This window comes from Triticum aestivum, chromosome 2B (assembly GCF_018294505.1).
Source record: "Triticum aestivum cultivar Chinese Spring chromosome 2B, IWGSC CS RefSeq v2.1, whole genome shotgun sequence".
Classification (NCBI taxonomy): Eukaryota; Viridiplantae; Streptophyta; class Magnoliopsida; order Poales; family Poaceae; genus Triticum; species Triticum aestivum.
Window position 1 is genome coordinate 324,747,465 of NC_057798.1, and position 72,089 is coordinate 324,819,553.

The following is a 72,089-nucleotide window of genomic DNA, read 5'->3' on the forward strand; positions in this document are numbered from 1 at the left end:
TAAATAAAATTCTGGACAGATCATGTCAGATTCATGGCACCCCCAAGAAACCTGCGAATCACACCAACAGAGAATGCTGGGTCTTCAAGCAGACCGGCAAGCTAAATGCCGAACACAAGGGGAGGGAGCAGCCAAGTGAAGACGAGGATGAACCGCGCCAGCCGAACACTTGGGGACAGAAAAAACTTCCACCAGAGGTCAAAATAGTGAGCATGATTTACGCAACTCACATACCAAAGAGGAGGTGCAAACGCGCACTCCGAGACGTATACGTTGTAGAGCCCATCACCCCCAAATTCAACCTATGGTCGGCCTGCCCGATCACTTTCGATCGCAGGGGTCATCCGACTAGTATCCGACATGGAGGTTAGGCTGCCTTGGTGCACGACCCAATAATTGACGGATACCATCTAACCCGAGTCCTTATGGACGGCGGCAGTAGTCTTAATTTGATATATCAGGACACTGTCCGCAAAATGGGATAGACCTGTCAAGAATCAGCCAAAGTATTACTACCTTTAAAGGAGTAATACCAGGCATAGAGGCCCGCTGTACGGGCTCTCTAACATTAGAGGTTGTATTAGGTTCTCCCGACAACTTTCGAAGCAAAGAACTAATCTTCGACATCGCTCCATTCCGAAGTGGGTATCATGCACTACTCGGAAGAACGACCTTCACTCGTTTCAATGCAGTACCACATTACGCTTATCTTAAACTTAAGAGGTCCGATCCACGTGGAGTCATCATAATAAGCGGAAATATAGAGCGTTCTTTGCGTGCGGAAGAATATGTGGTGGCTCTAGCAGCCGAACCACTAAACGACCTCTCCAACCCGAATAAATGACCGGTCGTCAAGACCATGGATACGGCTAGACGTGTCCGGTGCACCACTAGTTGTAACAGCCCAGATAAACTTGAGCTTGGTCGACGGATACGCCCCCATATGTGGTGCTAGGGGCTGCCTGCATGTAAAAAGGTCCATAGTTCGGCTCGACCGTATTTATACACAATAGATTTAATTCTCATGGTTCATGAAGAATAACCAACTTTTCGCACGATTACACCAGATTCTTTCACCTGGGTCTTTTCATTTACAGATGATCATCATGCTATACCCTTCCAGGATACGGCACAACGGAGGCAAAGGCGCAGACGTGCAGCAGGGCCCTGTTCAAATGTTTCTTTTTAGATTAAGACCCTGTGTAAACCTTTTTATTGTCTCTTGTTGCTTCACACCCTCTAGGTACTCAAAACAACCGAGAGGGATACTGGCGTTATTAGCAAGCTTTTTTCACGCCAGATTCATGAATGTACCTGGAAATTCAGGGCTCATTATCGAGGGTGGTACTCAGCCCAGTATATGTTATAAAGTCCGAATCCCTTAGGGAGTGTTCGGCGTCGCGAGTTTGGCCTTATATGCATCAGCTCTGAATCATGTCTTTGGTCAATAGTTGGGTTTGCCTGGCTCCCGTGTTTTGCTACCTTATGTCACGCTCTATCGGCTAAGGTGGCACCGGGAGAACTACTGCGATTGTGCCCTGGTTCATCTGGATGAGCACCTCAGTAGAGAAAGCCGAAAACTGACTGTCATGATATAGCGAGAGACTGGTCAACCACTCGATGACTCACTGGAATCTTCACGATTCCTCCGCATTAACGAAGGACCAGTTTCCCGGTCATGTATGTACGTGCACCGTATTCAGATGAACGCGGATGTACCAGGGGCTATATAGTAGCCCCACCGTCAAACTCCTATGGCTAAGTGAAAGTGTTAAAGCTATATAGTCCGATTGCCTTGTTCGCCGCGCTATCACCTCCTTCACAGACCAAGACGTTGGATCAAGTGTGATTACGCGCTTTACTGAACACCCCCGCATTATATGCATGGGGGCTGAAGTGGATGACTGCAACCTTTTAGGTTATATACATACATACATAAACGGCCGCACAGGAGGCACTCAATACTTTACGGGCGAAGTATAAATATAGCCTTTATAATCAAAATAGCATTGTTTTTACAATCAAGATACATGTCACTTGAACATGGTACACTTTGGGCACCGAGCCTCTATAAAACGGGCACCTTCTAGGACTTCTTCAAAATAGTGCTCGGGCGAGTTCGGACCCCTGGGCGGACCCCTGGTCACAATTTCGGTGGCCTCCATCTTCGCCCAATATGTCTTGACACGGGAAAGAGCCATCCGGGCACCCTCTATGCACGCTGACCTCTTGACAGCGTCGATTTGCGGCACAACACGAAGAAATGATTGCACCAAACCAAAATAACTGCCTAGGCTCGATTCCTTCGGCCACAGATGATCCATAACAGCCTTCATGGCAAGTCCGGACAACCTATGGATCTCGGCCCACTCGGCCCTTTGCTCATTCAACAGCAGTGGACGCTTGGGAGCACTGAACTGCGACCAGAACAATCTTTCCACCTCATGATCTTTCCGATCCTTGAAATACTCCATCGCATCAGTAGCACTCTTTGCTAAATCCAAGCATGCGTCTGCAGAGCTCCACAATTGATCAAGACGGGCAAATTTCAGATCGCCGAACTTCGTTCGCAGTAAAAAGGGCTTTCCAGCCGCGATATCACCAGATTGCCGAAGCTCCTCCCACGCTGCTCTAATTTCTGAGCGAGTTTCCTTTGCTGCCTGCAAGGCCTTCTCTAGGTCAACCACTTTTGCCTGGCTTTCCCTTTCAAGGAGCTCATATCGGCTAGCGGCATTTTGCAGCTCAAGAGCCATGTTGGCTATTTTATCTTCGCTCTAGCGATGAGCAGCTTGTTCGGCTTTTAACTCTTCGGCTGCCTTCAGGGCGGCCGCATCACTTCTCCTGGTTTGTTCCTTGGCTCGTGCAAGTTCTACCCGAAGGGTCTCCACGGTGGCAGCTCCATCTGTAGTCAAAGCATATTATAAATACTAGCATCACGCTACTCTTAATATTAGCTGACCACCCGAACATACATACCCTATGCCTCGTCAAGCCACTTGTTCCCAAGTGTGATGTCTGCATCCGCCACGTCAAGCTGCCGCCTCAATTCGGCAAAATCAGCAGTTCGGTCAGCCGCCGGATCTGCAGCCGCCTGTGCACGAAAGCAGCGCTGTAATTACCTGAGACTATGATCCTCTGCTCGCCGCGTCTGGACGGCAACCAGAGTCTCAGGGGCTACTATCTATACAGAGCACACTTAGCGTGTGCAGTACAGTCAAAAATGTATGGATATTACTTTGTGTACCTCAAAGCCTCTTAGTAGGCTCATAAAAGCTTCATTCAACCCGCTTTTGGCGGATGAGATCCTCTCAACCACTGTACCCATTAAGGTACGATGTGCCTCTGAGATAGCCGCTTGCTCCAGAAGATCCATCAATGTGTCCGGTTGTACACCGGACAGTCCCGGGCTTTTTCTATTGGTCTCTTTAGGAGCCGAGAATTCCGAACTTCGGGTGGATGAAGAGTTACCTTCTGGCCTTTGCGGATCAGGAGAATCCTCCGCGACGACACTTCAGGGTCGTCCGTCTCATGAGGCGGGGAAGCAGGAGGAGGCATTTTGCTTTCCATCATCCCCGGAAGAAGATCCCTCGAAGACGAGCATTGCGGAGAAGTGCTATGAGCCGGACTTCAAAACATATGTCTCGGTCGTTATTCTCAGGAAAGGAGCAGGGCAGATTTACTAATGCGCCTTTAATTACTTACAGTTCGGCTGACGACTGGCCCCCTTGGGGGCATTGTGCACTAAGGATGCCCTCCGGGGCAGGGCCCCCTCGTAAAGGTTGCTTTCCTCGTTTGGAAACCTCCGTTCCCAAGTCCTCAGGGGCGGCCCTTTTCTTCCCGTGGGGAGAGGGGATTTTAGATTCACCTCCTCAATCATCCTCCTTCGCGGAGGCACTAATCCCTCGGTTTGGATATGTAACGTATGAAGCCCACTTTTGTCTTCCCTATTCCTCCCCTCATCTTCTCCTGATGGCACTTGATACTGTGTGCGAGCCAGCATCCTGGTTAGTACAGGGTCCGACGAACCTTCGGGAAGAGGGGCCGAACACCTGATCCTCTCCGCCTTTCTTATCCAGTCCTGGCCGAGGGTAATGGTTCAGAATAATGTTGTGACAAACATAATGATAGCATGTTTGGTCGCGGAATTACTTACTTGGGTATCTAGATGGTTGTAGTTGAGACCCGCATCTTCGATGGTGCCCGGACACATTATTCGTGATCTGAAGAATAATCAATACATTCCTTCGGGCGTCATGCCGAAGAAGTGTTGAATGGTTCGCGGTCCTTCCGGGTTAAACTCCCACATACGGAGAGATCGACGTTGGCAGGGAAGGACCCGACGAACTAACATTACTTGAATTACTTGGATGAGACTGATATCCCTCTTGAAGAGATCTCAAATGCGGCTTTGCAATGTCAACACATCATTAGCCGGCCCCCAGTCCAGCCCTTTGTTGACCCATGATGCCAGTTGGGGCAGAGGGGTGGAGCGCAAGGCTGGGGCAGCTGCCTGCTTTGTACCTCGGGGCTTTGTGATGTAAAACCACTCCCGCTGCCATAAGTTGGACACCTCTGGGAAGGAACCCTTTGGCCATAGGGCATCAGCGCCTTTGCTTATTATAGTGCCTCCGCACTCCGCGTGTTGCCCGTCGATCATCTTCGTCTTCACATTGAAGGTTTTGAGCCATAAGCCGAAGTGTGGGGTAATGCGGAGGAAGGCCTCACACACGACGATAAACGACGAGATGTGAAGGATGGAGTCTGGGGCCAGATCATGGAAATCTAGCCCGTAATAGAACATGAGCCCCCTAACGAAGGGATCAATACTAAAGCCTAACCCTCGCGGGAGGAGTGGGGATAACCTGCCCTTGAGTAGGTAGCCTGTGGGGGATTTAGGTGGTCAGATACCTAGCCTCCCTAAGCTTCTTGATGTCCTCCTCTGTTACAGAATAGGTCATCCACCGGCCTTGAACATTGGATCCAGACATGGCCGAAGGCCTGGGGCGCTTAACCTGAACCTTGGGTGTTGGAACTCGAGGTAGGGGAAGGGAAGGATCGGGCGTGGAAAGAAAAGGATAGGTCTTGACCTCTTTATAAAGAGGATGAATATCAAGTGTCCTCCGCGTGGCCGTTTGGAACTTGCCTAAAACCAAGGAATCATACTAATGGCACGGTTGGGTTACCCACGCCCGTATTGATGAGAATCCCGCGATAAGGGGAACACGATCTCTGCTTTGACAAGACGTGCCAATAAAACCGCCTCGCAAGACATGCAATAGCAGGTTGGGAAAAATGGTTCGTGTAATGACCAGGCCGCAGCATGATGTCATGCTATGAAAAGTTGTCAGCAGATTAGATTTGTGGAATATTGTGCTCTCTACGGTGGTGCGTGGAATTTTTTTTGCAAAGCTGGACACTATTCATGTGTTCAAAATCTACCATTGGAGTATTCGGAGAAGGAACCCGCCTTGCAATGCCGAAGACAATCTGCGCGTCAGACTCATCGTCATTGGAGCCTGGTTCAGGTGCTGCTGAGGGAGTCCTGGATTAGGGGGTCCTCGGACAGCCGGACTATGTACATGTGCTGGACTGTTGGACTATGAAGATACAAGATTGAAGACTTCGTCCCGTGTCCGGGTGGGACTCTCCTTTGCATGGAAGGCAAGCTTGGCTATTCAGTTATGTAGATTTCCTTCTTTGTAACCGACTCTGTGTAACCCTAGCCCCCTTCAATGTCTATATAAACAGGAGGGTTTAGTCCGTAGGACAACAACAATCATAATCATATGCTAGCTTCTAGGTTTTAGCCTCTATGATCTCGTGGTAGATCAACTCTTGTAATACTCATATCATCAAGATCAATCAAGCAGGAAGTAGGGTATTACCTCCATAGAGAGGGCCCGAACCTGGGTTAACATTGTGTCCACCATCTCCTGTTGCCATTAGCCTTAGATGCACAGTTAGGGACCCCCTACCCGAGATCCATCGGTTTTGACACCGACAATGGGTGCTTATGAAATTGAATCTTTGTTTAAAGAGTGTAAAAATCTTGATGATGCTGTTTACAGACCTGAAAATTTTGCTATACTTAAATATTGCTATGAGAATTATGAATTCAATTCCGATATTGATGCACTTATTGAGGAAGTCTCCACTGTCCAAGAAGATACTAATATTTTGCAGGAGTCTATGGAAGTAGAAATTGATGAAACTGTGAGCTCATTGAATGAATAAAATGATGAGGAGAGCGAAGAACAACAGGAGGAAGAGCGGATTAGCTACCCGTGCCCACCTTCTAATGAGAGTAACTGTTCAACTCATACATTGTTTAATTTCCCTTCTTGCTTACCGAAGGATGATTGCTATGATGATTGTTATGATCCCGTTGATTCTCTTGAAATGCCCCTTTTTGATGATGCTTGCTATGCTTGTAACCATGATGCCAATATGAATGATGCTTATGGAGATGAACTTGCTATAGTTCCTTATGTTAAACATGAAATTGTTGCTATTGCACCCACACATAATAGTCCTATTATCTCTTTGAATTCTCCAAACTACACTATATCGGAGAAGTTTGCTCTTATTAAGGATTATGTTGACGGGTTGCATTTTACCATTGCACATGATGATTTTGATAGATATAATATGCATGTGCTTGCTGCTCCTACTTTCTATTATTATGAGAGAGGAACTATATCTCCACCTCTCTATGTTTCCAACACGATAAAATTGCAAGAAAATGTTTATACTATGCATTGGCCTTTACTATGTGTGCATGAATTGTTCTTTTGTGACATGTCGATGCATAGGGAGAGAGTTAGACTTCGTTGTTGCATGATATATGTTACTTTGTGCTCACTACTAAATCGCAAATCATTGTTAATTAAAATTGTCTTTGATATACCTTGGATCCGGGTGGATCCATTTACTTGAGCACTATATGCCTAGCTTAATGGCTTTAAAGAAAGTGCTGCCAGGGAGACAACCCGGAAGTTTTAGAGAGTCATTTATTTCTGTTGAGTGCTTTTATAAAGTTTAAAAACAAAAAAATAAAGAGGGGAACCCAAAACTTTTCAAAAAGGAAAGTGAAAGTGACAAAGGCAAGCATTGTTGAAGTGGGACAGCTCCTTGAACTTTGTTCATGCTCACGAAAACTTTGTGAATCTTAATTACAAAATATTTTCATCAAAAATAATTATCCCGTTGTACAATTCCTTTGTATTATAAAAATAATGTGCCAAGGTTTGCCTTTAGGATGTTTAGATTGCTTGTTGGTTTGTATGGTGCAGGACAGAAACTTTGGCTACAGTGCGCGATTTTACTTTTTTTACTGGAACATCAAACGGTTCTGAAACTTTTTGCACTGTCTTTTTGTACAAATTGTTTATCGTTTCCTATTTTTGGTAGAATTTTTGGGGTACTAAAAGTATGGTGAATGTTCATATTACTACAGATTGTCCTATTTAAGACAGATTCTGTTTTTGATGCATAGTTTGCTTGTTTTGATGAAACTATCAATTTCTATCAGTGGATTAAGCCATGGAAAACTTATATTACAGTAGCTACAATGCAAAAACAAAATATGAATTGGTTTTCAACAATACTTAGAGTAGTGATTTGCTTTATTATACTAACGGATCTTACCGAGTTTTCTGTTGAAGTTTTGTGTGGATGAAGTGTTTGATCGAAGATGTCTCGATATGAGGAAGAGGAGGAGAGGAAAGAGCTAAATCTTGGGGATGCCCAAGGCACCCCAAGTAAATATTCAAGGAGACTCAAGCGTCTAAGCTTGGGGATGCCCCGGAAGGCATCCCCTCTTTCTTCAACAAGTATCGGTATGTTTTCGGATTCATTTCGTTCATGCGATATGTGCAAATCTTGGAGCGTCTTTTGCATTTAGTTTTCACTTTTCTTTTATGCACCATGCTGATATGAGATAGTCAATGGTTGATTTATAGAATGCTCATTGCACTTCATTTAAATCTTTTGAGTATGGCTTTATAGAATGCTTCATGTGCTTCACTTATATCATTTCAAGTTTGGATTGCATGTTTCTCTTCACATAGAAACCGACATTTGTAGAATGCTCTTTTGCTTCACTTATATTTGTTAGAGAATGGGCATATCTTTTGTAGAAAGAATTAAACTCTCTTGCTTCACTTATATCAATTTAGAGAGATGACAAGAATTGGTCATTCACATGGTTAGTCATAAAATCCTACATAAAACTTGTAGATCACTAAATATGATATGTTTGATTCCTTGCAATAGTTTTGCGATATAGAGATGATAATATGTGGGAGGTTCTAGTAAATGGTTGTGGTTAGTAAGGATATTGGTGTTAAGGTTTGTGATCATGCACGTATGGTCTCCTAACTATGTAACCAAATTGGCGCGCATTGTATTTTGACTGTTTATCTTTGCGTGAAGGTCGGGGGCGTGCGATGGTTAACTCCTACCAACCTCCCCCCTAGGAGCATGCGTAGTACTACTTTACTTCGAGGGCCAATAAAATTTTGCAATAAGTATATGAGTTCTTTATGACTAATGTGAGTCCATGATTATACACACTCTCACCCTTCCATCATTGCTAGCCTCTTCGGTACCGTGCATTGCCCTTTCTCACCTCGAGAGTTGGTGCAAACTTCGCCGGTGCATCCAAACCCCGTGATACGATATGCTCTATCACACATAAGCCTCATTATATCTTCCTCAAAACAGCCACCATACCTACCTATCATGGCATTTCCATATCCATTCCGAGATATATTGCCATGCAACTTCCATCATCATCATATACATGACTTGAGCATTCATTGTCATATTGCTTTGCATGATCGTAAGACAGCTAGCATTATGTTTTCATGGCTTGTCTGTTTTAATATCTTTTCTATGCTAGATCATTGCACATCCCTGTACACCACCGGAGCATTCATATAGTCATATCTTTGTTCTAGATATCGAGTTGTAATATTGAGTTGTAAGTAAATAAAAGTGTGATGATCATAATTATTAGAGCATTGCCCTAGTGAGGAAAGGATGATGGAGACTATGATTCCCCCACAAGTAGGGATGAGTCTCCAGACTTTATGAAAAATAAAAGTGGCCAAAGAAGCCCACCAAAAAAAGAGAAAATAAAAAAATGAGAGAAGAAGAGAGAAGGGGCAATGCTACTATCCTTTTACCATACTTGTGCTTCAAAGTAGCACCATGTTCTTCATATAGAGAGTCTCTTGAGTTATCACTTTCATATACTAGTGGGAATTTTCATTATAGAACTTGGCTTGTATATTCCGATGATGGGCTTCCTCAAATGCCCGAGGTCTTCATGAGCAAGCAAGTTGGATGCACACCCACTTAGTTTCAGTTTGAGCTTTCATACACCTATAGCTCTAGTGCATCCGTTGCATGGCAATCCCTACTCCTCACATTGACATCAATTGATGGGCATCTCCATAGCCCGTTGATTAGCCGCTTCGATGTGAGACTTTCTCCCTTTTTGTCTTCTCCACACAATCTCCACCATCATACTCTATTCCACCTATAGTGCTATATCCATGGCTTGCGCTCATGTATTGCGTGAGGGTTGAAAAAGCTGAAGCGTGTTAAAAAGTATGAACCAATTGTTTGGCTGACACCGGGATGGGCATGAGGGGTACCTTGTTTTAAGAAAAGGGAGCATACAAGACTATATGATTTTGTAGGGATAACATTCTGAAGCATTGATATTTTGAAAGACATGATTGTTTGTTGGGATGCCCGAGTATTATTGTTTTTATGTCAAATGATAGACTATTGCTTTGAATCACTCATGTCTTAATATTCATGCCATGATTAGATATATGATCAAGATTGTGCTAGGTAGCATTCCACATCAAAAATTATATTTTTATCATTTACCTACTCGAGGACGAGTAGGAATTAAGCTTGGGGATGTTGATACATCTTCGTCATATCTATAATTTTTTATTGTTCCATGCCAATATTCTACAACTTTCATATACTTTTGGCAACTTTTTATCTTATCTTTGGGACTAACATATTGATCCAGTGCCCAGTGCCAGTTCCTGTTTGTTGCATGTTTTATGTTTCGCAGAAAACCAATATCAAACGGAGTCTAAACAGGATAAAAATGGACGGAGAATATTTTTGGAATATTTGTGGTATTTGGGAAGAAGAATCAACGCGAGACGGTGCCCGAGGGGTCACAAGGCAGGGGGCGCGCCCCAAGGGGGCAGGCGCGCCCCTGACCCTCGCAGGCACCCCGTAAGGCGGTTGCTGCTCTTCTTTTGCCGCAAGAAAGCTAATTTTTAGAAAAAATTGTGGCGAAGGTTTCACTCCAATCGGAGTTACGGATCTCCTGATATATAAGAAACGGTGAAAGGGCAGAATACCAGAACGTGGAAATAGAGAGAGACAGATAGACAGATCCAATATCAGAGGGGCTCTCGCCCCTCCCACGCCATGGAGACCATGGACCAGCGGGGAAACCCTTCTCCCATCTAGGGAGAAGGTCAAGGAAGAAGAAGAAGAAGGGGGCTCTCCCCCCTTGCTTTCGGTGGTGCCGGAATGCCGCCGGGGCCATCATCATTACCGTGATCTACACCAACACCTCCGCCATCTTCACCAACATCTCCATCACCTTCCCCCCATCTATATTCAGCGGTCCACTCTCGCGCAACCCGCTGTACCCTCTACTTGAACATGGTGCTTTATGCCTCATATTATTATCCAATGATGTGTTGCCATCCTTTGATGTCTGAGTAGATTTTTGTTGTCCTTTCAATAATTGGCGAATTGCTATGATTGGTTTAATTTGCTTGTGGTTATGTTGTTGTCCTATGGTGCTCTCTGTGTCGTGCAAGCGTGAGGATTCCCGCTGTAGGGTGTTGCAATATGTTTATGGTTTGCTTATTGTCTGCGTTGCGTGAGTGACTGAAACACAATCACGGATAAGTGGGTCATGGTGTATGGGAATAAAGAGGACTTGATACTTTAATGCTATGGTTGGGTTTACCCTAATGATCTTTAGTAGTTGCGGATGCTTTCTAGAGTTCCAATCATAAGTGCATATGATCCAAGAAGAGAAAGTATGTTAGCTTATGCCTCTCCCACATAAAACTTGCTATCGGTCTAGTAAAGTAGTCAATTGCTTAGGGACAATTCCGCAACTCCTACCACCACTTTTCCACACTCGTTATACTAACTTTATTGCTTCTTTATCTAAACAGCCCCTAGTTTTTATTTACGTGCTCTTTATATTCTTGCAATCCTATCCAACAACACCTACAAAGTCCTTCTAGTTTCATACTTGTTCTAGGTAAAGCGAACGTCAAGCGTGTGTAGAGTTGTATCGGTGGTCGATAGAACTTGAGGGAATATTTGTTCTACCTTTAGCTCCTGGTTGAGTTCGGCACTCTTACTTATCGAAAGAGGCTACAATTGATCCCCTATACTTGTGGGTTATCATGATCCCGAGGAGTACCTATCATGGGCATTGAGGGTCAACAAAATCTTTCGTTTGCACAACTATGAGGAAGAGAAGAAGATCACTATGGCATCACTTGAGTTCCAAGACTATTTGCTCATATGGTGGGAACAAGTCCTTGAGCGGCGAGAAGCAAGAGGTGAACCACCAATCACCACTTGGGCTCAAATGAAAGATGTCATGCGAGCACGCTTTGTGCCCACCTACTACAACTGCGATCTCGTCAACAAGCTCCAGCTACTCAAGCAAGGAACAAAGAGTGTTGAAGAATACTACAAGGAAATGGAGATAGCCATGATAAGAGCCAATGTCACGGAAGATGATGAGCAAACTATGGCCCGTTTCTTGAATGGCCTCAATCATCCCATCAAGAAGATTACCGAATTCCAACCCTACTCCAACCTCATTGAGCTCGTGCATCAAGCTACCAAAGCAGAACGTCAAGTGCAAGATGACTTCAAGTACACCAAGTGATGAGAACATAAATACCATTGTTACACCCACAACCCCTACTGCTACATATACTGGACCAATTACTAGAGCTCGTGCACGCCAATTAAATTATAAGGTACTTCCGTTTCTTGGTAATGATTCTAATGTTCATGATAATATGATGCTGCCTAAATTGGATACATTTGTTTTGCTTACAAATGAAGGGACTGGCATGGATAAGAGGGATGAACACTGGAGCAAGACCAAGCATGGAGATGATGGCATGCGCAAGGGGAACAAGAGCGGAGTTACAAGTGAGGATTTCAGGACTTTGAAGCCACCCTAATGAGTGCATGAAGCCTTGGGCGAAATGTACAAGATGCCACTTCATAAATTTCGTCCAGAGGCTATTCTAGGTGCTGCGTCACCTTTTTATTGGGCCAGGCCCATGTAATTTTGAAATACATAAGTATAGGCTACATTTAGAGTCCGTATGTGTGGGGAAACAAGAGGTACGGTTGGTTTCGGACCCCTCCACCAAGGGCCACGAAATCCCCCCCTCTTCCTCCATATATACAACCCTTAGGGCACCGTTTAGACTTTGGGTTTTGTTTAGATTAAAAGTTCGCCATAGCTGCAACTTCGCGTACTTCGTTTGTGTTCAACAACCAGACCAAGACATCACAGAACCCCATCTTGATCAATAAAGCTTTCATCTTATATTCGCAATATCCAGATTGCAATCTCAGTTTCTTGTTGTTCTTCGTTTGCTCGTAGGAAATAGACCCTCATGGTCAGGTTGATCGTGCTCCGGCGTGGTCAATAACCTCTCAGAGTTGGTTTAGCGATTGCTAAGGTGCGACGTCCTCACACGTACGTAGTCGGATCGTCAAAGTCTACTCCCCCGAAACGATAATCACCATCTCATCAAAAGACGGGACACCTTCGCCTCTATCAAGTGGTATCATATTTCTAGGTTGCTCGGTGAGATTTTACACTTTTTCATATTTTAGATCGAGTCTGTTCTTCATACCTATAGTCCATGAAAAACCCAAATTTTTTATAGGGTTAGTTCATCATATCCGAACCATCCTAATCCGTTGCATAATCTTTTTAGTGTTTTGCATTGTTGAATTTGCGGTTGCATCATCATGTCTAGTTGCTAGTCTTAGTGTCTAGTCCTTTAGAGTTTCGAGTTCTATTCACAAGTTGTCACGCCGCCGCCGCATCACCGTCACCACCACTGCCATATACCACAATCGTCATCACCGCTGCCATATACCACCATCGTCATCACCGTTTCCATATACCACCATCATCACCGCTGCCATGTACCACATATTCACCGCCATCACGATAATTCGAGTCCACCTCCATCAGAGATTCGCCACCAGTCTGTGTTGCACCGCCGTACATATATCCGCCACAAGTCCGAGTTTCCACCAGATTCATCTCCGCCACCAGTCCTAGTCCAAGTCCAGTATTTGTTCCTTTGTCTTCGATTTCCAGATCACGCGATACTACGAGTCATGACCAAGCCAGACTCCCCAACTTCTATGCCACCTGCAGTAGGAAAATTCTGGCTAGGCAGTTTTTAGACCATTTGTAGACTTTTTCGAAAAAAAATTGTTGCGGAGCAAAAAAAAGAGAGGGAAAAAGTGCAAAAAAAAAGTGAAAAAAAGAGACAAAAATTCAAAGTGTGCTCCTCCCTTGATTACATGTCGCGCCTTGTTTTTGTTAGTGTTCTAGGATCGCATCTCTAGCACAGTCTATCCTAGGACCAGCATAGTACCGTCGTTGAGCGTTTATTCAACTTTGCATCTCTGAATTGATTATTGCTGACCCTTTTTGCTACCATATTATAAGCCTTCCCAGCTCCACATACATCTATGTCGTGCGTTTGACTCTCCCTGGTGATCGCTCTATCCAAGCTTTGAGAGTTTTGACTACGACGGTTGCCGATCACCACCTGCTGCTAGGTAAGAACTAGAAAGAATTTGAGAATCGCTTGAAGAATTTGTGACATACCACCACCACCGCTTCCTAGTAGTCTGTAGGATCATATTATTTTGTGTTTCTATTGCTACTAACCATGGCAGGATCACAAGCCAATGAGACTGATTGGGAGAACATGACGAACAAATAGCTACACGATAAATTTCAGCAAATGATGAGTGGACAGGTGCTAGATGTGCTAAACAGATTTGAAGAGGCCATGGAGAAGATTGATGGCATTGAGAAGATGTTCGAAACAAAGCTTGATAACAAGTTTAATGAATTTCTCGTGCATCTTCCACAACCACCACTGGCTGCACCTATCGCATCTCTAGAACAACAACACCAACATCAACTACAACAACGCCTTCCAAATCAAGTGGGACGAGCACAATGCGTTCCCCTTGAGCTCGGTCAAAATTCTGGTGCCGCTGCACCTACTGTTGATGCTTCTGTGGCTCCTGCTACTGCTGCTGCTGGTGCCGAGGAGGATGAGGATTATGCGAGAGATTATGAGGATGAGGTTGATCAAAATAAGAACTACGTGCAACCACCAGCACTAGCATCAGGTCGTCCACATGCAAATAATCGCAATGGTAGGCTTGCACCACCACCTCAGGTACGAGATCATGACCATGTTCCCAAACTGAAATTGAATATTCCACCATCTGAGGGTAGATATGTTCCTGATATATATCTTACTTGGGAGTAAGAAACTGAACAATGTTTTACATGATTACAATATCCCGAGGAGAGACGGGTTGCTGCTGCTGTTTGTGCTTTCACTAGTTTTGCATGTGTATGGTGGTTTGAACATTGTAGATTATATCCTATTCTAGCTACTTGGGCTGCTTTGAAAACTGCTATGCGTACTTGTTGGGTTCCACCATATTATCAACGTGAATTGCTTCAAAAATTGCATCGTTTAAGACAAGGAAAAAATTCTGTAGAAAAATATTATCAGGAATTACACACTAGCATGATTAGATGTGGTATTGTTGAGGAGAATGAAGCTATGCTTGCATGTTTTATGGGTGGATTAAATAGAGAGATTCAGACCATTCTAGAGTATAAGGAGTATACTAATATCACTCATTTATTCCATCTTGCTTGTAAAGCTGAACATGAAGTGCAGGATCGACAAGCATTGGCACGAACTAACTTTTCTGCAGGTCGACCTTCATCATGGACACCACATGCATCTTCTACTTCCACTGCACTAGCACCTCCATCAGGTGCCACCTCCAGCCATGATACAAGAAAGCAGGCACAACCACCACTATCTGCCAAGAGCGCACCTGCCGGGCCTGCAAAGAGCTCTTCTTCTTCCATGGCATCAACAGGGCACACAAGTGCTATTATTTGTCGTCGTTGTAAGGGAAGAGGTCATTATGTGAGAGAATGCAAATCTCAACGTGTGATGATTGCTACTGAGGATAGTGGGTATGAGTCTGCTAGTGACTATGATGAGGAGACTTTGGCTCTTATTACACGTGAAGAACATGGTGGAGACGATTCTGATCATGAGACACAATACATGGCTCCTGAATACGCTGACATGTATGAATGTTTAGTTGCTCAACGTGTTTTGAGTGTGCAGGTCACACAAGCTAAGCAAAATCAAAGGTGTAATTTATTCCATACAAAGGGAGTTGTGAAGGAATGTTCTGTGCGCGTCATCATAGATGGAGGGAGCTGCAACAACTTGGCTAGCTTGGAGATGGTCGATAATCTATCTCTCACCATAAGACCACATCCACATCCTTACTACATCCAATGGTTCAACAACAGCGGCAAAAGTTAAGGTAACACGTACTGTTCGTTACATTTTAGTATCTCTACATATGTTGATTATGTTGATTGTGATGTGGTACCTATGCAAGCATGTTCCTTATTACTTGGTCGACCATGGCAATTTGATAAAATTTATGTACACCATGGTAGAAACAATCAGTATACAATTGTTCATAAGGATAAAAATATTACTTTGCTTCCTATGACTCCTGATTCCATTTTGAAAGATGATATTTATAAAGCTAATAAAGCAAAACAGGAGAAGAATAAGAGTGAAAATCAGATTGTGGCAAAAGAATTTGAGCAGCGAATGAAGCCTAATAATAAACCATCTAGTGTTGCTTCTGAAATTAAATTGAAAAATGCATGTTTATTTGCCACAAAATCTGATATTGATGAGCTAGATTTCAGAAAATCTGTTTGCTATGCTTTTGTGTGCAAAGAGGCATTATTTTCATTCGAGGACGTGCCTTCCTCTTTGCCTCCTGCTGTCACTAACATTTTGTAGGAGTTCGCTGACATCTTTCCACAAGACGTGCCATCGGGATTACCACCCATTCGAGGGATTGGGCATCAGATTGACTTAATTCCCGGTGCTTCACTGCCAAACTGTGCGCCATACCGTAAAAATGCAGAGTAGACGAAGGAGATTATGCATCAAGTACAAGAGCTTCTCGACAAAGGTTATATACGCGAAACCCTTAGTCCTTTTGCTGTACCTATTATTCTAGTGCCGGAAAAGGATGGTACATCGCGTATGTGGGTTGATTGTAGAGGCATTAATAATATTACTATTCGTTATCGTCGTCCTATTCCTAGGCTAGATGATATGCTTGATGAATTGAGTGGCTCAACAATATTCTCCAAAGATGATTTGTGTAGTGGATACCATCAAATTCGTATGAAATTGGGGGATGAATGGAAAACAACATTTAAATTAAGTTTGGATTATATGAGTGGTTCGTGATGCCTTTTGGGTTAACTAATGCACCTAGTACTTTCATGAGATTAATGAACAAAGTTTTACGTGCTTTCATTGGACGATTTGTGGTAGTCTATTTTGATGATATACTGATTTATAGCAGATCTTGGAGGAACATTTGGAACATTTACGTGCTGTTTTTATTGCTCTACGTGATGCACGTTTGTTTGGGAACCTTGGTAAGTGCACATTTTGCACCAACCGAGTATCATTTCTTGGCTATGTTGTTACTCCACAGGGAATTGAAGTTGATAAAGCCAAGATTGAAGCTATTGAGAGTTGGCCGCAACCCAAAATGGTCACACAAGTGAGGAGTTTTCTTGGCCTCACTGGATTCTATAGGCATTTTGTGAGAGATTTCATCACCATTGCTACACCTCTCAATGAGCTTACAAAGAAAGATGTGCCTTTTGTTTGGGGTACCGCACAGGAAGAAGCCTTCACGGTATTGAAAGATAAGTTGACACATGCTCCTTTACTCCAACTTCCTGATTTTAATAAGTTGACACATGCTTCTTTCAATACCGTGAAGGCTTTTTCCTGTGTGGTACCCCAAATAAAAGGCACATCTTTCTTTGTAAGCTCATTGAGAGGTGCAGCAATGGTGCTGAAATCTCTCACAAAACGCCTATAGAATCTAGCGAGGCCAAGAAAACTCCTCACTTGTGTGATCGTTTTGGGCTGCGGCCAACTCTCAATATCTTCAATCTTAGCTTTATTAACTTCATTTCCTTGTGGAGTAACAACATAGCCAAGAAAAGATACTCGGTCGATGCAAAAGGTGCACTTCCCAAGGTTACCACACAAACGTGCATCACGTAGAGCAATAAAAACAACACGTAAATGTTCCAAATGTTCCTCCAAAGATCTGCTATAAATCAATATGTCATCAAAGTAAACTACCACAAATCATCCAATGAAAGAACGTAAAACTTCGTTCATTAATCTCATGAAAGTACTACGTGCATTAGTTAACCCAAAAGTCATGACTAACCACTCATATAATCCAAACTTAGTTTTAAATGTTGTTTTCCATTCATCTCCCAATTTCATATGAATTTGGTGGTATCCACTACGCAAATCAACTTTGGAGAACATTGTAGAGCCACTCAATTCATCAAGCATATCACTAGCCTAGGAATAGGATGACGATAACGAATAGTAATATTATTAATGCCTCTACAATCAACGCACATACGCCAAGTACCATCCTTTTTCGGCACTAAAATGATAGGAACAGCACAAGGACTAAGGGATGCGCGTATATAACCTTTTTGTCGAGCAGCTCTTGTACTTGACGCATAATCTCCTTTGTCTCCTCTGGATTGGTATGGTACGGAGCATGGTTGGGTAATGATGCACCTGGAATTAAGTCAATCTGATGCTCAATCCCTCGAATGGGAGGTAATCTAGGTGGCACGTCTTGTGGAAAGACGTCAGTGAACTCCTGCAAAATGTTAGTGAGAGCAGGAGGCAAAGAGGAAGGCAGGTCCTCGAATGAAAATAATGCCTCTTTGCACACAAAAGAATAGCAAACATATTTGCTGAAATCTAGCTCATCAATATCAGATTTGGTGGCCAATAAAAATTCACTTTTCAATTTAATTTCATAAGCAACACTAGATGGTTTATTATTAGGCTTCATTCGTTGCTCAAATTCTTTTGCCACAATCTGATTTTCACTCTTATTGTTCTCCTGTTTTGCTTTATTAGCTCTATAAATATCATCTTTCAAAATGGAAGCAGGAGTCATAGGAAGCAAAGTAATATTTTTATCCTTATGAACAAGAGTATACTAATTGTTTCTACCATGGTGTATAGAATTTTTATCAAATTTCCATGGTCGACCAAGTAATAAGGAACATGCTTGCATAGGTACCACATCACAATCAACATAATCAACATATGTAGAGATACTAAAATGCCCATGAATAGTACGTGTTACCTTAACCTTGTCGCTGTTGTTGAACCATTGGATGTAGTAAGGATGTGGATGTGGTCTTGTGGTGAGAGATAGCTTCTCCACCATCTCCATGCTAGCCAAGTTGTTACAGCTCCCTCCATCTATGATGACGCGCACAAAACGTTCCTTCACAACTCCCTTTGTATGGAACAAATTATGCCTCTGATTTTGCTTAGCTTGTGTGACCTGCACACTCAAAATACGTTGAGAAACTAAACATTCATACCTGTCTCCATCTTCAAGAGCCATGTATTGCGTCTCATGATCAGAATCATCTCCACCATGTTCTTTACGTGTAATAAGAGCCAAAGTCTCCTCATCATAGTCACTAGCGGACTCATACCCCACTATCCTCAGTAGCAATCATCACAAGTTGAGATTTGCATTCTCTCGCATAATGACCTCTTCCCTTACAACGACGATAAATAATATCACTTGTGTGCCCTGTTGATGCCATGGAAGAAGAAGAGCTCTGTGCAGGCCCGGCAGGTGCGCTCTTGGCAGATAGTGGTGGTTGTGTCTGCTTTCTTGTATCACAGCTGGAGGTGGCACCTGATAGAGGTGCTGGTGCAGTGGAAGTAGAAGATGCACGCGGTGTCCATGATGAAGGTCGACCTGCAGAAAAGTTAGTTCGTGCCAATGCTTGTTGATCATGCACTTCATGTTCAGCTTTACAAGCAAGATGGAATAAACGAGTGATATTAGTATACTCCTTATACTCCAGAATGGTATGAATCTCTCTATCTAATCCACCCATAAAACGTGCAAGCATAGCTTCATTATCCTCAAGAATACCACATCTAATCATGCCAGTGCGTAATTCCTGATAATATTCTTCTACAAAAAAATTTCCTTGTCTTAAACGCTGCAATTTTTGAAGCAATTCACGTTGATAATACGGTGGAACACAACGAGTACACATAGCAGTTTTCAAAGCAGCCCAAATAGATGGAATAGGATATAATCTACACTGTTCAGACCACCATACACATGCAAAACTAGTGAAAGCACAAACAGCAGCAACAACCCGTCTATCCTTGGGATATAGTAAACATGTAAAACGTTGTTCAGTTTCTTACTCCCAAGTAAGATATATATCAGGTACATATCTACCCTCAAATGGTGGAATATTCAATTTCAGTTTGGGAACATGGTCATGATCTCATACCTGAGGTGGTGGTGCAGGCCTACCATTGCGATTATTTGCATGTGGACGACCTGGTGTTGGTGCTGGTGGTTGCACGTAGTTTTGATTTTGATCAACCTCATCCTCATAATCTCCCGCATAATCCTCATCCTCCTCGGGACCAGCAGCAGCAGGAGCAGGAGCCACAGAAGCATCAAAAGTAGGTGCAGCGGCACGAGAATTTTGACCAAGCTCAAGGGGAACGCATTGTGCTCGTCCCACTTGATTTAGAAGGCGTTGTTGTAGTTGATGTTGGTGTTGTTGTTGTAGAGGTGCGAGAGGTGCATCCGGCGGTGATTGTGGAAGACGCGCAAGCAATTCAACTAACTTGTTATCGAGCTTTGTTTTGAACGTCTTCTCAATACCATCAATCTTCTCCATGGCCTCTTCAAATCTGTTTAGCACATCTTGCACCTGTCCACTCATCATTTGCTGAAACTTATCATGTAGATGTTTATTCATCATGTTCTCCCAATCAGTCTCATCGGCTTGTGATCCTGCCATGGTTAGTAGCAATAGGAACACAAAAGAATATGATCCTACCGACTACTAGGAAGCGGTGGTGGTGGTGGTATGTCACAAATTCTTCAAGCGAATCTCAAATTCTTTCCAGTTCTTACCTAGCAGCAGGTGGTGATCGGCAACCGCAGTAGTCAAAACTCTCAAAGCTTGGATAGAGCGATTACCAAGGAGAGTCAAACGCACGACGTAGATGTATGTGGAGCTGAGAAGGCTTATAATATGGTAGCAAAAAGGGTTAGCAATAATCAATTCAGAGATGCAAAGTTGAATAAGCGCTCAACGATGGTACTATGCTGATTCTAGGCTAGACCGTGCTAGAGACGCGAGCCTAGAACACTAACAAAAACACGACGCGACACGTAATCAAGGTAGGAGCACACTTTGAATTTTTTTCTCTTTTTTTCACTTTTTTTTGCACTTTTTTCCCTCTTTTTTTTGCTCCGCGACATTTTTTTAAAAAAAGTCTATAAATGGTCTAAAAACTGTCTAGCCAGAATTTTCCAACTGCGGGTGGCACAGAAGTTGTGGAGTCCGACTTGGTCATGACTCGTAGTATCGTGTGATCTGGAAATCGAAAACAAAGGAACAAATAGTGGTGGTTGTGCGTGCTTTCTTGTATCACGGCTGGAGGTCGCACCTGATGGAGGTGCTGGTGCAGTGGAAGTAGAAGATGCACGTGTTGTCCATGATGAAGGTCGACCTGCAGAAAAGTTACTTCGCGCCAATGCTTGTCGATCCTGCACTTCACGTTCAGCTTTACAAGCAAGATGGAATAAACGAGTGATATTAGTATACTCCTTATACTCTAGAATGGTCTGAATCTCTCTATTTAATCCACCCATAAAACACGCAAGCATAGCTTCATTCTCCTCAACAATACCACATCTAATCATGCCAGTTTGTAATTCCTGATAATATTCTTCTACATAATTTTTCCCTTGTCTCAAGCGTTGTAGTTTTTGAAGTAATTCACGTTGATAACATGGTGGAACCCAACGAGTACGCATAACAGTTTCAAAGCAGCCCAAGTTGCTGGAATAGGATATAATCTACAATGTTCAGACCACCATACACATGCAAAACTAGTAAAAGCGCAAACAGCAACAGGAACACGTCTCTCCTCATGATATTGTAAACATGTAAAACGTTGTTCAGTTTCTAACTCCCAAGTAAGATATATATCAGGAACATATCTACCCTCAAATGGTGGAATATTCAATTTTTGTTTAGGAAAATGGTCATGATCTCGTACCTCAGGTGGTGGTGCAGCCCTACCGTTGCGATGATATGCATGAGGACGACCTAGTGGTGGTGGTGGTGGTGCTGGTGGTTGCACGTAGTTTTGATTTTGATCAACCTAATCCTCGTACTGGTCCTCCACCTCTGCAATAGCAGCAGGAGCTATAGAAGCATCAACAATAGGTACAGCGGCACCAGAATTTTGACCAAGATCAAGGGGAACGCGCGCTGCTTGTCCCATTTGATTTGGAAGGCGATGTTGTTGTTGTTGCTGTAGAGGCGCGCTAGGTGTAGCGGGCGGTGGTTGTGGAAGACGCGCGAGCAATTCATTAAACTTGTTATCAAGCTTAGTTTCAAACGCCTTCTCAACGTCGTCTATCTTCTCCATGGCCTCTTCAAATCTGTTTAGCACATCTTCCACCTGTCCACTCATCATTTGCTGAAACTTATCATGAAGCTCCTTGTTCATCAAGTTCTCCCAGTCAATCTCATCGGCTTGTGACCCTGCCATGGTTAGCAGCAATAGAAACACACAAGAATATGATCCTACGGACTACTAACAAGTGGTGGTGGTGGGTGTCACAAATCCGTCAAGCAAATCCCAAATTCTTACTAGTTCTTAGCCAGAAGCAGGCGGTGATCGGCAACCGTAGTAGTCACAACTCTCAAAGCTTGGATAGAGCGATTACCAGGGAGAGTCGAACGCACGACGTAGATGTATGTGGAGCTGGGAAGGCTTATAATATGGTAGCAAAAAGGGTCAGCAATAATCAATTCAGAGATGCAAAGTTGAATAAACGCTCAACGATGGTACTGTGCTGGTACTTGGCTAGACTGTGCTAGAGACGCGAGCCTAGAACACTAACAAAATCACGGCGCTGCACGTAAACAAGGGAGGAGCATGCTCTGAATTTTTTTCCCTCTTTTTTTACTTTTTTTGCATTTTTTTCCCTCTTTTTTTTGCTCCGCAACAGTTTTTTTCAAAAAAGTCTACAAATGGTCTAAGAACTGCCTAGCCAAATTTTCCAGACTTAGTTTTTTATTTGAAATTGGAACTATTTTTCTACTGCGGGTAGCACGACAGTTCTGGAGTCCTACTCTGTCACGACTTGGAGTATGGTGTGATCTCAAAATCCAAAACAGAGTAACAAAATACTGGACTCGGACTAGGACTGGTGGCGGAGATGAATCTAGTGGCACTCGGACTGGTGGCGGAGATGAATCTGGTGGAACTCAGACTGGTGGCGGATATATGTTGCAGGTGGACTCGCATTGGCGTGATGGCAGCAGATATGTGGTGGTGTATATGGACTCGGATTGGCGGTGAATATGTGGTGATGGTATATGGCAGTGGCGATGAAGTTGGTGCGGTGGTGGTATATAGGAGCAGCAATAATGATGATGCGGTGGTGATATATGGCAGCGGCGGTGTGACAACCTGTGAACAGAACTCGAAACTCTAAAGAACTAGATGCTAAGACCAGCAACTTGACATGATGATGCAACCACAAATTCAACAAAGCAAATACAGAAAAGATTATGCAAAAGCTCAGATTGGTTCGGATAGGATGAACTAACCCTAAATTTTTTTTGCTTTTTCGTGGACTATAGGTATGAATAAACAGACTCGATCTAAACTACGAAAAACTGTAAAATCTCACCGAGCAACCTAAAAATCTGATACCACTTGATAGAGGCGGGGGTGTCCCGATCTTTCGATGAGATGATAACTATCGATTTGGTGGAGATGACTTTGACGATCCGACTACAAACATGCAAAGACGTTGTGCCTTAGCAATCGCTAAACCAACTCCGAGAGGTTATTGACCATGCCGGAGCATGATCAACCTGACCACGAAGGTCTAATCCTGCAAGCAATCGAAGAACAAGCTAGAATATGATTAAGCAATCTGAATATTGTGAATAAGGATGAAGTATTGATAAAAGTGGGGTTTCATAAGCGGTTTTGGTCTGGTCGTTGGACACAAACAAAGTACACGAAGTTGCAACGATGGCTAACTTTTAACTAAATAAAAACCAAAGTCTAAACGACGCCCTATGGGCTGTATATATGGAGCAAGAGGGGGGGGGGATTTTGTGGCCCTTGAGGGAGGGGTGCGAAACCAAACCTAACTCTTGTTTCCCCACACATACAAACTCTAAAAACAACCTATCATCAAGTATTTCGAAATTACATGGGCTTGGCCCAATAATAAGGTGACGCAGCACCTAGAATAGCCTATGGATGAAAATTATGAAGTAGCCTCTTGTATATTTCGTCCAAGGCTTCATGCACTCATTATGGTGTCTTCAACGTCCTGAAATCATCACTTGTAACTCCGTTCTTGTTCCCCTTGTGCACGCCATCATCTTCATGCTTGTTCTTTCTCTAATGTTCATCCTTCTCCATGCTAGGCCCTTCATTTGCAAGCAAAACAAATGTATCCAATTTAGGCAGCATCATATTCTCATGAACATGAGAATCATTACCAAGACGAAAGTACCTGGTAATTTAATTGGTGTGCGCGAGCTCTAGTAATTGGTACAGTATGTATAGCAGCAGGGGCTGTGGGTGTAACAATGGTATTGATGTCCTCATCACCATGTATGACAAAGAACTATATGCTTTAGTGCGAGTTTTGCGCGAATGGGAACATTACCTTCGCCCTCATGAATTTATCATTCATACCGATCATGAAACGCTTAAGTACTTAAAAGAACAAACTAAGTTGAACAAGCGTCATGCAAAATGGAGTGAATTCATCGAGTCATTTCCTTATGTCATCAAGTACATCAAGGGTAAGGAAAACATAGTGGCGGATGCCCTTTCCCGCATATGCATGGTTGTCACTAAACCTGAGTTGAATGTCATTGGCTTTGAGCACATAAAAGACTTGTATGCGCATGATCCTACTTTTGCTATTCCTTATGCCAAGTGTTTGACTCATACTTCTTGGGAACGATATTACATCAAGGATGATTATCTTATGAGAGCTAACAAACTGTGCATTCCCGAGTCTTCTCTTCGTTTGCTCCTTTTGCAAGAGGCTCATGAAGGCGGACTCATGGGACACTTTGGACGCGACAAGACACTCGCCATGCTCTCCAAGAACTACTTTTGGCCCAAGATGTTCCGCGACGTCTCACACTTCACCAACCGATGCTCTACAAGTTGCAAAGCTAAGTCAAAAGCTCAATCCCATGGTCTTTACATGCCTCTTCCTATTCCTTATCAACCTTGGGAAGACATTATCTTGGATTTTGTACTTGGTTTTCCTAGAACTCAGAAAGGAAAGGATTCCGTTTGTTGTTGTGGACCGATTCTCTAAAATGGCTCATTTTATCCCATGCAACAAGATAGACGATGCTTCACATATTGCGAATATCTTTGGTAGGGAAATCTTGCGCCTCCATGGATTGCCAAAGACAATTGTCTCGGGCCGTGACGTCAAGTTCTTGAGTTACTTTTGGAAGACTCTATGCGCCAAGCTCGGAATCAAGCTCTTATTTTCTTCAGCATACCATCCACAAACCGACGGCCAAACGGAGGCGACGAACCAAACACTCTCCACTCTACTTCGCGTGTTGATCAAGAAGAACATCAAGGAGTGGGAGGATTGTCTACCCATCGCCGAGTACGCCTACAACTACGCAAGACATAAGACTACTGGCAAGTCCCCCTTCGAGGTCGTCTACGGCTTCAACCCGTTGTCACCATTGGACATTCTACCTCTTCCACTACAAGAGCACACCAACATGGACGCGAGTGCATGAGCAAGGTACCTCAAGAAGATGCATGAATATACAAGGAACACCATCGAGCACCAAGTACAATGACTCGCGACCAAGCTCAACATCAACAAGCAACCCATGATATTCAACATTGGAGATCTCGTGTGGCTACAACTTCACAAGGACCGCTTCCCCAACAAACGCAAGTCCAAACTTCTACCACGAGCTGATGGACCCTTCAAGGTGCTAGCACGCTACAACAACAATGCATACAAGATCGACCTCCCACACGACAAGTACAATGTGAGGGACATCTTCAATGTCAAAGACCTCTCGCCATACCATGGTGATGAAGTTATCGATCCGAGGTCGGATCTTTCCCAAGGGGGGAGAGATGATGCGGAGCATCCCACGATCATCCCCATGGACGCATCTACATCTCCTACAACACCACTTGGACCAATGACTAGAGCACGTGCAAGAGCTCTCGAAACCAAGGTGACATCACTCCTCTCACAACTCCCTTTCAAATCACACGAGACATGGCTACTACCTCAAACAGAGACGCTTTGCATACTCAGGTACCAAGGAGTTAGCCATGGAGAAGCTAGGAAGCAAGGAGAATCAGAAGCGGAAGACATGCATGAAGACGGAGAGGAAAACAACCAGGTCCCAGGCTGGCCGAACGATCCGGACGAGGTCCCCGATGATCCGAACAGAGCCTGGATGGTGCGAACCCTGGTCCGGATAACTCGCCCAACGACACCCGAAGCCGGATCGTCCGGACGAGCACTCAGATCATCCAGACACCAGCCGGACATCCAGAGCCCCATCCGGACATCCGGGCCAATGCCGCCACCGCCTACGTCTTCAACTCATCCGGGTCATCACCCGAATCATCCGGACAGAGCCCGGATCATCCGGCTCCTGATCCGGATCATCCGGACCCCACCGGCGTGCGCGTGTTGGGCTGAGGCTCATGTACCCCTTCGTCCCCTTAGCCTATATATATGACTGCTCCACCTCTCTTCTAGGTTCAGCATTGTGATAGCTCATACTTTGAGATAGAGCCTTGCTCATCCATCCGGATCAACTCCACTGTGAGGGACCAACACCTCTTCGGAGAAGATCCTCGTTGGATTCAAGACCTCCTCTCGGAGAAGACCCTCTTCAAGACCTCCACACGAAGAAGAACCGGTTAGCCTATGTATCATCCTTTGTTGGATTCGGATCTTGTATCACTTTGTGTCTCGAGGATCTACCATATGTGTTACCTTATTCTCGTTGGTTTACTGTTTTCTCTTGTGTTTCCCTCGTTTCCCCTCTCGTGTTCTTCATGTTCTTGGTAGTATTCCCTCCAAACGTGAAAGATCGGACGTCTAGGGTTCTACCCTACATCCCCATGCAAGCGAATAATTTCACGAAAGAACAAATCAGCAACATTAACAACATCATCGCTTTTATGACATGGTATAAAGTGTGCCATTTTCGAGAATCTATCCATGACAACAAATATGCTATACCTCCCCTTCTTTGTTTGAGGTAAACCTAAAACAAATTCCATAAATATATCCTCCCGAGGAACACTAGGTACAGGCAAAGGCATAGAATCGTGACTTAGCTTTTTACATGTAGTGCAGCGAGCAATAAAACAGTCAACATCCTGTCTCATCTGTGTCCAAAAGAAATGTGTAGCAACCACGTCCTCCGTCTTCTTCACGTCAAAGTGTCCTATTAATCCTCCTCCATGCGCCTCCTGCAACAACAAAAGACAAACAGATCTAACTGGAATGCATAGCTTGTTAGCACGGAACACAAATCCATCATTACTGGCGAACTTGTTCCACATTCTTCCTTCTTTACAATTCTGCATTACATCTTGAAAATCAGCATCATGCACATATTGATCTTTGATGGTCTCCAAACCAAATATTTTGAAGTCAAGTTGTGAAAGCATAGTATAGCGACGAGACAATGCATCAGCAATAACATTTTCTTTACCCTTCTTGTGTTTTATGACATAAGGGAAAGTCTCAATGAATTCAACCCATTTAGCAAGTCTACCATTCAGTTATCTTGATTTTTAATATGTTTCAAAGATTCATGATCATAATATATGACAAATTCTTTGGGCCATAATAATGTTGCCATGTTTCTAAAGTCCGAACAAGAGCATATAATTCTTTATCATAAGTAGAATAATTCAGACTAGGCCCACTCAATTTTTCAGAAAAGTATGCAATAGGTTTGCCATCTTGTAATAATAAACCTCCTAATCCAATTCCGCTAGCATCACATTCAAGCTCAAAAGTCTTATTAAAATCAAGAAGTTTGATGAGGACATCAATACCATTGTTACACCGACAGCCCCTACTGCTACATATACTGGACCAATTACTAGAGCTCGCACACGCCAGTTAAATTATCAGGTACTTTTGTTTCTTGGTAATGATTCTAATGTTCATGAGAATATGATGCTGCCTAAATTGGATACATTTGTTTTTCTTACAAATGAAGGGCCTGGCATGGATAAGAGGGATGAACACTGGAGCAAGACCAAGCATGGAGATGATGGCATGCACAAGGGGAACAAGAACCGAGTTACAAGTGATGATTTCAGGACTTTGAAGCCACCATAATGAGTGCATGAAGCCTTGGACAAAGTATACAAGATGCCACTTCATAAATTTCGTCCGGAGGCTATTCTAGGTGCCGCATCACCTTTTTATTGGGCCAGGCCCATGTAATTTTGAAATACATAATTATAGGATATTTTTAGAGTCTGTATGTGTGGGGAAACAAGAAATAGGGTTGATTTCGGACCCCTTCCCCAAGGGCCATGGAATTCCCCCATCTTCCTCCGTATATACAGCCCTTAGGGCACCGTTTAGACTTTGGGTTTTGTTTAGATTAAAATTTTGCCATAGGTACAACTTCACGTACTTTGTTTGTGTTCGACGACCAGATCAAAATGTCACAGAACCCCATCTTGATCAATAAAGCTTTCATCTTATATTTGCAATATCCAGATTGCAATCTCAGTTTCTTCCTTGTTCTTTGTTTGCTCGCAGGAAATAGACCCTCGTGGTCAGGTTGACCATGCTCCGGCGTGGTTAATAACCTCTCGGAGTTCGTTTAGCGATTCCTAAGGCGCGGCGTTCTCGCACGTACGTAGTTGGACGTCAAAGTCTACTCCTCCGAAATGATAATCACCATCTCACCGAAAGACGGGACACCTTTGCCTCTATCAAGTGGTATTAGATTTCCATGTTGCTAGGTGAGATTTTACAGTTTTTTGTAGTCTAGATCGAGTCTATTATCATACCTACAGTCCACGAAAAAGCCACACAAAAAAATTAGGGCTTGTTCATCATATCCGAACCAATCTGAGCCTTTGCATAATTTTTTAGGGTTTTTGCATTGTTGAATTTGCAGTTGCATCGTCGTGTCTAGTTGCTGGTCTTAGCGTCTAGTCCTTTAGAGTTTCGAGTTCTGTCACAGTTTGTCATGCCGCCGCCGCACCATCTTCATCGCTGCTGCCATATACCACCACCGCTGCCATATTCTACCACTGCTGCCATATACCACCACCGCTGCCATATCCTACCACCGCTACCATATACCACCACCGCTACCATATACCACCACCGCTACCATATACCACCATATATCCACCATCAATCTGAATTCTTTTCATATTAGATTTGTTTTCGAGATCCATCTATTTTCCGATTCGTGTTTCCTTGCGTGAGTAGGTTTCGAGAAAAAAAAGGAGTGCAAAAAAAAGAGTCTGGAGACCCCTGGGCAGTTTTTAGCCCAAAATTTTGACGACCGAAAATATTTTTTCCCTATCCTATTTTTATGTTCCAAGGAGCGTTTGAGACACTCGCATCATAGTGATTTTTGTCGCATTTTTTCGTCGTCGCTGCCCTGATTTTCGAAAAACAAATAGTCCAAAAATTTCATGCCTATCCTGTTACCTTGACTTGGGGAGAGTTTTGAGACACTCTCCATTATAGTGAATTTTCGCAAAAAAAAGGGGAGCGCAAAAAAAGAGCAAAAAAATAGCGATTTTTTTTCAGAGTGTGCTTTTCCCTTGTTTACGTGCCGCTCGTGATTTTGTTAGTGTTCTAGGCTCGCGTCTCTAGCACGGTCTAGCCTAGGACCAACACAGTACCGTCGTTGAGCGTTTATTCAACTTTGCATCTCTGAATTGATTATTGGTGACCCTTTTTGCTACCATATTATAAGCCTTCCTAGCTCCACATACATCTACGTCGTGCGTTCGACTCTCCCTGGTAATCGCTCTATCCAAGCTTTGAGAGTTTTGACTACAATGGTTGCCGATCACCGTCAGCTGCTAGGTAAGAAGTGGTAAGAATTTGAGATTTACTTGACGGATTTGTGACACCCACCACCACCACTTGTTAGTAGTCTGTAGGATCATATTCTCGTGTGTTTCTATTGCTGCTAACCATGGCAGGATCACAAGCCGATGAGATTGACTGGGAGAACTTGACGAACAAGGAGCTTGATGATAAGTTTTAGCAAATGATGAGTGGACAGGTGGAAGATTTGCTAAACAGATTTGAAGAGGCCATGGAGAAGATAGACGGCATTGAGAAGGCGTTCGAAACAAAGCTCGATAACAAATTTAATGAATTGCTCATGCGTCTTCCACAACCACCGCCCGCTGCACCTGTCGCACCTCTACAGCAGCAACAACAACAACAACAACAACATCGCCTTCCAAATCAAGTGGGACGAGCAGTGCGCGTTCCCCTTGAGCCTGGTCAAAATTCTGGTGCCGCTATACCTATTGTTGATGCTTCTGTAGCTCTAGTTGCTACTGCAGAGGTGGAGGACCAGTACGAGGTTGAGGTTGATCAAAATCAGAACTACGTGCAACCACCACCACCACCACCACCACCAGGTAGTCCTCATGCATATCATCGCAATGGTAGGGCTGCACCACCAACTGAGGTACGAGATCATGACCATTTTCCTAAACTAAAATTGAATATTCCACCCTTTGAGGGTAGATATGTTCCTGATATATATCTTACTTGGGAGTTAGAAACTAAACAATGTTTTACATGTTTACAATAACCTGAGGACAGACATGTTCCTGCTGCTGTTTGTGCTTCCACTAGTTTTGCATGCGTATGGTGGTCTTAACATTGTAGATTATATTCTATTCTAGCTATTTGGGCTACTTTGAAAACTGCTATGCGTACTCGTTTGGTTCCACCATATTATCAACGTGCATTACTTCAAAAACTATAACGTTTGAGACAAGGGAAAAATTCTGTAGAAGAATATTATCAGGAATTACAAACTGGCATGATTATATGTGGTATTTTTGAGGAGAATGAAGCTATGCTTGCACGTTTTATGGGTGGATTAAATAGAAAGATTCAGACCATTCTAGAGCATAAGGAGTATACTAATATCACTCATTTATTCCATCTTGCTTGTAAAGCTGAACGTGAAGTGCAAGATCGACAGGCATTGGCGCGAACTAACTTTCCTGCAGGTCGACCTTCATCATGGATACCGCGTGCATCCTCTACTTCCGCTGCACCAGCACCTCCATCAGGTGCCACCTCCAGCCGTGATAAAAGAAAGCAGGCACAACCACAACTATCTGCCAAGAGCACACCTGTCGGGCCTGCACAGAGCTCTTCTTTTTCCATGACATCAACAGGACACACAAGTGATATTATTTGTCGTCGTTGTAAGGGAAGCGGACATTATGCACGAGAATGCAAATCTCAGCGTGTGATGATTGCTACTGAGGATTGTGGGTATGAGTCCTCTAGTGACTATTATGAGGAGACTTTGGCTCTTATTACAAGTGAAGAACACGGTGGATATGATTCTGATCATGAGACGCAATACATGGCTTGATGAGGACATGAATACCATGGATATGACCAAACATATTGGATACATGTATATTTGTGAGGTGATTTCTAATGCAAACTATGCAATAATTTATTAATGTCATCAAGGACAAAAATACTTCACAAACTTTTGTGCCATGTCTAATTGCAGGTGTATGGGACATTTGTAAAATCCACATATATGAAGATAAGGGAGAAAGAGATGTTTACTTGCTGTCAAAAAATTTCTCTCACGTCACTTTTGGCCCAAGAGAAGATAGAGTCGAAGTCTCTCACGTTATGGACTCAGATTTGGACTACACAGACATACCTGAATCAAAACGTCAATAACTTTTTCATCCGGACTCCAAATTGGGTGATTCTTTTTTTTTGGAAAATAGATTTCATTAACTTTCGAACCCAATTGGATTCACCCTCAAATTCGTCCAGAGTGTTGAGTTATGGATGAAACAATCTGATGCTGCAGCAGAATCCGAGTCAACTACAAGTCCAAAGGTTTTACGTCACCTCCACTTGGGCCCATTGGCCTTGTACGACCTAGCGTTAGTTTAGGATACCTTGGGACGTCCTCCCACCTCCTTGGCCGGCACCCCTTGCTCCTATATAAGTAGATCCATCTAGTAGCTTTTTCCTTGAGATTTGTTTAGTTAAAAGTTAGCCATTGCAACTTCGTGTACTTCATTTGTATCCAACGACCAGACCAAGACCGCTTTCGGATCCTCACCTTTATCAATACTTCATCTATATTCGCAATATTCAGATTGCTTTCTCATATTCTTGCTTGTTCTTTGATTAATTGCAGGAATAGACCTTCATGGTCAGGTTGATCGTGCTACGGCGTGGTCAATAGCAAGAAATAGGGTTGATTTCGGACCCCATCTTGATCAATAAAGCTTTCATCTTATATTCACAATATTCAGATTGCTTTATCATATTTTCAGAGTCCGTATGTGTGGGGAAACAAGAGATAGGGTTGATTTCGGATCCCTTCCCCAAGGGCCACGAAATTCCCCCTCTTCCTCCATATATACAGCCCTTGGGGCGCCGTTTAGACTTTGGGTTTTGTTTAGATTAAAAGCTCGCCATAGCTACAACTTCGCATACTTCGTTTGTGTTCAACGACCAGACCAAGACGTCACAGGACCCCATCTTGATTAATAAAGCTTTCATCTTATATTTGCAATATCCAGATTGCAATCTCAGTTTCTTGCTTGTTCTTCGTTTGCTCGCAGGAAATAGACCCTTGTGGTCAGGTTGATCATGCTCCGGCGTGGTCAATAACCTCTCGGAGTTGGTTTATCGATTGCTAAGGCGTGACGTTCTCGCACGTACGTAGTCGGATCGTCAAAGTCTACTCCTCTGAAATGATAATCACCATATCATCGAAAGGCTGGACACCTTTGCCTCTATCAAAGTTGGAGTAAAGGAGCATGTGTCAACTTATCTTCTAATACCCTGAAGGCTTCTTCCTGTGCGGTACCCCAAACAAAAGGCACATCCTTCTTTGTAAGCTCATTGAGAGGTGCAGCAATGGTGCTGAAATCTCTCATAAAACGCCTATTGAATCCAGCGAGGCCTGGAAAACTCCTCCCTTGTGTGACCGTTTTGGGCTGCGGCCAACTCTCAATAGCTTCAATCTTTGCTTTATCAACTTCAATTATTTGTGGAGTAACAACATAGCCAAGAAAATATACTCGGTCGGTGCAAAAGGTGCACTTCCCAAGGTTACCAAACAAACGTGCATCACGTGAAGCAATAAAAACAACACATAAATGTTCCAAATGTTCCTCCAAAGATCAACTATAAATTAGTATATCATCAAAATAGACTACCACAAATCATCCAATGAAAGCACATAAAACTTTGTTCATTAATCTCATGAAAGTACTAGGTGCATTAGTTAACCCAAAAGGCAATGACTAACCACTCATATAATCCAAACTTAGTTTTAAATGTTGTTTTCCATTCATTCCCCAATTTCATACGAATTTGATGGTATCCACTACACAAATCAACTTTGGAGAATATTGTAGAGCCACTCAATTCATCAAGCATATCTTCTAGCCTAGGAATAGGATGACGATAACAAATAGTAATATTATTAATGCCTCTACAATCAACACACATATGTGATGTGCCATCCTTTTTTGGCGCTAGAATAATTGGAACAGCATAAGGACTAAGGGATTCATGTATATAACCTTTGTCTAGAAGCTCCTATACTTGACGCATAATCCCGGTGGCACGTCTTGTGGAAAGACGTCAACGAACTCCTGCAAAATGTTAGTGACAGCAGGAAGCAAAGAGGAAGGCACGTCCTCGAATGAAAATAATGCTTCTTTGCACAAAAAAGCATAGCAAACATATTTTCTGAAATATAGCTCATCAATATTAGATTTAGTGGCAAATAAACATGCACTTTTCAATTTAGTTTCAGAAGCAACACTAGATGGTTTATTATTAGGCTTCATTTGTTGCTCAAAATCTTTTGCCACAATATGATTTCCACTCTTATTTTTCTCCTGTTTTGCTTTATTAACTCTATTAATATCATCTTTCAAAATGGAATCTGATAGAGGAAAAGGTGTCTCGTCTTTCGATGAGATGATGGATATCGCTTTGGTGGAAGTCGACTTTGACGATCCGACTACGAATGTGCGAGGACGTCACGCCTTAGCAATCACTAAACCAACTCCGAGAGGTTATTGACCACACCGGAGCACGATCAACCTGACCACGAGGGTCTGTTTCCTGCGAGCAAATGAAGAACAAGCAAGAAACTAAGATTGCAATCTGGATATTGTGAATATAAGAGGAAAGCTTTATTAATGAAGGTCGGGTTCTGTGACGCCTTTGACTGGTCGTTGAACACAAATGAAGTACGTGAAGTTGCAGCTATGGCGAACTTTTGATCTAAACACAAAACCCAAAGTCTAAATGATGCCCTAAGGGTTGTATATATGGAGGAACAGGGGGAATTTCGTGTCCCTCGAGGGAGGGGTCTGAAACCAACCCTAACTCTTGCTTTCCCACACATACAGACTCTAAAAAAAGCCTACAACCAAGTATTTCGAAATTACATGGGCCTGGCCCAATAATAAGGTGACGAAACACCTGGAATAGCCTCTGGACAAAATTTATGAAGTGGCATCTTGTGTATTTCATCCAAGGCTTCATGCACTCATTATGGTGGCTTCAAACTCCTGAAATTATCACTTGTAACTCTGTTCTTGTTCCCCTTGCACATGCCATCATCTCCATGCTTGGTCTTGCTCCAGTGTTCTTCCCTCTTATCCATGCTAGGCCCTTCATTTGTAAGCAAAACAAATGTATCCAGTTTAGGCAGCATCATATTCTCATGAACATTAGAATCATTACCAAGAAACGAAAGTACCTGCTAATTTAATTGGCGTGCGTGAGCTCTAATAATTGGTCCAGTATATGTAGCAGTAGGGGTTGTGGGTGTAACAATGGTATTGATGTCCTCATCAGAATCAGGAGACATAGGAAGCAAAGTAATATGTTCATCCTTATGAACAAGAGTATACTGATTGTTTCTACCATGGTATATAGAATTTTTATCAAATTGCCATGGTCTACCAAGTAATAAGGAACATGCTTGCATCGGTACCAAAATGCACACAAACAGTGCGCATTACCTTAACCTTGCCGCTGTTGTTGAACCATTGGATATAGTAAGGATGTGGATGTGGTCTTATGCTGAGAGATAACTTCTCCACCATCTCTATGCTAACCAAGTTGTTGTAGCTCCCTCCATCAATGATGACGCGAACAGAACATTCCTTCACAACTCCCTTTGTATGGAACAAATTATGCCTTTGATTTTGCTCAGCTTGTGTGACCTGCACACTCAAAACACGTTGAGCAACTAAACATTCGTACCTGTCAGCATCTTCAGGAACCATGTATTGTGTCTCATGTTAAGAAGCATCTCCACCATGTTCTTCATGTGTAATAAGAGCCAAAGTCTCCTCAACATAGTCACTAGCAGACTCATACCCACCATCCTCAGTAGCAATCATTACATGCTCAGATTTGCATTCTCTCGCATAATGACCTCTTCCCTTACAACAACGACAAATAATATCACTTGTGTGCCCTGTTGATGCCATGGAAGAAGTAGAGCTCTGTGTAGGCCCGGCAGGTGCGCTCTTGGCAGATAGTGGTGGTTGTGCCTGCTTTCCTGGATCATGGCTGGAGGTGACACCTGATAGAGGTGCTGGTGTAGTGGCAGTAGAAGATGCACGCGGCATCCATGATGAAGGTCGACCTGCAGAAAAGTTAGTTTGCGCCAATGCTTGTCGATCCTGCACTTCACGTTCAGCTTTACAAGCAAGATGGAATAAACGAGTGATATTAGTAAACTCCTTATACTCTAGAATGGTCTGAATCTCTCTATTTAATCCACCCATAAAACGTGCAAGCATAGCTTCATTCTCCTCAACAATACCACGTCTAATCATGCCAGTTTGTAATTCCTGATAATATTCTTCTACATAATTCTTTCCTTGTCTCAAATGCTGCACTTTTTGAAGCAATTCACGTTGATAATATGGTGGAACCCAAGGAGTACACATAGGCGTTTCCAAAGCAGCCCAAGTAGCTGGAATAGGATATAATCTACAATGTTCAGACCACCATCACATGCAAAACTAGTGAAAGCACAAACAGCAGCAACAACTCGTCCCTCCTCGGGATATTGTAAACATGTAAAACATTGTCCAGTTTCTAACTCCCGAGTAATATATATATCAGGAACATATTTACCCTCAAATGGTGGAATATTCAATTTCAGTTTAGGAATATGGTCATGATCTCATACCTGAGGTGGTGGTGCAGGCCTACCATTGCGATTATTTGCATGTGGACGACCTGGTGCTGGTGCTGGTGGTTGCACGTAGTTCTGATTTTGATCAACCTCGTCCTCATAATCGCCTGCATAATCGTCATCCTCCTCGGCACCAGTAGCAGCAGAAGCAGGAGCCACAAAAGCATCAACAGTAGGTGCAGCGGCACCAGAATTTCGACCAAGCTCAAGTGGAACGCATTGTGCTCATCACACTTGATTTGGAAGGTGACGTTGTAGTTGATGTTGGTGTTGTTGTTGTAGAGGTGCGACAGGTGTAGCCGTTGGTGGTTGTGGAAGACGCGCGAGCAATTCGTTAAACTTGTTATCGAGCTTTGTTTCAAATCAGTCATCCTCCTCGGTACCAGCAGTAGCAGTAACAAGAGCCAAAGAAGCATCAACAATAGGTACAACAGCACCAGAAGTTTGGCCATCCTCAAGAGGAACATGCTTCGCTCGTCCAAACTGATTCGGAAGGCGGCGTTGTTGTTGTCGTTGCAGAGGTGTGATAGGTGCAGCTGGCTGTGGTTGTGGAAGACGCGCGAGCAATTCATTAAACTGTTATCGAGCTGTGTTTCGAATGTCTTCTCAATGCCATCTATCTTCTCCATGGCTTCTTCAAATCTGTTTAGCACATCTTGCACCTGTCCACTTATCATTTGCTGAAATTTATCATGTAGTTGTTTGTTCGTCATGTTCTCCCAATCAGTATCATCTGCTTATGTTCCTGAAATGCTTAGCAGCAATAGAAACACACAAGAATATAATCCTACGGACTACTAGGAAATGGTGGTGGTATGTCACAAACCCGTCAAGTGAATCTCAAATTCTTACCAGTTCTTACCCAGCAGCAGGTGGTGATCGGCAACCGTTGTAGTCAAAACTCTCAAAGCTTGGATAGAGTGATGGCCAGGGAGAATCAAAGGCACGATGTAGATATATGTGGAGCTGGGAAGGCTTATTATATGGTAGCAAAAAGGGTGAGCAATAAGCAATTCACAGATGCAAAGTTGAATAAACGCTCAACGACGGTACTGTGCTGGTCCTAGGCTAGACCGTGCTAGAGACGCGAGCCTAGAACACTAACAAAATCACAGCGTGGCACGTAATCAAGGGAGGAGCACACTCTGTTTTTTTTCTTTTTTTTCACCTTTTTCCTCTTTTTTTTGCTCCGCAACAATTTTTTTTCGAAAAAGTCTACAAATGGTCTAAGCCTACCTAGCCAGAATTTTCCACACAAGGTCTACAAATTAATTGTTTTTCCTTTTTTCACTTTTTTGCACTTTTTTCCTCTTTTTTTGCTCCGCAACAATTTTTTCGAAAAGGTCTACAAATTTTATTTTATTTTTTTGAAACTGGAACTATTTTTGTACTGTGGGTAGCACGGAAGTTGGGGAGTTCGACTTGGTCATGACTTGTAGTATCGCGTGACTTGTAGTTGTTTGTTCGTCATGTTCTCCCAATCAGTATCATCTGCTTGTGTTCCTGAAATGCTTAGCAGCAATAGAAACACACAAGAATATAATCCTATGGACTACTAGGAAATGGTGGTGGTGTGTCACAAACCCGTCAAGCGAATCTCAAATTCTTACCAGTTCTTACCCAGCAGCAGGTTGTGATCGGCAACCGTTGTAGTCAAAACTCTCAAAGCTTGGATAGAGCGATGGCCAGGGAGAATCAAACGCACGACGTAGATATATGTGGAGCTGGGAAGTCTTATTATATGGTAGCAAGAAGGGTGAGCAATAAGAAATTCACAAATGCAAAGTTGAATAAACGCTCAACAACGGTACTGTGCTGGTCCTAGGCTAGACCGTGCTAGAGACGCGAGCCTAGAACACTAACAAAATCATAGCGCGGCACGTAATCAAGGGAGGAGCACACTCTGAATTTTTTTCTCTTTTTTCACTTTTTTCCTCTTTTTTTTGCTCCGCAACAAATTTTTTTCCGAAAAAGTCTACAAATGGTCTAAGCACTACCTAGCCAGAATTTTCCACACAAGGTCTACAAATTAATTGTTTTTCATTTTTTTCACTTTTTTTTGCACTTTTTCCTCTTTTTTTGCTCCACAACAATTTTTTCCCGAATAGGTCTACAAATTTTATTTTATTTTTTTGAAACTGGAACTATTTTTGTACAGCGGGTAGCACGGAAGTTGGGGAGTTCGACTTGGTCATGACTTGTAGTATTGTGTGATCCAGAACTATAAATTAAAGGAAGAAATACTGGACTCAGACTAGGACTGGTGGCGGAGATGAATCTGGTTGAACTCGGACTGGTGATGATGGTATATGATCAACGGTGGAGCACGAACTGGTGGTGAATCTATGATGGAGGTGGACTCGGATTATTGTGATGGCGATGAATATGTGGTATATGCCTGCTATGTCTTGAGCTTGCGTTGGTTTTCCTTGAAGAGGAAAGGGTGATGCATCACAGTAGCGTAAGTATTTCCCTCAGTTTTTGAGAACCAAGGTATCAATCCAGTAGGAGGCTCCTCAGAAGTCCCACGCACCTAAACAAACAAACAAGAACCTCGCAGCCAACGCAATAAAGGGGTTGTCAATCCCTTCACGGCAACTTGCGAAAGTGAGATCTGATAGAGATAATATGATAAGATAAATATTTTTGGTATTTTTATGATATAGATTGGAAAAGGAAAGATACAAATAAAAGTAGATTGAAAGCTTATATGATAAAAGATAGACCCGGGGGCCATAGGTTTCACTAGTGGCTTCTCTCAAGATAGCATAAGTATTACGGTGGGTGAACAAATTACTGTCGAGCAATTGATAGAAAGGCGAATAATTATGAGATTATCTAGGCATAATCATGTATATAGGCATCACGTCCGTGACAAGTAGACTGACTCCTGCCTACATCTACTACTATTACTCCACACATCGACCGCTATCCAGCATGCATCTAGAGTATTAAGTTCATAAAGAATAGAGTAACGCATTAAGAGAGATCACATGATGTAGAGGGATAAACTCATGCAATATGAGATAAACCCCATCTTTTTATCCTCGATGGCAACAATACAATACGTGCCTTGCTGCCCCTGCTGTCACTCGGAAAGGACACCACAAGATTGAACCCAAAGCTAAGCACTTCTCCCATTGCAAGAAAGATTAACTTAATCACACATAAAAGAATTCATAGGAGATTCAAATATTTCTCATAGATAAACTTGATCATAAACCCACAATTCATCGGATCTCAACAAACACACTGCAAAAATAGTTACATCGAATAGATCTCCAAGAAGATCGAGGAGAACTTTGTATTGAGATTCAAAGAGAGAGAAGAAGCCATCTAGCTAATAACTATGGACCCGAAGGTTTGTGGTAAACTACTCACAACTCATCGGAAGGGCCTTGGAGATGATGTAGAGGCCCTCCATGGCCAATTCCCCCTCCGGCGGAGCGCCGGCGAAGGCTCCAAGATGGGATCTCGCAGATACAGAAGGTTACGGCGATGGAAATAGTTTTTCGTGGTGCTCCTCGATGGTTTTAGGGTACGTGGGTATATATAGGAGGAAGCAGTAGGTCGGTGGATGCTCGAGGGGGCCACGAGGGTGGGGGCGCACCCACCTGTAGGGGGCTGATATGTCTCCAACGTATCTATAATTTTTGATTGTTCCATGCTATTATATTACCCTTTTTGGATGTTTATGGGATTTACTTGACACTTTTATATGATTTTTGGGACTAACCTACTAACCGGAGGCCCAGCCCATATTACTGTTTTATTGCCTGTTTCGGTATTTCGAAGAAAAGGAATATCAAACAGAGTCCAAACGGAATGAAACCTTCGGCATCGTGATTTTTTGGAAGAATATCATCCTAGAGGCTTGGAGATCAAGTCAGAAGATACTCGAGGATCCCAGGAGATAGGGGGCGCCCCCCCTACAGGGCGCGGCCCCCTGTCTCATGGACCCCTCGAGCACCCCCCCGACCGACTTATTTCGCCTATATATGCCTACGTACCCTAAAAACATCGAATATCAAGATAGATCGGGAGTTCCGCCACCGCAAGCCTCTGTAGCCACCAAAAACCTCTCGGGAGCCCGTTCCGGCACCCTACTAGAGGGGGAATCCATCACCGGTGGCCATGTTCATCATCCCGGCGCTCTCCATGACGAGGAGGGAGTAGTTCACCCTCGGGGCTGAGGGTATGTACCAGTAGCTATGTGTTTGATCTCTCTCTCTCTCGTGTTCCCTCTATGGCACGATCTTGATGTATCCCGAGCTTTGCTATTGTAGTTGGATCTTATGATGTTTCTCCCCCTCTACTCTCTTGTGATGAATTGAGTTTCCCCTTTTGAAGTTATCTTATCGGGTTGAGTCTTTTATGAGAACACTTGATGTATGTCTTGCCGTGTTTATCTGTGGTGATAATGGGATTTCACGTGCCTCTTGATGTATGTTCTGGTGACCAACTTGCAGGTTCCACCCATGAACGTATGCATAGGGGTTGGCACATGTTCTTGACTCTCCGGTAGAAACTTTGGGCATTCTTTGAAGTACTTTGTGTTGGTTGGATGAATCTGAGATTGTGTGATGCATATCGTATAATCATGCCCATGGATACTTGAAGTGACAATGGAGTATCTATGTGACATTAGGGTTTTGGTTGATTTGTGTCTTAAGGTGTTATTCTAGTACGAACTCTTGAATAGATCGATCCGAAAGAATAACTTTGAGGTGGTTTCGTACCCTACCATAATCTCTACGTTTGTTCTCCGCTATTAGTGGCTTTGGAGTGACTCTTTGTTGCATGTTGAGGGCTTTCTATATGATCTATCTATGTTATTATTGTTGAGAGAACTTGCACTAGTGAAAGTATGAACCCTAGGCCTTGTTTCCTATCATTGCAATACCGTTTACGCTCACTTTTATCATTAGTTACCTTGCTGTTTTTATAATTTCAGATTACAAATACTTATATCTACCATCCATATTGCACTTGTATCACCATCTCTTCGCCGAAATAGTGCACCTATACAATTTGCCATTGTATTGGGTGTGTTGGGGACACAAGAGACTTTTTGTTATTTGGTTGTAGGGTTGTGTGAGAGAGACCATCTTCATCCTACGCCTCCCACGGATTGATAAACCTTAGGTCATCCATTTGAGGGAAATTTTCTACTGTCCTACAAACCTGTGCACTTGCAGGCCCAACAACGTCTACAAGAAGAAGGTTGTGTAGTAGACATCAAGCTCTTTTCTGGCACCGTTGCCGAGGAGGTGAATGCTTGAAGGTATATCTTTAGATCTTTCAATCGAATCTGTTTGTTTCTTGTTTTATCACTAGTTTAGTTTATAAAAGAAAACTACAAAAAAATGGAGTTAAGTTTGTCTCATACGCTTCGTCTTTTTAATATCTTTCGTGAGAATGATGGAAAGGAAAATTATGCTCAAGTGCTAGAGGAAGAATACATTAAAATGCTTGGTACTAAATCTTTGAATGATGAGCATGATTGCAATGTTGTTAGTTTGAAGTCCTTGAATATCCATGATGCTAATGATATGCAAAGCCACAAGCTTGGGGAAGCTATGTTTGATGAATATGATATTTTGAGTCCCCCAAGTTTTGATGAGAATATTTATTATGATGATAGCATGCCTCCTGTTTATGATGATTATATTGATGAAAGTGGGTTTGGAAGAGTGTTAACTTTAGGAAGTAGTGATCCCACTATTTTGGAGGATGTTGAATCTTATTGTGATGAACATGAAAGTGGATTTGGAAGAGTGTCAACTTTATTTAGTGATGATTCCACTATTTCGGAAGAGGTTCCAAATGATTATGAGAACAAAGTTGCTATCTATGATGATTATTGTGATGACTTGTATGCTATTAGAAATAATGATAACCATGAAACTTGTCATCATGATTTTAGTTTTCAATTGGATTATGCCTCACATGATAATTATTTTGTTGAGTTTGCTCCCACTACTATTCATGAGAATAATTTTGCTTATGTGGAGAGTAGTAAATTTTCTATGCTAGTAGATCATGAAAAGAATGATTTAGGTTCTGGTTATATTGTTGAATTCATTCATGATGCTACTAAAAATTATTATGAGGGAGGAATATATGCTTGTAGGAATTGCAATAATATCAAGTTTCCTCTCTATGTGCTTCAAGTTTTGAAGTTGTGCTTGTTTTGCCATCCTATGCTAGTTGATTATTGTTCCCATAAGTTGTTTTCTCACAAAATCCCTATGCATAGGAAGTGGGTTAGGCTTAAATGTGCTAGTCATATGCTTCATGATGCTCCCGTTATGTTTCAATTCTTATCTTTTATGTGAGCATCATTGTCACCATCATGCCTAGCTTGAAAAGGCATTAAAGAAAAGCGCTTATTGGAAGACAACCCAATATTTACCTTTACTGTTTCTGTGTATTCACATGATTATGCTACTGTAATAATCATGTTTTATAGCTTTTGTTTCAATAAAGTGCCAAGTAAGACCTTTAGGATAGCTTATGGTGATAGTTGTGTTGATCCTGCTGAAAATCAGAAACTTTTGCACCCAGTAAATTAGTTGTGTTAATTCACCGAATTGTGCTTCTGATCTGATTATTTTTGCTCTGAATTGGTACACATATTTCTTAGGACTTCCTAATTTGGTAGGAGTTTTGGAGTTCCAGAAGTTTGTGTTTGATACAGATTACAACAGATTGTTCTGTTTTTGACAGATTCTGTTTTCTATGTATTGTTTGCTTATTTTGATGAATCTATGAGTAGTATCGGAAGGTATGAACCATAGATAAGTTTGAATACAGTAGATATTACACCAATATGAATTTAGAATGAGTTCATTACAGTACCTAAGTGGTGGTTTTATTTTCTTATACTAACGGAGCTTACGATTTTTCTGTTGAGTTTTGTGTTGTGGAGTTTTCAAGTTTTGGGTAAAGATTCGATGGACTATGGAATAAGGAGTGGAAATAGCATAATCTTGGGGATGCCCAAGGCACCCCAAGGTAATATTCAAGGACAACCAAGAGCCTAAGCTTAGGGATGCCCCGGAAGGCATCCCCTCTTTCGTCTTCGTTCATCGGTAACTTTACTTGGAGCTATATTTTTATTCACCACATGATATGTGTTTCAGCTTGGAGCGTCATTTTATTTTGTTAGTATTTTCTTGTTGTTATTTAGAATAATGTTTTTGCATCTTTAGTTTCAATAAAAAGTCAAGGATAGCATTTGCCATGCTTATTTTGCTAGTATACATGTTGCTGTTTGAAAACAGAAAGTTTACCGCTGTTGCAAAAATTCCCTAGCAAATTAAGAGAATGGTATAATGTTGAAACTTTTTGCGTATTGAGATCTGATAAATATAATACAGTGGGAATTTTATTTCATAATTTTTGGAGTTAGGGAAGTTTGATGAATCTTGCATTCTTTACAGACTGTACTGTTTTGACAGATTGCTGTTATGTTTGCATTGTTTGCATATGTTTGCTTGTTTAATGATTCTATTTGAGGATAGGAGTATTAAATATGCAGAGGCATTTAGTATTAAATGTTGAATAATAATTTTAGTGATTTGTTTGTTACAATATAAATTGATAATGTTTTGCAATGGTTTATACTAACCTATCTCATGAGTTCTTGTTGAGTTATATATGTGGATGAAGCTTTTGATAAAAAGAAGAAACCATGATATGAGAGGAATTAAGGAGACACCAAAGTTCAAGCTTGGGGATGCCCAAGGCACCCCAAGATAATATTTCACGAAGTCTCAAGCATCTAAGCTTGGGGATGCCCCGGTAGGCATCCCACCTTTTTTCTTCAACGACTATCGGTTAGTATCGGTTGAGCCTAAGTTTTTGCTTCTTCACATGAGTTGTGCTATCCTTGCAATGTCATTTTATTTTGTTTTGCTTGCTGTTTGAATACAATACCAAGATCTGAAATTCCTTAATGTTAGAGAGTCTTCACATAGTTGCACAATTATTCGACTACTCATTGATCTTCACTTATATCTTTCGGAGTAGTTTGTCATTTGCTCTAGTGCATCACTTATATCTTTTAGAGCACGGCGGTGGTTATATTTTGTAGAAATTTCTAGTCTCCCATGCTTCACTTATATCTTTTTGAGAGTCTTTTAGAACAGAATGGTATTTGCTATGGTTACAAAATTGGTCCTAGAATGGTAGGCATCCAAGTTGGGTATAATAAAAACTATCATAGGAAGTGAATTGGATGCTATGATCAATTTGATACTTGATAATTGTTTTGAGATATGGAGGTAGTGATACTAAAGTCATGCTAGTTGGGTGATTATGAATTTAAAGAATGCTTGTGTTGAAGTTAGCAAGTCCCGTAGCATGTATGTATGGTTAAAGTTGTGTAACAAATTTGAAACATGAAGTGTACCTGGCTTTGCATCCTTATGAGTGGCGGTCGGGGATGAGCAATGGTCTTTTCCTACCAATCTATTCCCCTAGGAGCATGCGCGTAGTACTTGATTTTTGATGACTTCTAAATTTTTGCAATAAGTATATGAGTTCTTTTGACTAATGTTGAGTCCATGGATTATACGCACTTTTACCCTTCCGCCATTGCTAGCCTCTTCGGTACCGTGCATTGCCCTTTCTCACCTTGAGAGTTGGTGCAAACTTCGCCGGTGCATCCAAACCCCGAGATACGATACGCTCTATCACACATAAACCTCACTATATCTTCCTCAAAACAGCCACCATACCTACCTATTATGGCATTTCCATAGCCATTCCGAGATATATTGCCATGCAACTTTCCACCGTTCCGTTCATCATCATGACATACTTTACTTTTTTCATATTGCCATTGCATGATCATGTAGTTGACATCGTATTTGTGGCAATGCCACCATGCATTATTTTTCATACATGTCACTCTTGATTCATTGCACCATCCCGGTACACCGCCAGAGGCATTCATATAGTCATATCTTGTTCTAGTTTCGAGTTGTAATTCATATGTTGTAATAGAAGTGTGATGATCATCATTATTAGAGCATTGCCCAAAAAAAGAAAAAGAAGAAGAAAGGCCAAAAGAAAAAAAGAAAGGCCCAAAAAAGGAAAAAAGAAAAAAGAAAAGAAAGAAAGAAAAAAATAAAAAAAATAAAAAGGGCAATGTTGCTATCTCTTTTTCCACACTTGTGCTTCAAAGTAGCACCTTGTTCTTCATGTAGAGAGTCTCATATATTGTGCTTCAAAGTAGCATCATGTTTTTCATATAGTGAGTCTCATAAGTTGTCTTTTTCATACTAGTGGGAATTTTTCATTATAGAACTTGGCTTGTATATTCCTACGATGGGCTTCCTCAAATGCCCTAGGTCTTCGTAAGCAAGCAAGTTGGATGCACACCCACTAGTTTTCTTTTGTTGAGCTTTCATACATTTATAGCTCTAGTGCATCCGTTACATGGCAATCCCTACTCCTCATGTTGACATCAATTGATGGGCATCTCCATAGCCCGTTGATTATCCTCTTTAACATGAGACTTTCTTCCTTTTTGTCTTCTCCACACAACCTCCATCATCATATTCTATTCCACCCATAGTGCTATATCCATGGCTCACGCTCATGTATTGCGTGAAAGTTGAAAAAAGTTTGAGATTACTAAAGTATGAAACAATTGCTTGGCTTGTCATCGGGGGTGTGCAAGATGAGAGCATTCTTGTGTGACGAAAATGGAAGCACGACCAAACTATATGATTTTGTAGGGATGAACTTTCTTCAGCCATGTTATTTTGAGAAGACATGATTGCTTTGATTAGTATGCTTGAAGTATTACTATTTCCTATGTCAATATGAACTTTTATTTTGAATCATTTGTATCTAAACATTCATGCCACAATAAAGAAAATTACATTGAGAATTATGCTAGGTAGCATCCCACATCAAAAATTCTGTTTCATCATTTACCTACTCGATGACGAGCAGGAATTAAGCTTGGGGATGCTTGATATGTCTCCAACGTATCTATAATTTTTGATTGTTCCATGCTATTATATTACCCTTTTTGGATGTTTATGGGCTTTACTTTACACTTTTATATCATTTTTTGGGACTAGCCTACTAACCGGAGGCCCAGCCCATATTGTCGTTTTATTGCCTGTTTCAGTATTTCGAAGAAAAGGAATATCAAACGGAGTCCAAACGGAATGAAACCTTCGGCATCATGATTTTTTGGAAGAATATCATCCTAGAGGCTTGGAGATCAAGTCAGAAGATACTCGAGGAGCCCAGGAGATAGGGGCGCCCCCCCCCCTACAGGGTGTGGCCCCCTGTCTCGTGGACCCCTCGAGCACCCCCGACTGGCTTCTTTCGCCTATATATGCCTACGTACCCTAAAAATATCGAATATCAAGATAGATCGGGAGTTCCGCCGCCGCAAGCCTTTGTAGCCACTGAAAACCTCTCGGGAGCCCGTTCCGGCACCCTGTCGGAGGGGGAATCCATCACCAGTGGCCATGTTCATCATCCCGGCGCTATCCATGACGAGGAGGGAGTAGTTCACCCTCGGGGCTGAGGGTATGTACCAGTAGCTATGTGTTTGATCTCTCTCTCGTGTTCTCTCTCGTGTTCCCTCTATGGCATGATCTTGATGTATCCCGAGCTTTGCTATTGTAGTTGGATCTTATGATGTTTCTCCTCCTCTACTCTCTTGTGATGAATTGAGTTTCCCCTTTTGAAGTTATCTTATCGGGTTGAGTCTTTTATGAGAACACTTGATGTATGTCTTGCCGTGTTTATCTGTGGTGACAATAGGATTTCACGTGCCTCTTGATGTATGTTTTGGTGACCAACTTGCGGGTTCCACCCATGAACCTATGCATAGGGGTTGGCACACGTTCTTGACTCTCCGGTAGAAACTTTGGGCATTCTTTGAAGTACTTTGTGTTGGTTGGATGAATCTGAGATTGTGTGACGCATATCGTATAATCATGCCCATGGATACTTGAAGTGACGATGGAGTATCTATGTGACATTAGGGTTTTGGTTGATTTGTGTCTTAAGGTGTTATTCTAGTACGAACTCTTGAATAGATCGATCCGAAAGAATAACTTTGAGGTGGTTTCGTACCCTACCATAATCTCTACGTTTGTTCTCCGCTATTAGTGGCTTTGGAGTGACTCTTTGTTGCATGTTGAGGGCTTGTTATATGATCTATCTATGTTATTATTGTTGAGAGAACTTGCACTAGTGAAAGTATGAACCCTAGGCCTTGTTTCCTATCATTGCAATACCATTTACGCTCACTTTTATCATTAGTTACCTTGCTATTTTTATAATTTCAGATTACAAATACTTATATCTACCATCCATATTGCACTTGTATCACCATCTCTTTGCCGAACTAGTGCACCTATACAATTTGCCATTGTATTGGGTGTGTTGGGGACACAAGAGACTTTTTGTTATTTGGTTGCAGGGTTGTTTAAGAGAGATCATCTTCATCCTACGCCTCCCACGGATTGATAAACCTTAGGTCATCCACTTGAGGGAAATTTGCTACTGTCCTACAAACCTGTGCACTTGCAGGCCCAACAGCGTCTATAAGAAGAAGGTTGTGTAGTAGACATCAGGGGCACGCTGGGCACCCTCGTGGCCGCCTCCTCTGTTGCTTGACATCCACTTCAAGTCCCGTGGATCACGTTTGTTCCAAAAAGATCACTCCCATAGGTTTCATTCCGTTTGGACTCCATTTGACATTCCTTTTCTTCAAAACACTGAAATAGGCAAAAAATACAGCAATTCGGGCTGGGGCTCCAGTTAGTAGGTTAGTCCCAAAAATGATATAAAAGTGTAAAGTAAAGCCCATAAACATCCAAAACGGGTAATATAATAGCATGCAACAATCAAAAGTTATAGATACGTTGGAGACGTATCAAGCATCCCCAAGCTTAATTCCTGCTCGTCCTCGAGTAGGTAAATGATGAAACATAACTTTTGATGTGGAATGCTACCTAGCATAATTCTCAATGTAATTTTCTTTATTGTGGCATGAATGTTCAGATCCAAATGATTCAAAATAATAGTTCATATTGACATAGGAAATAGTAATACTTCAAGCATACTAATCAAAGCAATCATGTCTTCTCAAAATAACATGGCTAAAGAAATTTCATCCCTACAAAATCATATAGTTTGGTCGTGCTTCCATTTTCGTCACACAAGAATGCTCTCATCTTGCACATCCCCGATGACAAGCCAAGCAATTGTTTGTTATCTCAAACTTTTTTCAACTTTCACGCAATACATGAGCGTGAGCCATGGATATGGCACTATGGGTGGAATAGAATATGATGATGGAGGTTGTGTGGAGAAGACAAAAAGGAAGAAAGTCTCATGTTAACGAGGATAATCAACGGGCTATGGAGATGCCCATCAATTGATGTCAACATGAGGAGTAGGGATTGCCATGCAACGGATGCACTAGAGCTATAAATGTATGAAAGCTCAACAAAAGAAACTAGTGGGTGTGCATCCAACTTGCTTGCTCATGAATACCTAAGGCATTTGAGGAAGCCCATCGTAGGAATATACAAGCCAAGTTCTATAATGAAAAATCCCCACTAGTATATGAAAGTGACAACATATGAGACTCTCTATATGAAGAACATGGTGCTACTTTGAAGCACAAGTGTGGAGAAGGATAGTAACATTGCCCTTTTTTTATTTTATTTTTTTGGTCCTTTCTTCTTTTGGCATTTTTTAATGCTCTAATAATGATAATCATCACACTTCTATTTATTTACCACTCATGAATTACAACTTAAAACTAGAACAAGATATGACTCTATATGAATGCCTCCGGCGGTGTACCGGGATGGGCAATGAATCAAGAGTGACATGTATGAAAAATTATGCATGGTGGCTTTTCCACAAATACGATGTCAAGTACATGATCATGCAAGGCAATATGACAATGATGATGCGTGTCATGATGATGAACGGAACGGTGGAAAGTTGCATGACAATATATCTCGGAATGGCTGTGGAAATGCCATAATAGGTAGGTATGGTGGCTGTTTTGAGGAAGATATAAGGAGGTTTATGTGTGATAGAGCGTATCGCATCACGGGGTTTGGATGCACCGGCAAAGTTTGCACCAACTCTCAAGGTGAGAAAGGGCAATGCACGGTACCAAAGAGGCTAGCAATGATGGAAGGGTGAGAGTGCGTATAATCCATGGACTCAACATTAGTCATAAAGAACTCATATACTTATTGAAAAAATCTACAAGTCATCAAAAACCGAGCACTATGCACATGCTCCTAGGGGGGTAGATTGGTAGGAAAATACAATCGCTCGTCCCCGACCGCCACTCATAAGGATGCACAATCTAAGAACAACTCATGTTTCAAATTTGTTACACAACGGTTAACATACGTACATGCTACGGGACTTGCCAACTTCAACACAAGCATTCTTTAAATTCATAATCACCCAACTAGCATGACTCTAATATCACTACCTCCATTTCTCGAAACAATTATCAAGTATCAAATTGATCATAGCATCCAATTAGCTTCCTATGATAGTTTTTATTATACCCAACTTGGATGCCCATCATTCTAGGACCAATTTTATAACCATAGAAAATACCATGCTGTTCTAAAAGACTCTCAAAATAATATAAGTGAAGCATGAGAGATCAACAATTTCTTCAAAATTAAGCCACCGCCATGCTCTAAAAGATTTATGTGAAGTACTAGAGCAAAAACTATCTGGCTCAAAAGATATAAGTGAAGCACATAGAGTATTCTAATAAATTCTAATCAAGTGGGCTTCTCCCAACAGGTGTGTACAGCAAGGATGATTGTGGTAAACTAAAAGGCAAAGACTAATATCATACAAGACGCTCCAAGCAAAACACACATCATATGGTGCATAAAAATATAGCTCCAAGTAAAGTTACCGATAGACGAAGACGAAAGAGGGGATGCCTTTCGGGGCATCCCCGAGCTTAGGATTTTGGTTATCCTCGAATATCTTGGGGTGCCATGGGAATCCCCAAGCTTAGGCTCTTGCCACTCCTTATTCCATAGTCCATGAAATCTTTACCCAAAACTTGAAAACATCACAACACAAAACTCAGCACGAAATCTCATAAGCTCTGTTAGTGCAAGAAAGAAAAACCACCACATAAGGTACGGTAATGAACTCATTCTTTATTTATATTGGTGTTAAACCTACTGTATTCCAACTTCTGTATGGTTCATACCCCTTAATACTAGCCATAGATGCATCAAAATAAGCAAACAACACACGAAAAACAGAATCTGTCAAAAACAGAACATTCTGTAGCAATCTGTAAATCTCGAATACTTATGGAACTCTAAAAATCCTACCAAAATAGGAAGTCCTGGTCAATTTGTCTACTTATCTACAGCAAAAATAATCAATGCATAAGCACATTTTTGTGAATTACTACAATTATTTTCATGCGCACAATTTTTCTGTTTTTCAGCAGAATCAAATTAACTATCACAATAGGTTATCCTATAGGTTCTACTTGGCACAAATACTAATTAAAACATAAAAACACATCTTAACAGAAGGTAGATGAAAAATTTATTACTAAACAGAATCAAAAACAAAAAACAAAAGTAAAATTGGGTTGCCTGCCAACAAGCGCTATTGTTTAACACCCCTAGCTAGGCATTGAGATTTTGATGATGCTTACATGAAAGACAAGAATTGAAGCACAAAGAGAGCATCATAAAACACGTGACAAACACATCTAAGTCTAACATACTTCCTATGCATAGGTATATTATAGGCAAACAAATTATCAAGGCAAGCAAAAACTAGCATATGCAAGGAAGAAGAGAGAAACAATAGCAATCTCAACATAACGAGAGGTAATTTAGTAACATGAAAATTTCTACAACCATATTGTGATGCCCAGATAATTAAGCTATAGTAACCATCTACTAAGGATGCCACGTCACCACGATTACTACTGTTAGTTTCGCGTTAGTTCGAACTGTTTCAAATTTAAAATTCTAAACAAGTCAAACGACAAAAGTTTTCAAATGTCAAAACAAAAATGTTTGGGGGTTGCCAAATATTGCATAAGTAATTATGGTGTAGTGGGCACAATTTTACAAAATACCTAAATGCCATAAAATGAAATAAAACAGAAAGAAAATAAATAAAAGAAAGAAAATACAAAAGGGAAAAGCAAGCAGAAAAAAAAGAAGAGAAAGACCCCCGGCTTCCCGTGGGCTTCGGCCCATTCCATCGCACCCGACCGAACCAGGTGGCCCAGCTGCCACCTCCCCACAGTTGTCACCTTCTCCCCACGCCCCCCCACTGTTCGTCCGACCGCGCCCGCTGTCGCCGACGGACCAGCTCGCCGCCCCGCGCCGCTACAGGCCCCGGAGAGGATAAGGGCGCCGACGCTGCGCCCCCTCGGGCTCCCCTCCCCACTTGCCCCTCGCTCTCCCACTCACTCTCTTCCCCCCTTCCAGATCTGCGGCGCCCGAGCGCGCCTATGGCTGTGCCGCCGTGCTAACCACGGCTGTCGTCCTCCCTGCACCGCGCCAATGTGTCGCCGGTCTCCCTCGTCGCCCGCCTCGTCGTCCCCGACCGTCGATTCGAGCTCCGCGACGTCGCAGCCTCGTGGACGAGGTCGTCGTCTTCCTCCGCCTCACCGCCGCTCCTCCCCAACTCCGGCGACGCCCTCTGCAGCTACTAAGCCGCCAAGGGCCACCGTGTTGCCGCTCGGTGAGCCCCCGCTCCCTCCCCTCTCTCTGTCGATGCCGTTCGCTAGTTGGACGCGCCGCCCCCAACTTGCCCGAGCACATCGCCGCACGCGCTCGTCGTCGGTAGCCATCCGGTGACCATTTGGTCCTGGGCTCGTGGCCGTTGTACTCGCACGCGTCCGTAGAAGCCTCCTGGCCGTTTAGGGTACTTGATGTCGTGCAGCAGCGCCGTTTCCCTCTCGCGGCCGAACGCCGGCGTCCGCCCCGCTCACCGCCGGCGACGCTGTGGCCCTCCTCCGACCAAGCCACCACCTCCATTGAATGCTCCACGGCGCGGGCCTTGGAATGGGCCTAGCCCCGCTCCTCCCCGAGCCCCGTAGCGCGATTCCGGCCAACCTCGCGAGGGGGGCCGCCTCTGTTTGGGTCGCCGGAGTCGCTCCGGCACCGACGCCGACGTGGCGCAGTGGCCCCCGCCTCTGTGTCGCTGACCAGTGGGTCCCGAGGGCCCCGTTGACTGGGTTGACCCAGTCAATGTGTTGACGTGGCAGCTACTGCCACTGACATGCGGGCCCCATGCCATAAAACAAATAGAAACAAATATATAAACTGCTAATTAATTAAGTTAATTAACTAAAACCTAGTTAGACACTGACTGTTGGGGCCCACCCACTAATTTACCCATTTAGTTAGACTAAACCCCCTGTTAGTGACCCTGACAATGACATGTGGGTCCCACTGGACCCACCTGTCAGGTTTGACTGGTCAACCGACCAGTTGACCTACTGACATCACTCTGATGTCATGCATGCGTCATCAGTCACTGTTTTGGATAATGTTAGAATTAAATAACTAATTAAAATCAGAAAATGATTTAAAACTTTAGAAAATCATATCTTTTAATCCGTAACTCGGATGAAAAAACTTTGTACATGAAAGTTGCTCAGAACGACGAGACGAATCCGGATACGCAACCTGTTTGTTCGCCACACACCCCTAACATATCAAACTCGCAACTTTCCCCCTCCGGCTCCTCTGCCCGAAAACGCGGAACACCGGGGATACTTTCCCGGTTGTTCCCCCCTTCACCGGTATCACCTCATACCGTGTTAGGGCACCCCTAGCACCGTTACTTGTCATGTCATGCATCGCTATGCATCTGTTTGCTTAAGTATTTATTGTTTCTTCCCCCTCTTCTCTCGCTAGACACCGAGACCGACGCCGCTGCTACCCAGTACGACTACGGTGTTGACGACCCCACTCTCTTGCCAAAGCAACCAGGCAAGTCCCCCCCCCCTTGATCACCAGATATCGCCTATTCTTCTCTATACTGCTTGCATTAGAGTAGTGTAGCATGTTACTGCTTTCCGTTAATCCTATTCTGATGCATAGCCTGTCATTGTTGCTACAGTCATTGATACCTTACCCGCAATCCTAAATGCTTAGTATAGGATGCTAGTTTATCATCATTGCCCCTACATTCTTGTCAGTCTGCCTTGCTATACTATTGGGCCGTGATCACTCGGGAGGTGATCACGGGTTTATACTATACATATATACATACTACAGATGGTGACTAAAGTCGGGTCAGCTCGTTGAGTACCTGCAAGTGATTCGGATAAGGGGGCTGAAAGGACAGGTGGGTCCATCCCGGTAGAGGTGGGCCTGGGTTCCCGACGGCCCCCGACTGTTACTATGTGGCGGAGCGACAGGGCAGGTTGAGACCACCTAGGCGAGAGGTGGGCCTGGCCCTGGTCGGCGTTCGCGGTTGCTTCATAATAACACGCTTAACGAGATCTTGGTATTTGATCTGAGTCTGGCCACTGGCCTATACGCACTAACCAACTACGCGGGAACAATTATGGGCACTCGACGTCGTGGTATCAGCCGAAGCCTTCTTGACGTCAGCGACGGAGCGGCGCGCGCCGGATTGGACTGGAACGCCTACTCTTGTATAAGAGAGGCTAGGTCTGCTTCCGACCGCCCTCGCAACGTGCAAGTGTGCAGTGGGCGATGGGCCCAGACCCCTGCGCGCATAGGATTTAGACCGGCGTGCTGACCTCTCAGTTGTGCCTAGGTGGGGCTACGATGTGTTGATCTTCCGAGGCCGGGCATGACCCAGGAAAGTGTGTCCGGCCAAATGGAATCGAGCGTGTTGGGTTATGTGGTGCACCCCTGCAGGGAAGTTAATCTATTCGAATAGCCGTGATCTTTAGTAACAGGATGACTTGGAGTTGTACCTTGACCTTATGACAACTAGAACCGGATACTTAATAAAACACACCCTTCCAAGTTCCACAGAAAACCCGGTGATCGCTTTTCCACAAGGCGACGAGGGGAGGATGGCCGGGTAGGATTATGCTATGCGATGCTACTGGAGATGCTACTTGGAGATGCTACTTGGAGATGCTACTTGGAGGACTTCAATCTACTCTCTTCTACATGCTGCAAGACGGAGGCTGCCAGAAGCGTAGTCTTCAATAGGACTAGCTATCCCCCTCTTATTCTGGCATTCTGCAGTTCATTCCAATGATATGGCCTCCTTACACATATACCCATGCATATGTAGTGTAGTTCCTTGCTTGCGAGTACTTTGGATGAGTACTCACGGTTGCTTTCTCCCCCCTTTTTCCCCCTTTCCTTTCTTTCTGGTTGTCGCAACCAGATGCTGGAGTCCAGGAGCCAGACGCCACTGTCGATGACGACCCCTACTACACCGGAGGTGCCTACTACTACGTGCAGCCCACTGACGACGACCAGGAGTAGTTAGGAGGATCCCAGGCAGGAGGCCTGTGCCTCTTTTGATCTGTATCCCAGTTTGTGCTAGCCTTCTTAAGGCAAACTTGTTTAACTTATGTCTGTACTCAGATATTGTTGCTTCCGCTGACTCGTCTATGATCGAGCACTTGTATTCGAGCCCTCGAGGCCCCTGGCTTGTATTATGATGCTTGTATGACTTATTTATGTTTTAGAGTTGTGTTGTGATATCTTCCCGTGAGTCCCTGATCTTGATCATACACATTTGCGTGCATGATTAGTGTATGATTGAATCGAGGGTGTCACAAGTTGGTATCAGAGCCGACTGCCTGTAGGAATCCCCTTTCCAACTCCTTGGCCGAAGTCGAGTCTAGTTATTACAAAACTTTTACTAACATGGCTGTGCGGCTTACGGGCCCACGTCTCCATTGGGTAGTATTAGGATCTTTTACTCCTCGTCTATACTCTGGGACTCTGATCTCTCTTCTACTCGGGTTAAATGATTTTGCTAAATCTGACTCTAGGTTCTCGTAACTACTTCCTCCCGGAGAGCCCCTTATTACATTGATCGCCTGTTGCACTTGGAGGTTTCGAAGATGTTATTCGTTGTTTTCCCGAGACGCTTGTGCCGACCGCTTTTGCAAATTCCCTACCCCTATTATCTGTATGGATAACTGAACACACTTGCCTACATTCAATCCCATTGATCTTGTTATTACAAGATGCCCCGAACTGCTCTCCGTTGTTCCAAAAATCCTTTGAGCTTACTGCCCTGCAGTTCTTGCCTAATGAATAACCCCTATGAATAATTCCACGCACTTATCGAGTATCCGCTCATCCCCAGTTGTTCAGGTGTTTCACAAAAGTCTTCGAAGTGCCATTCGACCTTTCGAAAACCCTGAGTAGCCTGTTGCTCTTGAAATTCTTGCTTGCTTGCATTCTGGTTAATACCATAAGTCTGGTAATCTTATTGGCATCTTTTGTCGCTATCTTTTTGCGTCCCTTGATTCAATATGTGGCGAATGCACGCAATCATCAGTTGATCCTTATAAAGTATCTTTCTGGCTCAGACGTCTTTCGAACATGAGCTGGTTCTCAGCCAATCAGATTGCCATCGATTGTACCACTAAGACTATTCAACTTATCCATCCTTGATCCGAGCGGTTGCTCCTGATCCTTGATTTGAAAATCATAATTCCTTTGTTATTTAAACGTTGAATTATTCAGATGTTCTATAAACTGATGCATTTGCATTCTTTCTTCCTCTGATTTGGGTATCGATACTCACATCAACTCCATTGTGGATCGCCATATCCACTGTTAGATTATTATCCGACAGTGTCCTTCATAATTAAGCACCTTGTGAGTTCTTTCTCCAATACATAATGCCTTTGGTAAATTGTATCCTCTCCTTTTGCCAACCATGCTCTGCTTTCGAGCTGGTGATATTTACTCTTGAAGCTTGTGGTATATGTTCCTAAGATGCCCTGATGGGTTGAACCTATGCCTTCCTTACTATGTGTGAACTCGGAAGTTTTCACGGGTCATACTCATCTGGTATTTCACCAGGTAAAACTTTCAACACTAATGCCATTATCGAAACGGGAAGTGAATGTAACGTTATGCTTTGGAGAAGTGGGAGTCAACCTTGAACTTTGTGTCCATGCCCATGGACCCGAGGTGGAACTTATCATGGAAGCTTCTCGTAGTAATAATAATTCCCTTGTTATAACTTCTTATCTTACCTATGCTTGGTCTTTTGCGACCGTTGTTTCGACCATATTGTTCTTCTTCGATATCATTTCTTGGACAAGTTTAAGTGCTTGCCTTCTGCAAATGATTTCACTTTTCCAACCTCTATCCCGCTCTACCCTTGAGTATACCCTCTGGTATCGCGAGAATATCATGGAACTACATAACTTCTTATGGGTTCTTCATCAACTGTTATTTCTCACCGATTCCAATTTTCCTGGGTTCTGGGTTGTTGTCAACCGAGAACACTGATAAGTGAATCAATTCCGCACTTCGATTCAATAACTCTAAGTATTCTTCATTGCTTATGCGTTTATTAATCCTTCAAGTCATTGCTAGCCTGATCGGCTATATCATTATTGTGCTAAATTTTAACTGTGCTACCTGGTCCTTCTTTCCGAAGCACAATTTTTGACGATGAGCTAAGCTTACGCCCATGTTCCTCGGCATATCATTTCTTCTTGAACAACAAACTTGATTTCGAGTTTGTGTCGTAACTATGGTTCCAATAACCTCTTGCTTTGTCATTCCTTTGACTTGATGTCGTCGCTGGTTGATTACATCTTCATGAAATCTCTCGACAAATGTGTCGTGATCATCATCAACCTTATGAGCTCTTCCAGGATATCAACCGGATTCATGAAGAGAAATACCATCCTTGCCCTCGATGAGTTGTGTTATCATCGGCCACTTTATTGTCTTCCCTCCAACACAAACTTGTTCGTGTTTTGTCTTATACCTTGAGATCCTTACTATCCAGCATTTGTTCTTCTTTACCTTGGAGTATTACCATCTTTTATGTCAAGGATGTCGTGAGAGATTCACCAACCTTAAGAATTCTTGATACCAGTGATACTTATTAACATCACCATTATTTCTTGGTCCCCGTGTTGTTTCTAACCGGAATACCGACAAATGATCTGTGATGTGTAAATTCTAAACTTCGAGCAACCCTCTTGCTTTGAAGTTATTGGTCTATAGTTTCATTCTACGACTATGGCTTATTGAATCACCATTCTGACATTGGTCGTCCAACCCAACCCATATTTTGGGCGCACCTTTCAACCAATGTTTAATTGTGTACGTTTTCCTCGAGCATACTTCCTTATATCATTTGATCTAACAAGTGTCATCTTCTTGTTCACATTATTGTGGAAATCCATCCGTTTGGAATTCTCGATGAATTGTCGCTGAGCCCATCAGCCACCTTCTCATCCCCTCCTTGGTTTATTGATGAACTACTGTTTCAGGAACTCGCTCCCATAGTTCATTTCCCGAGAATCTTGTAATGTCATTTCGTCGATTTGTGTTGCACCTTTTCTTCTCGGACATCCTGAGTCTGAGGTATCATGACATCAAACGGATCTGAATCTCGGTCAGATATGATGGCTGGGAAAACTTTCTAGGAGTTATGATGTTGGTCCTTTGATGACCCGGTAATATGACATCATGCCTAGCACCCCCTGGCTGGAGGACCTATCATTATAATTTCTTTTGCAAGGATAACCATTCTTCCTGGAGAAATCGTAAGACTTATTCTATAAGTTGTTCCTGATGGATCCTTTGTGTTTCCAAAGTCTGATCTTCACCTGATGACCTTGTCAATGCTATCTCGAAGCATGTCTATGGCACTCCGATTTTCAACAAGAACATTTGAAGCCCAATGCTAAATGTTTCTTGCTCAATTATCCAAACACCGTTGCCTGGGTAATGTCCTGAAATTTCTCTCCCCTTACCTAAAGTGTTTTCTACTTTATATCCTATCATGGATATCTTGCTCTGTTTGTCCTTGGGAAGGGAATACCCCGAAATATGTGTCTTAACACATTTTCCTTTCCATTGTTCTGATTAATCTGATAATCATATTTTCCTTTCCATTGTTTGATTTAACCTTTCTTGTGATCTATATGACCTAAGCAGTAATATTCTCCTGCTTATGTAAACACCTCGTGGTACCGCTCTGTCAGTAAGACCCTGTTACTATTGTTGATGACATTCCGGTAGCCACCGATGGACGAGAACCTTGCCTATTGGACCGCCTCGTTTAACAAGCAGGAAAATGGTTCTCTTCGTCCCTCGCCCTTGGTATCGATGTTGTTGCCGGCAAAACTGATAGGCTACCCTCTGACACGCCTTAATATCGTGACCGTGCAAGATGTCGGCCCCCTTCCTACTTTCAACCATATGGTGGGCCCATAACCCACAATTCCACAGGATCGAAACCTGACTCTCCTGTACACCCCCTGTTCTCAAGTTTGTTCCTCGCACGTGACCTCGTATGTAATTCACGAGCCGCCTTCCTAGTGACCTATTCTGGTATCAGACGCAATACTTATTCTTGTTGCTCTGAACACCTTTTCACGCCCTGTTTCAAGCATCAAACGATTGCCTGCCCGCTTGAAACTTCTCTTGGTACCTTCTTACTTGCTCTCGATTTCTTCTTAAGTTCAATTCGAGGGTTACTTTCCGCAACCTTCCCCGATGTTATCTACCAGATAGTCAACCTGGTAAGGCCCACCCTTCCCGAGCCTTCCCCCATATCCTTTTCGTAAGTACGATGAAGATCCCGAAGACAGGATGACGACTTCATCATTTTGACCTAAAGCAGAAGTATGAAGGCATCAATATATTGGATTGACCTCTTCGAGAAGAGCAACCAACACCGAGAAGATCCGTTAGAATTTCGTAACCAATCTCTTCCCCTTACTCCCCTCCTAAATCTTGGGACGAGATTTACTGTAGTGGAGGAGAATTGTGACGACCAGATAATTAAGCTACAGTAACCATCTACTAAGGATGCCACATCACCACGATTACTGTTGTTAGTTTCGCGTTAGTTCGAACCGTTTCAAATTTAAATTTCTAAACAAGTCAAACGACAAAAGTTTTCAAAGGTCAAAACAAAAATGTTCGGGGGTTGCCAAATATTGCATAAGTAATTATGGTGTAGTGGGCACAATTTTACAAAATACCTAAATGCCCTAAAATGAAATAAAACAGAAATAAAATAAATAAAACAAAGAAAATACAAAAGGGAAAAGCAAGCAGAAAAAAAAAGAGAAAGACCCCCGGCTTCCCCTGGGCTTCGGCCCATTCCATCGCACCCGGCTGACCCAGGTGGCCCAGCTGCCACCTCCCCACCGTTGTCACCTTCTCCCCACGCCCCCCCACTGTTCGTCCAACCGCGCCCGCTGTCGCCGACAGACCAGCTCGCCGCCCCGTGCCGCTACAGGCCCCAGAGAGGATAAGGGCGCCGACGCTGCGCCCCCTCGGGCTCCCCTCCCCACTTGCCCCTCGCTCTCCCACTCACTCTCTTCCCCCTTCCAGATCTGCGGCACCCGAGCGCGCCCATGGCTGCGCCGCCGTGCTAACCACGGCCGTCGTCCTCCCCGCACCGCGCCAACGTGTCGCCGGTCTCCCTCGTCGCCCGCCTCGTTGTCCCCAACCGTCGATTCGAGCTCCGCGATGTCGCAGCCTCGTGGACGAGGTCGTCGTCTTCCTCCGCCTCGCTGCCGCTCCTCCCCAACTCCGGCGACGCCCTCTGCAGCTACTAAGCCGCCAAGGTCCACCATGTTGCCGCTCGATGAGCCCCCGCTCCCTCCCCTCTCTCACTCGACGACGTTCTCTAGTTGGACGCGCCGCCCCCAACTTGCCCGAGCGCATCGCCGCACGCGCTCGTCGCCGGTAGCCATCGGGTGACCATTTGGTCCCGGGCTCGTGGCCGTTGTACTCGCACGCGTCCGTAGAAGCCTCCTGGCCGTTTAGGGTACTTGCTGTCGTGCCGCAGCGCCATTTCCCTCTCGCGGCCGAACGCCGATGTCCGCCCCGCTCACCGCCGGCGACGTGCGGCCCTCCTCCGACCAAGCCACCACCTCCATTGAATGCGCCATGACGCGGGCCTTGGAATGGGCCTAGCCCCGCTCCTCCCCGAGCCTTGTAGCACGATTCCGGCCAACCCCAGAGAGGGGGGCCGCCTCTGTTTGGGTCGCCGGAGTCGCTCCGGCACCGACGCCGACGTGGCGCAGTGGCCCCCGCCTCTGTGTCGCTGACCAGTGGGTCCCGAGGGCCCCGTTGACTGGGTTGACCCAGTCAACGTGTTGATGTGGCAGCTACTGCCACTGACATGCGGGCCCCATGCCATAAAACAAATGAAAACAAATATATAAACTGCTAATTAATTAAGTTAATTAACTAAAACCTAGTTAGACACTGACTGTTGGGGCCCACCCACTAATTTACCCATTTAGTTAGACTAAACCCCCTGTTAGTGACCCTGACAATGACATGTGGGTCCCACTGGACCCACCTGTCTGGTTTGACTGGTCAACCGACCAGTTGACCTGCTGACATCACTCTAATGTCATGCATGCGTCATTAGTCACTGTTTTGGATAATGTTAGAATTAAATAACTAATTAAAATCAGAAAATGATTTAAATATTTAGAAAATCATATCTTTTAATCCGTAACTCGGATGAAAAAACTTTGTACATGAAAGTTGCTCAGAACGACGAGACGAATCCGGATACGCAACCTGTTCGTTCGCCACACACCCCTAACATATCAAACTCGCAACTTTCCCCCTCCGGCTCCTCTGCCCGAAAACGCGAAACACCGGGGATACTTTCCCGGTTGTTCCCCCCCTTCACCGGTATCACCTCATACCGTGTTAAGGCACCCCTAGCACTATTACTTGTCATGTCATGCATCGCTATGCATCTGTTTGCTTAAGTATTTATTGTTTCTTCCCCCTCTTCTCTCGCTAGACACCGAGACCGACGCCGCTGCTACCCAGTACGACTACGGTGTTGACGACCCCACTCTCTTGCCAGAGCAACCAGGCAAGCCCCCCCCCCCCTTGATCACCAGATATCGCCTATTCTTCTCTATACTACTTGCATTAGAGTAGTGTAGCATGTTACTGCTTGCCGTTAATCCTATTCTGATGCATAGCCTGTCATTGTTGCTACAGTCATTGATACCTTACCCGCAATCCTAAATGCTTAGTATAGGATGCTAGTTTATCATCATTGCCCCTACATTCTTGTCAGTCTGCCTTGCTATACTATTGGGCCGTGATCACTCGGGAGGTGATCACGGGTTTATACTATACATATATACATACTACAGATGGTGACTAAAGTCGGGTCAGCTCGTTGAGTACTCGCAAGTGATTCGGATAAGGGGGCTGAAAGGACAGGTGGCTCCATCCCGGTAGAGGTGGGCCTGGGTTCCCGATGGCCCCCGACTGTTACTATGTGGCGGAGCGACATGGCAGGTTGAGACCACCTAGGCGAGAGGTGGGCCTGGCCCTGGTCGGCGTTCGCGGTTGCTTCATAATAACACGCTTAACGAGATCTTGGTATTTGATCTGAGTCTGGTCACTGGCCTATACGCACTAACCAACTACGCGGGAACAGTTATGGGCACTCGACATCGTGGTATCAGCCGAAGCCTTCTTGACGTCAGCGACGGAGCGGCGCGCGCCGGATTGGACTGGAACGCCTACTCTTGTATAAGAGAGGCTAGGTCTGCTTCCGGCCGCCCTCGCAACGTGCAGGTGTGCAATGGGCGATGGGCCCAGACCCCTGCGCGCATAGGATTTAGACCGGCGTGCTGACCTCTCAGTTGTGCCTAGGTGGGGCTGCGACGTGTTGATCTTCCGAGGCCGGGCATGACCCAGGAAACTTTGTCCGGCCAAATGGGATCGAGCGTGTTGGGTTATGTGGTGCACCCCTGCAGGGAAGTTAATCTATTCGAATAGTCGTGATCTTCGGTAACATGACGACTTGGAGTTGTACCTTGACCTTATGACAACTAGAACCGGATACTTAATAAAACACACCCTTCCAAGTTCCACAGACAACCCGGTGATCACTTTTCCACAGGGCGACGAGGGGAGGATCGCCGGGTAGGATTATGCTATGTGATGCTACTGGAGATGCTACTTGGAGATGCTACTTGGAGATGCTACTTGGAGATGCTACTTGGAGGACTTCAATCTACTCTCTTCTACATGCTGCAAGACGGAGGCTGCCAGAAGCGTAGTCTTCGATAGGACTAGCTATCCCCCTCTTATTCTGGCATTCTGCAGTTCATTCCACTGATATGGCCTCCTTACACATATACCCATGCATATGTAGTGTAGTTCCTTGCTTGCGAGTACTTTGGATGAGTACTCACGGTTGCTTTCTCCCCCCTTTTTCCCCCTTTCCTTTCTTTCTGGTTGTCGCAACCAGATGCTGGAGTCCAGGAGCCAGACGCCACCGTCGACAACGACCCCTACTACATCGGAGGTGCCTACTACTACGTGCAGCCCGCTGACGACGACCAGGAGTAGTTAGGAGGATCCCAGGCAGGAGGCCTGTGCCTCTTTCGATCTGTATCCCAGTTTGTGCTAGCCTTCTTAAGGCAAACTTGTTTAACTTATGTCTGTACTCATATATTGTTGCTTCCGCTGACTCGTCTATGATCGAGCACTTGTATTCGAGCCCTCGAGGCCCCTGGCTTGTATTATGATGCTTGTATGACTTATTTATGTTTTAGAGTTGTGTTGTGATATCTTCCCGAGAGTCCCTGATCTTGATCGTACACATTTGCGTGCATGATTAGTGTACGATTGAATCGGGGGCGTCACACATATTTTCCTCTCTTATAATAATTACATGTATGATCAAAAGCAAATTCAACAAGATAGCTATCACAAAACATATTCTTAACACGATCCACATGTATGCAAAGTTGACACTCTTCCAAAATAGTGGGATTAACATTAACTAAAGTCATGACCTCTCCAAACCCACTTTTATCAAAAATTTCATAAGATTGAACATTCTCCAAATATGTGGGATCTAAAGTTGACACTCTTCCAAACCCACTTTCAATATGATTGCTAACATTATTATCAATCTCATATTCATGAAGGGTATCAAATAAATTTTCAAGATCGTAAGAAGAATCACTCCAATCATGATCATTGCAACAAGTAGTAGACATAGCAAAACTAGCATCCCCAAGCTTAGGGTTTTGCATATTATTAGAAGAATTGACATCAAGAGAATTTATAATAAAATCATTGCAATCATGCTTTTTATTCAAGGAACTATCATGAATCTTTTCATAAATTTCTTCATCACAATTTTCAGATTCACGAATTTCAAGCAAAACCTCATAAAGATAATCTAGTGCACACAACTCACTAGCAATTGGTTCAACATAATTGGATCTCTTAAAAAGATTAGCAAGTGAATGAGGATACATAAACTTCTAGCAAGCAAAGATGCAAGCAAAAGGAAGGCACATGGAGACACAAGATCGAACAGAAGAGGGGCGAAGAAAAGGCAAAGGTGAAGTGGGGGAGAGGAAAACGAGAGGCAAATGGCAAATAATGTAATGCGAGGGAGATGAGTTTGTGATGGGTACTTGGTATGTCTTGACTTGAGCGAAGACCTCCCCGACAACAGCGCCAGAAATCCTTCTTGCTATGTTTTGAGCTTGCGTTGGTTTTCCTTGAAGAGGAAAGGGTGATGCAGCATAGTAGCGTAAGTATTTCCCTCAGTTTTTGAGAACCAAGGTATCAATCTAGTAGGAGGCTCCTCAGAAGTCCCACGCACCTAAACAAACAAACAACAACCTCGCAACTAACGCAATAAAGGGGTTGTCAATCCCTTCAGGGCCACTTGCAAAAGTGAGATGTGATAGAGATAATATGACAAGATAAATATTTTTGGTATTTTTATGATATAGATTGGAAAAGTAAAGATACAAATAAAAGTAGATTGAAGGCTTATATGATAAAAGATAGACCCGGGGGCCATAGGTTTCACTAGTGGCTTCTCTCAAGATAGCATAAGTATTACGGTGGGTGAACAAATTACTGTCGAGCAATTGATAGAAAAGTGAATAATTATGAGATTATCTGAGCATGATCATGTATATAGGCATCACGTCCGTGACAAGTAGACTGACTCCTGCCTGCATCTACTACTATTACTCCACACATCGACCGCTATCCAGCATGCATCTAGAGTATTAAGTTCATAAATAATAGAGTAACACATTAAGAAAGATGACATGATGTAGAGGGATAAACTCATGCAATATGATATAAACCCCATCTTTTTATCCTCGATGGCAACAATACAATACGTGCCTTGCTGCCACTGCTATCACTGGGAAAGGACACCGCAAGGTTGAACCCAAAGCTAAGCACTTCTCCCATTGCAAGAGAGATCAATCTAGTAGGCCAAACTAAACTGATAATTCGAAGAGACTTGCAAAGATAACTTAATCACACATAAAAGAATTCAGAGGAGATTCAAATATTTCTCATAGATAAACTTGATCATAAACCACAATTCATCGGATCTCGACAAGCACACCGCAAAAAGAGTTACATCGAATAGATCTCCAAGAAGATCGAGGAGAACTTTGTATTGAGATTCAAAGAGAGAGAAGAAGCCATCTAGCTAATAACTATGAACCTGAAGGTCTGTGGTAAACTACTCACAAATCATCGGAAGGGCCTTGCAGATGATGTAGAGGCCCTCCATGGTCGATTCCCCCTTCGGCGGAGCGCCGACGAAGGCTCCAAGATGGAATCTCGCGGATACAGAAGGTTATGGCGGTGGAAATAGTTTTTCATGGTGCTCCTCAATGGTTTCAGGGTACGTGGGTATATATAGGAGGAAGAAGTAGGTCGGTGGATGCTCGAGGGGCCCACGAGGGTGGGGGGCGCGCCCACCTGTAGGGAGCGCACCGGGCACCCTCGTGGCCGCCTCCTCTGTTTCTTGACGTCCACTCCAAGTCCCCTGGATCACGTTTGTTCCAAAAAGATCGCTCCCGAAGGTTCATTTCGTTTGGACTCTGTTTGATATTCCTTTTCTTTGATACACTGAAATAGGCAAAAAACAGCAATTCGGGTTGGGCCTCCGGTTAGTAGGTTAGTCCCAAAATGATATAAAAGTGTAAAGTAAAGCCCATAAACATCCAAAACGGGTAATATAATAGCATGGAACAATCAAAAATTATAGATATGTTGGACACGTATCAATGGCAGCGGTGATGATGATGGTGGTATATGGCAGCGGTGACGACGATGGTGGTATATGGCAGCAGTGATAATGATGGTGGTATATGGCAGTGGTGATGATGATGGAACGGCGGCAGCATGACAACTTGTGAACAGAACTCGAAACTCGAAAGGACTAGACACTAAGACCAGCAACTCGACACGACGATGCAACCGCAAATTCAACAAAGCAAAAACTCTAAAAAGATAATGCAAAGGCTCAAATTGGTTTAGATAGGTTGAACTAACTCTAATTCTTTTTTTGGATTTTTCGTGGACTATAGGTATGAAGAACAGACCCGATCTAAACTACAAAAAACTGTAAAATCTCTCCGAGCAACCTGGAAATCTGATACCACTTGATAGAGGCAAAGGTGTCCCATATTTTGATGAGATGGTGATTATCGTTCCGGAGGAGTAGACTTTGACGATCTGACTACGTACGTGCGAGGACGTCGCGCCTTATCAATAGCTAAACCAACTCCGAGAGGTTATTAATCACGCCGGAGCATGATCAACCTGACCACGAGGGTCTATTTCCTGCGAGCAACGAAGAACAAGCAAGAAACTGAGATTGCAACTTGGATATTGTGAATATAAGATGAAAGCTTTATTGATCAAAATGGGGTTCTGTGACGTCTTGGTCTGGTCGTTGAACACAAACGAAGTACACAAAGTTGCAGCTATGGTGAACTTTGATCTAAACAAAACCCGAAGTCTAAACAGTGCGCTAAGGGCTGCATATATGGAGGAAGAGGGGCGAATTTCATGGCCCTTGGGGGAGGGGTCCGAAACCAACCCTATCTCTTGTTTTCCCACACATACGGACTCTAAAAATAGCCTATACTTCTATATTTCGAAATTACATGGGCCTGGCACAATAATAAGGTGACGCAGCACCTAGAATAGCCTCTGGATGAAATTTATGAAGTCGCATCTTGTATATTTCATCCAAGGCTTCATGCACTCATTATGGTGGCTTTAAAGTCCTGAAATCATCACTTATAACTTTGTTCTTGTTTCCCTTGCGCATGCCATCATCTCCATGCTTGTTCTTGTTCCAATGTTCATCCTTCTCCAAGCTAGGCCCTTCATTTGTAAGCAAAACAAATGTATCCAGTTTAGGCAGCATCATATTCTCATGAACATTAGAATCATTACCAAGAAACGAAAGTACTTGGTAATTCAATTAGCGTGCGTGAGCTCTAGTAATTGGTCCAGTATGTATAGTAGCAGGGACTGTGGGTGTAACAATGGTATTGATGTCCTGATCACGTTCGTTGGGGAAGAGCTCCTTGCGAAGGTGTAGCCACACAAGATCTCCAATGTTGAATATCATGGGTTGTTTGTTGATATTGAGCTTGGTTGCGAGTCGTTGTACTTGGCGCTCGATGGTGTGCCTTGTATCTTTGTGCATCTTCTTGAGGTAGTTCACTCGGGCACACACGTCCATGTTGATGCGCTCTTGTAGAGGTAGAGGAACAATGTCCAATGGTGACAACGGGTTGAAACCGTAGACGACCTCGAAGGGGGACTTGCCGGTAGTGGAATGTCTTGCGCGGTTGTAGGCGTACTCGGTGATGAGTAGCCAGTCCTCCCACTCCTTGATGTTCCTCTTGATCAATACGCATAGTAGAGTGGAGAGTGTTCGGTTCGTCACCTCCGTTTGGCCATCGGTTTGAGGATGGTATGCCTAAGACAACAAGAGCTTGATTCTGAGCTTGGCGCATAGAGTCTTCCAAAAGTAACTCAAGAACTTGACGTTGCGGTCCCAGACAATCGTCTTGAGCACTCCATGTAGGAGCAAGATTTCCCTACAAAAAATATTTGCAATATGTGAAGCATCGTCTATCTTGTTGCATGGGATAAAATGAGCCATCTTAGAGAATCAGTCCACAACAACAAACACGGAATCCTTTCCATTTTGAGTTGTAGGCAAACAAAGTACAAAGTCCATGCTAATTTCTTCCCCGAGGTTGATAAGGAATAGGAAGAGGCATGTAAAGACCATGGGATTTTGCTTTGGACTTAGCTTTGCAACATGTAGAACATCGGTTGGTGAAGCATGAGACGTCGCGAAACATCTTGGGCCAAAATAGTTCCTAGAGAGCGTAGCGAATGTCTTGTCGCGTCCAAAGTGTCCCATGAGTCCGCCTCCATGAGCCTCTTGCAAAAGGAGCAAATGAAGAGAAGACTCGAGAATGCAAAGTTTGTTAGCTCTCATAAGATAATCATCCTTGATGTAATATCGTTCCCAAGATGTACGCGTCAAACACTTAGCATAAGGAAGAGCAAAAGTAGGATCGTGCGCATACAAGTCTTTCATCTGCTCAAAGCCAATGACATTCAATTCAAGTTTAGCGACTAGCATGCATATGCGGGAAAGAGCATCCGCCACTACATTTTCCTTACCTTTGATGTACTTGATGACATAAGGAAAAGACTCAATGAATTCACTCCATTTAGCATGATGCTTGTTCAACTTAGTTTGACCCTTTAAGTACTTAAGTGTTTCATGATCGGATAATGTTCCCATTCACGCAAAACTCGCACTAAAGCATATAGCTCTTTGTCATAGATGGGATAATTGAGTTGCGCTCCGGAAAGTTTCTCACTAAAGTATGCTATGGGGCGCTTTTCCTACGTTAGCACGCCTCCTATGCCATTACCACTAGCATCGCAATGAATTTCAAAAGGTTTGTCAAAGTTGGGTAATGCAAGCATGGGAGCATGAGTAAGCAAATTCTTAAGCTCATTAAATGCGATATCTTGGGATGGTCCCCAAACAATAGGCGCATGTTTCTTACTCAAAGAATGTAAAGGTGAAGCAATGGTGCTAAAATCCTTCACAAATCTATGATAGAAACCAGCTAAACCAAGAACACTACGCACTTGTTGCAAGGTTGGGGCCAAGTTTTAATAGCATTGATCTTAGATTCATCTACATGAACACCCTTTGAAGACACAACGAAACCCAAGAAAACAAGCTTATCAACACCAAAAAGGCATTTGTCCATATTAGCGTAAAGTCTCTCTTTCCTAAGGGTTTGCAACACGGTTCTAAGATGGGTGACATGATCTTTTAGGTATTTGCTAAAGACAAGAATATCGTCAAAGTAGACCACAACAAATACACCAATATAGGGACGAAGAACAAAGTGCATAACTCGCATGAAAGTACCGGGTGCTTCGGATAAACCCATTGGCATAACTAGCCATGCATATAAGCCAAATTTGGTCTTAAATGCAGTTTTCCATTCATCACCTTCTTGGATGCGTATTTGATAGTAGCCACTCTTAAGGTCAATCTTAGAGAAAATGGTGGCTATGCTAAGCTCATCTAGCATATCATCTAAGCATGCGATAGGGTAATGATAACGCACGGTAATAGCATTGATAGGACGACAATCGGAACACATGTGATAAGTACCGTCTTTCTTTGGAACAAGAATGACCGGAATGGCACAAGGGCTTAGGCTTTCACATACATGACCATTATCGATGAGTTGTTATACTTGCCGTTGGATCTCCTTAGTTTCCTCGGGGTTGACGTTGTAGGGAGCCTTGTTAGGTAGAGGTGCTCCAGGGATGAGGTCGATTCAGTGTTCAATGCCTCATAGTGGAGGTAAACCCGGAGGTAGCTCGTCGGGGAAAACATCTTGGAATTCCTGCAAAAGAGAAGACAACACTAAAGGTAGATTGTCAGAGGTGTTAGTTTTTGTTGCCTCGTCCTTGCACACAAGGACATAGTGCATAACACTTGATGGGTTCTCACACACTTCTCATCTCACTTTTGGTGGCAAATAGGACTAAATTTTTCTTGTCGCTCATCGTGGAGGCACTCAATTTTGGCTTGTGGCACTCACTCTCTATTGGGTGGGTCACTTTGTCATTCTTTTCTCCATGATGGGTGGCTTTCTTGTCGGCGATCACTTGACTTGGAGACATAGGTCGTAGCACGCACTCCTTTCCTTTCATCTTGAAGCTATAGTGATTGGTGCACCCATTGTGGATGACGTCGCGGTCAAATTGCCATGGTTGACCAAGAAGGAGGTGGCAAATGGACATTGGGACAACATCACACTCCAAAGTGTCTTCATATGCTCCAATCTTGAAGGAACTTTAACCGTATGCTCGACTTGGATAGTGCCGGAATCACTTAGCCATGGAACTTTGTAGGGGTGCGGGTGCTTCATCTTGACCAATTGGAGCTTGGATCATAGTTCTTCACTTGCCAAGTTATGACAACTCCCTCCATCGATGATGACCTTGAAGGACCTTCCATTAGCGCCGGCCTTGGTGTGGAAGATATGACATCTTTGGTCTTTGTCATGTTGATGTTGAAGAGTCAAGACTTTGGAGACAACGAGAGCGGGGCTCGAATCCTCATCACAAAAGACTTGATCATCTTCATCTTCATTCACGCACCGGTGCATGGCCACTTGCTCAAGGGCTTCCATCTCCTCTTCACTGATGGAGTCATAGGTTCCGTCATCGTTGAGGACCATGGTGCATTTGTTGGTACACTCAAAGGACTTGTGGCCTCGGCCACCGCACGTCAAACACTCAATGGAACATGTCTTGACGGTCTCATCGGTTGGAGTAGATGATGAAGCGCGCAACTTGAAGTTGCTTGTAGTAGGGGGACGACTTGAGGTTGTCGAAGTTTTCTTGTAACTCGACTTGTCGCTGTTGCTTGTAGATGGTTTGGTTGAGGTAGGAGTTGCTGGAGTCGTTGAAGCTTGGGTGTTGGAGATGTCGTAGCTCTTCGAAGTGTACTTGGCATACTTGAAGTCATCTTGCACTTGGCGTTCCACTTTGTTAGCTTGATGCACGAGCTCAATGAGGTTGGAGTAGGGTTGGAAGTCGGCAATCTTCTTGATGGGATGATTGAGGCCATTCAAGAAACGGGCCATTTGATTTGCTCATCATCTTCCATGGCATTGGCTCTTATCATGGCAATCTCCATTTCCTTGTAGTATTCTTCAACGCTCTTTTTTCCTTGCTTGAGGAGTTGGAGTTTCTTGAAGAGATCGTGGTTGTAGTAGGTTAGCACAAAGCATGCGCGCATGACATCTTTCATTTCCTCCCATGTGGTGATTGGTGGTTCACCTCTTGCTTCTCGGCGCTCAAGGACTTGTTCCCACCATATGACCACATAGTCTCGGAACTCAAGTGATGCCACAGCGATCTTCTTCTCTTCCTCATAGTTGCGCAAGCGAAAGATCTTGTCAGCCTTCAATGCCCATGAAACACTACTAGGAAAAGGGCTATAGATGGGATGGACACTAATGGCGCACCAGAGAAGTAGTGCGCCACTATTATATACTAATGGCGCACCATTTGGTGATGCGCCATTAGTGTGGAAGACACTAATGGCGCACCAGACATAAGGTGCGCCACTAGTAATATTTTTTTTTCATTTTTCCATACATACTAATGGTGCATCTGAGCGAAGTGTGCCATTACTAGTTCTAACTAGTAATGGCGCACCAGCCACAGAGTGCGCCAGTACTGTATTCTTTTTTTTATTCTTTTTTTTTTGCAAAACTACTAATGGCGCACCGTGTCACAGTGCGCCATTACTAGTTTAAACTAGTAATGGCGCACTATGACATGGTGCGCCATTAGTATATATATATATATTATTATTTTTTTACTTTTTTGCAAAACTACTAATGGCGCACCACCTGCAGGTGCGCCATTAGTAACCAGGGTTACTAATGGCGCATTTGCAGGTGGTGCGCCATTAGTAACCTGGGACCCAAACAAGATATTTTGGACAACCACACCTACCCACTCACTTTCCCCACTTCATTCCCTCTACCTCCTTCTCCAAGCTTGTCGGCTGCCTCCTCCTCTTCACCTTATTTGCACCATAGATTCATCAAAATTAAGTGGTGAAATTACTTTTTTTTTGGTTGGTAAGTAAGGGGAAAGCTATCTTCATGTTGTAGATCTACTTTTTTTCTCCCTAGCTCGCTCCAACAACGTGCACATGCACTTTTTGTGGCCTAGCTAGATCTATGTATGTTTGTGGTGTTGCATATGTTTGTGGTGTTGCATATATGTTTGTGTTTGCAGGTACCGGTATTTGAAATGCGATAGTTGCCAATATTTTGCCGGAATGTTGATTCATTTCCGTTTCGGCGAGAATTTTGGCACTATGCATTCTTTTTGGTCCTATTTTTAGGGAAGGTCATACCAAATTTTTTCTTGGTTCTAAAATATCATTTTGCTCTACCCCGCAGGCAACCATGGTCCGCACGATGACCGAAGACATCGTGAATAGGTTTTTGAGCTCCGCGAAGGCCGAGATGCTTCAAAAGAATGAGACAGAGATAAGATGTCCGTGTCGAAGATGCAAGCTGAAGAGCCTTATTGCGGACCTGGATTCCGGGCAGGTGCGGGACCACCTGCTCTTGCATGGTTTCATGGATGGCTATCGGTGGCAAGGTGATGAAGATGACTATGAAGTCATCCATGGGGACCGGGCAAGAAATGAGGAAGGGCAACAAGACAACCACCGCGGCGAGGGCGGGCGAGAAGACGAAGAATCTCCAGGACATGATCACGACGGTGATGCTGTACATAGTCATCATGTAGAAGATGCCGTACATGATGATGAGGAAGATCAAGACAAAGGACATGATCATGAAGATGAAGATGCCGGAGCAGAT